The 70,089-nt window shown below is 50.4% G+C and overlaps 2 protein-coding genes across 9 annotated transcripts; one reads left to right on the forward strand and one right to left on the reverse strand.

Annotated features, from left to right (window-relative positions):
• Window positions 1-7,690: 7,690 nt before the first annotated feature.
• SLC25A25 (solute carrier family 25 member 25) lies at window positions 7,691-43,576 on the reverse strand. 6 transcript variants are annotated; one of them, XM_035015719.1, is made up of 11 exons: window positions 43,244-43,576; window positions 15,901-16,027; window positions 15,727-15,814; window positions 15,023-15,058; window positions 14,647-14,758; window positions 13,278-13,436; window positions 11,328-11,480; window positions 10,908-11,015; window positions 10,642-10,809; window positions 9,924-10,074; window positions 7,691-9,820 (listed from the first exon to the last, which is right to left on the reverse strand). In XM_035015719.1, exons 1-11 carry the CDS (start codon window positions 43,496-43,498, stop codon window positions 9,636-9,638), a joined length of 1,542 nt encoding a protein of 513 aa, XP_034871610.1. In that variant the 5' UTR covers window positions 43,499-43,576; the 3' UTR covers window positions 7,691-9,635. The 6 variants fall into 6 exon arrangements, with proteins under 6 accessions (XP_034871610.1, XP_034871614.1, XP_034871612.1 ...); XM_035015723.1 differs by lacking the exon at window positions 43,244-43,576 and adding an exon at window positions 25,741-26,139; XM_035015721.1 differs by lacking the exon at window positions 43,244-43,576 and adding an exon at window positions 18,450-20,007.
• Window positions 43,577-44,636: 1,060 nt separating this feature from the next.
• Window positions 44,637-49,323, forward strand: NAIF1 (nuclear apoptosis inducing factor 1). Of its 3 annotated transcripts, none has more exons than XR_004681200.1 (3): window positions 44,637-45,223; window positions 46,965-48,660; window positions 48,744-49,323. XR_004681200.1 is itself a non-coding variant. In XM_035015725.1 (2 exons), exons 1-2 carry the CDS (start codon window positions 44,713-44,715, stop codon window positions 47,435-47,437), a joined length of 984 nt encoding a protein of 327 aa, XP_034871616.1. In that variant the 5' UTR covers window positions 44,637-44,712; the 3' UTR covers window positions 47,438-49,323. The 3 variants fall into 3 exon arrangements, 1 of the variants encoding a protein (XP_034871616.1); XR_004681201.1 differs by having other exon boundaries at window positions 48,782-49,323; XM_035015725.1 differs by having other exon boundaries at window positions 46,965-49,323.
• The last annotated feature ends 20,766 nt before the right edge of the window (window positions 49,324-70,089 follow it).

The raw sequence follows: 70,089 nt of genomic DNA on the forward strand, positions 1-70,089 counted from the left end.
GTTCTGAGAACCTCTGAACCTCTGAAGCAGGTGGGCACCCAGGCTTCGGTCCCAGGCCTGGGGAGGGGGCCCTGGGACAGGGAAAAGCCAGCTCTGGGAGCAAGGAGGCGCTGTGAGTGGAGCCCCGTTCAGAGCAGAGCCCCCAGGGTCGGGGTCCCCGTTCCCCTGGTTCCCATAGATGAAGAGCACAGCGGCCTCTGGAGGCCCAAGAGGTGGCCACTGGGCTGAACTCTACTCGCCGGACTCTCCCATTCCCCCAGGCCTCTCGAGAAAGTCTTAAATTTTTATTTTGTTAATTTTTTTTAAAACATAAAAATAATTCATGCTCCTTGTGACGGTAAACATTCAAATAAGGTAGAGGCCTGGCGAGCCCTCTGGAGGCCAACAGCCCATCGTTTGGAAGCAGCGGCCTCCCGTTTCTCCTGCGGAGCCAGTGGGCTACCTGCTCGTTCTCGTCCCCGTCACGGGCGCCTGTCCGCGTGGGCACATGTCACGCTGGCTCGTTCTTCACGGCTGCAGAGTGCTTGGCTGCGTGCATGCGCCAGGGCCCACCGGCCAGGCCGAGGGAGCACCAGCGTGTCCGGAATGCTGTTCCCCGAATCAGCCAGGCCTTAAGTCCTGAAAGGCCTTTGCTCCAGGGACCTGGGGTGGCCTGTGGATCCCAGAGCGTGCCTCAGCAGGAGAGGCACCCGCCTGCACCCTCTACACCCTCTCCTCCACCGAAGGGTCTCCTTGAAGAAAGTCCAAGGACTATACTAGCTAGATCTGCTCCCCGTAACTGGGGCTGGAGAATGGCTAGTCAACCCAAGTCCCAGGGGACACCGACCGAGCGTGCTTCTTTCACTGAGTATCCCCCCTCTTCCATCCCAGGGGACAACCCTGCCTCAGTTTCCCCAAATGTTCCTGGGCCAGCCCCTGGTGTATTTTCCCATAACCACTAGAGGGCAGTAGAGAATGTGAAACAAGGCCTCATGCTGCCACCTTGTGACCAACTTCAGCATTGCATCTTGTCGGGACAATCTTTGTTCTTTAAGGACTCTATTTGCCCACCGGTAAAATGGGTTTAGCAGGTGAGGGGTCCGAAAATGGGCAGGCAGGGAAAGTCACACCTCTCGGCGGAAAGGGCCCCAAGGCAATAACCTCTGCTGCATCTTTGGTCACGCTCAGATCAGGGCATGTGCCTGTGGCCTTGATGGCTGTAGAAGGCCGGATGGGGGAACCCTGCCAATACCTGCTGTGACCTTGGGCAAGTCCCATCTTTGCTCATCCTTGGGCCAGCCCTTGAAAGTCAGTTAACCTTCACGGGTTGGTGTGGTCAGAGATGGAAAGACTGCACAGAGTCGATGCGCACAGTTGACATGTGGGGGGCGTTTAATGCAGCCAGTGGGGTCTGCTGTCCTCAGAACACGCTCCCTGCTCTGTTCCCAGCCGGGCTCCCGAAGCTCATGGTCAAGAGCTCCAGGAAGCAAGAAGAGAGGAGTCGTGAGAACAGCGAGATCCTTCTGCCCTGGGAGTGAGGGAGGTCTCCCTCGGGAGGGCAAGCCACAGCTGGGGCTCCACAATCAGGAGGATTCCACTTTGCTTTTTTCTGTTTGTTGGATTGTTAAATTTTTAAGATTTCACTTTGATTATGCAAATAATTCATGTTTATTGGACATGAATAAAACTTTCAGGTAAGCAAAAAAATGATGCCAATTATTTACAATCCCACCAACCTAGAGATAGGACCACTTAAAAATTTTTGGAATACAGCCTTCTAGATTATTTTTTATGCAGCTTTATAGTGCATACATGTGTGCATGTATATATTTATTTTTATAAATAATATATGTATATCAGATGGGGCCTATTTTATGGCAAGCATTGTTTTAAGCACTCTATATTTTACCTTATTTAATCTTTGCAACCCCATTTTACAAATGAGCAAACAGCCATCAGAGAGGTTAAGTGACTTGCCGAGGGTCACACAGCTAGCAAGTGACAGACATGGGATCTGAACCCAGATCTGGCTTCAGCATCTGCAGCTTAACACAGTGTCTTATTGCTCCTCTCTCTCTCTCTAGGCAAGTTTTTCCTTTGTTTAAGTAAAAATTTGGATTGTATGGGGCGCCTGGGTGGCTCAGTCGGTTAAGTGTCTCTCTTCGGCTCAGGGCATGATTCCAGGGTCCTGGGATTGAGTCCCCGCCTCAGGTTCCCTGCTCAACGGGGAGCCTGCTTCTCCTGCTCCCCCCTGCTCGTGCTCTCTCTCTCTAGCAAATAAATAAAATCTTAAAAAAAACCCCAACATAATCACAATCCCTTGTAAGAGGGAGGTGTGACTCCAGAAGAGACGATGAGAAGCAGAGGCTGGGGGCATTCGAGAAAGGGCCAAGGAATGCTGACGCCTCCAGAACCCAGAGGGGCAAGGAGATGGCCTCCAGAAGGACCCAGCTCTGCGCACACCGTGATCTCAGCTCAGTGAAATTGAGTTCAGACTTCCAGCCTCTAGCACCGGAAGAGAACAGATTTGTCTTTTTTTTTTTTTTTTTTTAAGATTTTATTTATTTATTTGAGAGAGAGAGAATGAGAGACAGAGAGCACGAGAGGGAGGAGGGTCAGAGGGAGAAGCAGACTCCCTGCCGAGCAGGGAGCCCGATGCGGGACTCGATCCCGGGACTCCAGGACCATGACCTGAGCTGAAGGCAGTTGCTTAACCAAATGAGCCACCCAGGCGCCCCGAGAACAGATTTGTCTTAAGACCCCACGTTTGTGGCACTTGGGAACACCTGCCCTAGGACACTAATTCACTTGACCTAAGCCAGTGTGGTCGGGGAAGAGAGTCGGCTACAGGGGGTCTAGTGACCTCCAGCGAGCCCCTTGTCCTGTCAGTTTCCTCCTCTGGAAAATGAGGGGTGGGGCCGGGCTCTTTGGGGCGGAGGGGGCGCCCCGCCCTGGCCAGCGAGGGTGGAGTCAGCCCCCTCTCTCGACAGCATCTCCCACTGCTGTGGGGAGATAAGAGGCCAATGGCCTAAAGAGATGGCTGGCGGCCCAGCCAACGGCCGTTCCAGGAAGCTGTGAGCCGGAGGCCCAGGTCTGTCTCGCCCCCTCGGGGGGACAGGCCTCTGGCCCTCCCTGCCCCCAGTTTACTCATCCTGGGTTCTTGCCTGGCCTACCCCATCGTAGCCGGCCCTGGCCAGTCTTTCCAGCCACTGTGACCGGGCCTCGCTGGTTTGCTCCAGCTTCCTCATCAGCCCCAGAAGGCAGGGACCAAGGTTCACAGCTGGGCAGCTGGGCCCAGCACACCGGGGCTCCCCTCTCCCTTCCCCTACATTCCAACCTGCTCAGACCAGTGAGATTGGGATTGGGGGTGGCCCAGTTGGGAGCCAAGGTTGAGAATATGGCTTCAGAGTCAACAAAGCTGGTTTGAATCTCAGTTCAACATTTACTTAGCCTTCGTATGAACCCGGACAAGTCCCTTCCCCCTCTGAGCTGTCAGGAAGGTACTGTGCCCACCTTGAGGAGGCTCAGAGATGCATGAGATTTGCCCAAGATCACACAGCCAAGTGCCAGGATTCAAGCACAGGCCTGCCCAACGCTTCCCAGGCTCTCTGTGGCCTCCCGGCCCAGGAGAGTAGCCAGAAACCGGGTGCCACCTGTCTGAGGCGAGGCAAAGAGCTCCTGCTCCTGGGTGAAAGGCCCCACAGGTAGGTTGAAGCATGGTCCCCATCTCCTGGGCCTCCTGGTGCGCAGCCCCAGCAAAGCCCAGGGGTCTGCTGATCCGCAACTCAGGCCCTGTCACGTACTCATGCTGAGGCCCTGGGCAAGTCACTTTTCCCTCAGCCTTACTTTCCTCATCTATAAAATGGGGTCATGGTGGCAGGAACACGTCCTTGAACCTCTGAGGGCTAAGTCCTGCGTGTGCCCCAGCCGGTGGTGCCCCTCAGGATTAGAGGTGGAAGGGCCTAGCTTCAGGATGGAGACACGAAGAGAATTCACCAGATCCTGTGGCACAAAGGGCTCCCCCACCGCACCCCCAGGTTGGCTATCTTCAGATGCCAGAGACCCCAGGCGCGCACGAGCCTTCTGACACTGGAGGCTGGAATGACAAGCACTGAGGGTGAAATTATTGTGTGTTTGGAATCCTGGATGGGGAAGGGGAGCTGGGTTTTAAGCACCAGTCCTTTCTTTTTTATTTTTTTTTAAGATTTTTCTAAATGTATTTATTTGACAGAGAGATAGCACAAGTAGGCAGAGCGGCAGGCAGAGGGAAAGGGAGAAGCAGGCTCTCTGCTGAGCAGGGAGCCCGATGTGGGGCTCGATCCCAGGACCCTGGGATCATGACCTGAGCCGAAGGCAGCCGCTTAATCGACTGAGCCACCCAGGCGCCCCTGCACCAGTCCTTTCAATTTCCAGTCTCATTTCAACGTTTTTGTTTTTTGGGTTTTTTTAAAGATTATTTATTTATTTATTTGAAAGAGAGAGAGAGAGAGCGAGCAGGAACACAAGCGGGGGGAGTGGGAGAGGGAGAAGCAGGCTTCCCGCAGAGCAGGGAGCCCGATGCGGGGCTCCATCCCAGGACCCTGGGATCATGAGCTGAGCTGAAGGCAGACGCTTAACAACTGAGCCACCCAGGCGCCCCTCATTTCAACGTTTTTTAAATTTTTTAAATTTTTATTTTTTTTAAAGATTTTATTTATTTATTTGACAGAGAGAGACACAGCGAGAGAGGGAACACAAGCAGGGGGAGTGGGAGAGGGAGGAGCAGGCTCCCCGCTGAGCAGGGAGCCCGATGTGGGACTCGATCCCGGGACTCAAGGATCATGACCTGAGCCGAAGGAAGTCGCTTAACCAACTGAGCCACCCAGGCACTCTCATTCCGACTTTCTAAGAGCCCTCCCAGGCAAGTCTTATTCTCTCTTCGTCTAATGGACAAACAGGCTCAGAGAGGTGGGTGTGACTTGCCGAAGGCCACACCTCGGCCACAGTGGGGCAGGGATTTCTAGTGTCCCAGTGTCTAGCCACGGAAAGTCAGACAGGCTTTCTGCAGCTCCCACAGCCCCCATTCCCCAGACTGCTCCAGGCTCTGACCTCAGAGGACGAGGCTGGATGCCATCTGCAAAGAGCTGAGGGCCTGAGAGGGTCCCACGGTGCTTGGCTTCCTGGAGGAGCAGGAGGGGTCAGCCGGGGCTTCAGGGCCAGCCGCCCACACAGATGGGCCAGAGCCCATCCCATCCTGGGTCTTGAGACACGCCTCCTCCGCACTATTCCCCGCATCCCCCACCCCCAAGGTGCCCGCTGGTCAAATACCCCAACCCAGGGGGAGGCTCTTCTCAGCCAAGATGAAGGAAGGGCAGAGCTAAAAAAGTGTGTTTGTTTCCTGCTGCAGGTGTAACAGATCAGCACAGACATAGTGACTGAACCAATATGGGAAACTATCTCACAGTTCTGGAGGTCAGAAGCCTGACATGCGTCTTACTAGGCTAAAATCAAAGCGTCAGCAGGGCCGTGTTCCTCCTGGAGACGCTCGGTGGAGAATCCACTCCTCATCTCTTCCAGCTCCTAGGGGCCGCCCACATTCCTGTGATTTGTGGCCCCTTCCTCCATCTTCAGAGCCAGTGACCTCAGGCTGAGTCCTTCCCGTGCCTTCTCCCTGCTCTTCCTGCTCCGTCTCCCCCACTGAAGGACCCATGTGATTACATGGGGCCCACAGGGATAATCCAGGATAATCTCCCTATTTGAAGGTCAGCTGATTAGCAAGCTTGATTGTCCTGTGCTGTGTAACCTAAGCCACAAATTCTGGGGATTAGGACAGGGACATCTTTGGGAGGGGACATCATTCTGCCTACCGTACTACGGAATATTTGCTTGGGAGAGCAGGCTCAGGGTGAAGGGGTCCACTTGCCAAGACCCGATCGTTGGGAAATGGTTTCTGCGTGTTACCCTGGCAACAAACAGCTGAAGCGGTTGGCATATCAGTTTCCCCGGGCGGCCGTTAACAAATCACCACAAACTTAGATGACCCCAAACAACAAAACGTGATTCTCTCATAGTTCAGGAGGCCCAGGGTCTGGAATCCACGTGTTGGTGGCGTTGGGCCCTTCTGGACAATCTGAGGGAGAAACTTCTTGCCACTCCCCTTGCTTTGGGCGGCCCTCTGCAATCCTTGGCATTTCCTGGCTTGTAGATGCAAGCCCCGTGGTCACATGGCCTTTTCCCTCTCTTCTGGGCATGTTCTGTCCAAAGTCCCGTGTTCTAGGACACCACTCATTGGACTTGGGGCTCACTGTAATCCAGCGTGACCTCACTTTAACTTGATTACGTCTGTAAAAGCCCTATTTCCAAGTGAAGCAACATTCTGAGGTTCCCAGGGGACATGAGTTTTGAGGGGATGCTCTTCGACCCAGTACACGTGGTATATACCAGTTTCAAACCTGGGCACACTTCTGGGCCTCCCTACAGCCTCTGAATGCCACAGCCCCCTGGTGGGTTCCCCAAGCCGCTTCCCACTCTCCCCTGCTGCCCTGACCCGTGGTACTTGGGGCCATCAGGGGACAGAGTGTAGACAGTCATTTAATGAAAACAGCACCCCGCACCCTTTTTTTTTTTAAAGATTTTATTTATTTATTTGAGAGAGACATAGCCACAGCAGGAACACAAGCAGGGGGGAGTGGGAGAGGGAGAAGCAGGCTTCCCGCCGAGCAGGGAGCCCGATGTGGGACTCGATCCCAGGACCCTGGGATCATGACGGGAGCCGAAGGCAGACGCTTAACGACTGAGCCACCCAGGTGGCCCACCCCGCACTGTCCTAAGTGCCGGAGATACACTGCAAATGTATTCGCTGCCCCAGAGGCCTCAACTTCTCCCGGGGAGACAGGCAGAAAGCAGATCAAGAAGGTCAGGTGTGGGGGCGCCTGGGTGGCTCAGATGGTTAAGCGTCTGCCTTCGGCTCAGGTCATGATCCCAGGGTCCTGGGATCGAGCCCCACATCGGGCTCCCTGCTCAGTGCAGAGCCTGCTTCTCTCCTTCTGCCTCTGCCTCTCTCTCTCTCTCTGACTTTCATGAATAAATAAATAAATTTAAAAAAATTAAAAAAAAAAAAGTCAGGTGTGGGGCGGGGTGGGGGCGGGGAGCGGGAACGCCTGGGTGGCTCAGTCGTTGGGCGTCTGCCTTCGGCTCAGGTCATGATCCCAGGGTCCTGGGATGGAGTCTGAATTGGGCTCCCTGCTCAGCAGGGTGTCTGCTTCTCCCTCTGCCTCTGCCCCTCCCCCACCACTCATGTGCTCTTGTTCTCTCTCTCAAATAAATAAAATCTTTAAAAACAAAACAAGAACGCCAGGCAGGGGGCCCTGCAGCATCCCTAAGTATGCAAGGGTGCACCAGGGAGGCTGGGGAGGGGCAGCCCGGGAATGGACAGCACACAGCCTCGCAGAGGCCTCAGGGGTAGGGAGTGATCAGCTCCTCCCAAGACAGACTCAACTGGGGGAGGGCTGAGGAAGAACCACTGGGCTCACAGCTCAGGGGGGCTCTGGCGATCTGGGCAGAGCACCCCAAATCCTATAAATATCTACTTTCAAGAGGGAGAGCTTCCGAGAAGCCCAGAGGGGCTAGCTTTCTCATTTTCTCTGTTGACAAACATGGCTTCATCTTCTAACATGCAAACGCCCCCTCCCCCACCACCCAAGCCCGTACCAGATAAATCATGGCTCCGTCATCAGCTTTGAAACAACTTTATTAGAAGGCTGTTTTAAGTGACAACTTCCAATTCTTTGCTTTTTCACAAATTCCAGTTATCGCTAGACTGATATATAACAGTAATTTTTGCATTGATCTTTGCATCCTATTTGCATTGTCCTCACTAGGTCATTATGGTGGAATGGAAATGCGACCCCGAGTCGCAAGTTGACCAGCACTGCTGAGCAGGGGTGGCGGCGGCGGGCGGGGGGGCCTGGGAGGGAGGGAGGGAGCCCACTTCACAGGCAGGGGCGGGGTATTGGCCGCCCTCTCCTGGAGCTCCCACCCCAAACTCACAGTGATAGGCCCCTCAGCGCCTTGTCATTCGAAAGGATAAAATAGAGAGATCCTCCCAGCCCAAGAAATGGTTTGCACTTTCATCTTCAGTGGAATTGAGATTTCTGCCACTCTTCCTGCCCCTTATTGAACCCTCAGATCCTAAGGCTTCCTGGGTGCGAGCCCTGTCCCAGCCTGCCCAGGGTCATCCCCCGACCAGGGCCCCTCCCCCCCTGACCTTTTATCTGTCGCCAGTTCCCAGGAATTTCTTTGGACAGACTTGACGTCAGTGTGGCCAGTGGCAGGAAAGGTCACTCCCACGGCCCCTCCTCCCTCTCCCCACCCCACCTGGAGGGTGTTGGGAAGGTACAATCAACCATGAACATAAATATGAATACAAAATGAACTTGAAAATGACAGGCTATTAACTAAACAAATCTATAAAAATAGTTAGGACATAACTCTGTTCAAATAAATACGAAATAAATAGGCTCCAAGCAGTGACACCCTGCATCAGTGGAATGTGAGGCTGGTCCCACTCTGCCCCGATTGGGATTGGACACGAATCCCCAGAGGCTCGGAAACAGACTTTAATGAAGTCAGCCAGGCTCTCTACCCCCTTTGTCTTCCCTCAGGAAGCACAGAACGTACACATTTGTCCAGCTTGTCCTTCTGAACAAAACCCTTTGCCCAACAATACATAATTAAGGCCTTGAACACCTTTTCCTCCTCTCATCAGGGTGCGCAGACGCGGGACAGGGGCTGCCCTTCCTGCAGCTCCGTGGTGCCCACCCGGCTCTCATTCCAGAGCGGGGACAGGGAGGTGGTTCTGAGCCGGCGCCAGTCCTGATGGAGTCTGGGGCCAGCTCAGAGCACCAGGACACCCCTGGTGGCAGGAGCAGCAAGGCCCTCTGCTTTGTGGGAGCCAGTCCTTGCCTTCTGTGAAGCCATGCACTGGGAGGACAGGCGGGCAGCCAATGCAGGGGCTTGGCCCTGCCCCCTGCATGCACACGCACATCCAGGGGCCCATCTGTTGGGGAGCTCAGAGGCCAACAGCGGGGCTCAGATGAGGGTGAGCACAGAAGCCGGACTCCTCCCTCTCCCCCTGCACAACCTAGCCAGAGGGGAACCCGTAGGCCAGGAAGCCAGGGCGTGAGGCCCCCACGGACTGAGGGGAGAGGAGTGAGCGCTAACACGGCGAGAGGGCTGGTGGCCCTCCTCCTACCATACTAACACAGCAGCGAGGAAGGAAGCAAGGTGGGCACGGGGTAGGCGCCCAGCAGGCCAGAGGGCAGGGCCTGCGGCTGGTGGTCTGGCAGCGAGATGGAAGAACGAAGCCGGCTCTGGGCCCCACTGTCCAGCAGGCACCGTGGGCAATGTCCCGTCCCCGTGTGCGTGCGTGTGCCCGTGTCCTGCTGGCCCCTGGAAAGGATGTGCCGGCCAGCCAGGGTCAGGACACACCCGGTGGGCCTGCTGGGCCTTGCCCCACTGCCTTGCGGGCTCATCCCAGGCTTTTCACAGCTTGGCTTCAGTCAGCTTAGTGTTGGCACATTCACAGAATGGATGGCTACATATCCCGGGGCTGCGGGCCCAGGATCCGTGAGTCCGCCGTGCGAGGCGGGGCTGCCCCCCCTGCCCCCACCGTCCCATCACCGCGACTGCACGCCCAGGGTGATCTTCAGGTTCTCGTATACCACGTAGCTGATGCTCACGGCTGGGATCACCTTCATGAAGTTGGGGGCCAGCCCCCGGTACAGGCCAAAGGCCCCCTCGGTCCGCAGGATCTGTCTGAAGAGGCTGCTCATGGTCACCTCTGGAGCGCCCTCAATGGAGGCTGTCGTGAGAGAGGCACCCATCAGGGCTTTACCAGCTCCTTCCTGGAGCCCAACCTGCCCGGGGAGATGGGTCCCTGGGGCCTGGCCCAGCACCAGCATTACCTTGGGCTTGCATCCGGGTCCTGACCAGGGCCAGTGGGTAGCTGGCCAGCTGGCCGCAAGTGCTGGACATGGTGCCACAGGCCAGAAGCACAAACACACCAGGGTCCGCGCTATTCACGGCGTAGCGCTGTAGCCAGGCGTTCTTGAGCGTCTGGCAGGGGAAAGGGGGACAGGGATGAGGCAAAGCGCCCGTGAGCCCCAGAAAAAGCTTACGAGGCAAGAAGAGACGAGGGTCTGGGGGTGGGGGTGTAGTTATTGGATCCGCACAGGAGGCATTTCCTTGTCAGATGGGATCCTCGAGGCTACTGTAACCGGATTCGTTTGGCCTGCCTGCCCTTTGTTTCTGCTGTCACTGGGGATTCCTGGATAGGACAGGGAGTGGGGACGAGGCGGGGCAACAGCCACCTCCCCACCCAGAGAGCCTGACTTCTGCGGTCGGAAGTCTGCTGGGGGCCCAGTGAGCTCTCCTGGCGTCGTAGTCTGGTGATCTGCCCACTTGAGTCCCTGAGGCTGCAGAACCTGGGGGCTGCCAGGGGCAGGCAGTGTGACAGGAGACCCTTGCAGAGAACAGAGGAGTCTGGAAGGAGTCACGCTTGGTTCCTTGTTGCAGCCATCCCCCAGTGTCTGTCATGGAGTGAGACCAGGCAGGGGCCTGGGTAGGAGGGGTTTCTGAATCTCTGCTACTTGGTCAAGGAGCCTGAGCCCGCTAGGGCCTCACCTCGTAGACGGCTAGGTCTATCCCAGCATAGGGGATGATCCCCAGCATGTTGGGAACATAGCCTTTGTAGAAGGCAGCCATTCCCTCTCTGGCCAGGATCTTCCTGGCACAGTCCAGCATGCCTGAGTACTGGCCTGTCTTGCGCAAGGCCATCCGGGTCTTCAGAACCTGGAGAACCCAAAAGGAGTGATGGGAGCGTGAGCACGGCCCACTCCTCACCCTCAGCCCATGCGCACTGCCCACTCTAGGACCAAGACAGCCCTCACCTCCATCGGGTAGATGCTGCTCTGGGCGATGGCCCCGGCCAAGGACCCTGCCACGAGTCTCTCGTGAATCCTCAGAGTCTCCTGGTCACTCCCCACGAGACGCTTGATCTAGAAGAGAGAGCAAATGAACGGATATACCCCTGAGACCAGCTCAGCTGCCCCTGCCCCAGGGTTCCTCCCAGAGCCAAGACCTGGTATTCCTGACACATCTGACACTGTCCAGAAATAGAAGGAACTGACCCATGCTGGGGCTGGCAGCAGAGTGGGGGCCGGACCCAGCCACCTGCCTCTCCCTGCTGTCCCCTGGGTTCAGTGACTGGCTCCAGCTTCCAGGGCATCAGCAGGGCAGGGACCTCGGCCCAGGGAAGCTCAGGAAACAGCTGACGACCGGCGCCTCGCCTGGGGAAGCGGGGTCCTCACCTGCTCGTAGGCCATGAATTTGATGGCCGACTCGGGGGCAATTTTGAGGACGTTGATGCCGTTGCCCCGCCAGAGGGATTTGGCCCCACCTTCTCGAATCATCTGGGTGAACCCGCCCACGATGCACATGTTGTTGCTGCGGGAGGCGTGGACCTGAGGAGGGAAGGACAAGTAGTCAGAAAGAAGCCCGTGGCCAGGGGGCGGCCATCATGGGACAGAGAGCCTCTCCCGCAGGCCCGCACATCGGGGTCAGCAGGCAGCTCTCTCCTGGCCGGGTTCTGAAGGCTAACTCGGCACCGGGAGAATCCAACATGGCTACCCTCGTTCTTCACGGGGCACCTCCTGTGTGCCAACATTGTGCTAAACACCCCGCGGCCACTACCTTAACCACCTCGGCCACTACCTTAACCACCTTTCTTCAACTGAGCTTTTTACCATGGAAAAATTTCAAACACGTATAGAAGTGCCGAGAGTCATATACTGGGCTTTTCCAAACCCACAACCAGTTTCAACCATCATAAACCCACGGATCACTGTAAGGCCCATCCCAGGTACTGGGGAGACAATTTGTTCAAGCCCCTTGGGTTTTACAGAGGAATGGAAGTCCAGGCACTGGAGTGAGGAAGCAGGTCACGAGGTCACATAGCTGTGAAGGCGGGACCCCAGTCAGGTTTCATTCCCCAAAGCTTTTCTCCCCAAACCATTCCGCCCTCCCACCCCCCACTTCTACAAGAGAAGGGAGTTCATGTTTAACAGGCTTCAAAACAACGCAGGCTCAGGAGGGCAAGATGGGGAGGAAAGGATGGCACCTTTTTTTCTTCCTTTCTTTTCTTTTTAAAACAATTTTAGGTAGTGGGACGCCTGGGTGGCTCAGTCGTTAAGCGTCTGCCTTTGGCTCAGGTCATGATCCCAGGGTCCTGGGATCGAGCCCTGCATCAGGCTCCTTGCTCAATAGGGAGCCTGCTTCTCCCTCTGCCTGCCGCTCCCACTGCTTATGCTCTCTCTCTGACACGTAAATAAAATCTTGAACAAAAAATAAAATAAATAAAGAATTTTAGGTAGTTAATGTACAGTGTAATCTTGGTTTCTGGAGTAGAACTCAGTGATTGATCACTTCCATACAAGACCCAGTGCTCATGATCCCAAGAGGATGGCACCTTTTCTGAGCAGGGCTCAGAAACACCAGCACTTGCACACAAGCAAAAGGCCGGGGGGAGGGGGTCGGGGGGGGCGGGCAGACACATTCAGGCGACACTGAAGTCCGACAGGCCATCCTCGTGCAGGTCAATTTCGCAAGCCTGTCCCTGACGTGGACCTAGCTTATCTCTGCCCTGCAGACGTGGAGTTGGGCACCCGGCCAAGGTAAAGGTGTCTGGGCCAGGTGGGGGTCTGCTCGCATCCACCCCGTGTGCTGCCTACACAAGATGTGCCTAGGGCAACAGGTTCCTGCCACCCCGGTTCTCACTGGCTTCACCTGTCCACATTTCAGCCCTGTAATGTGACCCCTGGCTTTCGTGCCCTGGATAAGATGAAATAAACTACATGCAAAAGGGCACTTAGACCTGGATCTTCTGTTGCCCTTGTCTGAGCAATAATTCCAATCTAATTTATTGGGTTAGAAAAGTATGAGCCCCGGGCGCCTGGGTGGCTCAGTCGTTAAGCGTCTGCCTTCGGCTCAGGTCATGATCCCAGGGTCCTGGGATCGAGTCCCACATCGGGCTCCCTGCTCAGCGGGAGGCCTGCTTCTCCCTCTCCCACTCCCCCTGCTTGTATTCCTGCTCTTGCTGTCTCTCTCTGTCAAATAAATAAATAAAATCTTAAAAAAAAAAAAAAAAGAAAAGAAAAGAAAAGTATGAGCCCAAAGAGCAAAAGACAAAGGAGGAGAAAACCGACTCACTGAGGACCCACGGGGTGGAAACCGGGTGGTCTGAGGCCCGTTTTCCCACGTACCTGCATGAGCACCTTGAGTCTGTCCAGGGGCGCCGTGCAAGTTCTGGATACAGCCCCGGCCCCGCCTCCAGCCACCAGGTGTCTCCACCACATCCCTGTCTGCCTCTCCTCCACGGTGAATTCATCGGGGACTGTCAGATTCTCACCCACATCAAAGATCTGCAAGGAAGACCAGCAGAGATAAAACAAGCAGGCTCCTGATGCTCGTGGCCAAGCTGCTGGCAGACAGCCAGGTCCGTAACCTGGCACCGTCCAGAATGGCCGGGCCCCAGGGGCCACACAGATGGTGACAATGCCCCAGGCCCAGGGTGGGGGTACGAGTATGCCCCTTCCCATTCACCGTGTGGAGGTGGTACAGCTCCGACCCCTGTGTGAGCCCTGCAGAGGCCCAGGGAGAGAATCTGAGAGCGAGGCTGGAAGAAAGCGGTTATAAAACCATTTGGACAGCCTTGCAGAGACTTGCCCCCAGCTCTTGCAAGAACGGCTTACAAAGGCATTTTAGCTGAGGATCACCAGACTGCCTGTATTGAAAGGGTCAAGTCAGGGGTAAAAATTCTGAAACCCGACGTGGAACCAGATCACGCTGGCAGAACATTGCACAAGGCCTCGGCAAATATCAGAGACTGCAATGCCTACAGAACAGCCGCTCTCCTGGGTGGCATCCCGCCTGGTCAGAGCCAGCTCTGCTCCCATCAGCCAACTGGAGAGCCAGAGGTGCCCTGAGGATAAGACCCTGCCCTGGGCACTGCGGGAGACAGACCAGAGGCGCGCCCCCGGCCTCCCCTCCCAGAGCGGACAGTCTGGGGTAGCTAAGACGGCAGATGGGGCGGGCGTACCCTGAAAGAAGGGGCTCGCAGGTGGGGGGTCAACATGGCCACAACCAGGGAGGTGTGATGGGCTTTCTGAACAGCAGTGCTGACAGGGGTGACAGAGTAGCATGTACAGGACATTTTCTTTGACAGAAAGAAAGGACACAAAAAATGGGGCGCTGGGGGAAGAAACTTAATGGCTCTATTTGTTTTAGTATTGTCCCCGCTGCCCCAGGCGCATGCGGGCTTTGGGAGAACGAGCAGGATTGGGGAAGCGGTGTCTGGAGCGGACCCTGAAGGACAGGCAGCATGTGGGGCGGGAGGGCATCTGGGGCAGAGGGAACCCCGTGTCTGGGTGGTCAGGGCTGGCGTGGGGGAATGGAGGGCACACGTGGAGGGCTCTGTGGGGCTGGCGGAGGAGTGGAGTCTTGTGCTAAAGAAGAGGCAAGCCGAAAACCCCACTCTCACCCCCACACCGGGATGGGGGCTGACGCCTTGAGAGCGGACGTGTGAATGGAGGAGGGAGAAAGTGCCTTCACGGCCCGGGGCACGGGACTCACCGTGGAATGCTTCCAGTACAGGATGATCTCGGGGATGTTTTCCACGGGGTGCAGAAGGTGGTAGTCTCTCCACTCGTTCCAGTCGATGGTCATCGTGCCATTTTTATCCATGCTGCAAGACAAGCGCATGGTCGGTTGCCCCCGGGGTAAACAGGCCCATACGTGAGCTGCACTATCCCCCCTCCAGGCGAGCCCAGGGCAGGCGCTGGGCCACTGAGGAAACCACGGGAGGTGCCTCGGCCCCAGTGAAGAGGCGAGGTGGTTCCACACCCCACTTTGCACGGAAACGGGAATACAGTGACCCACAAGAACCCTGTTCTGATCAGGCACAGAGGTCCAGGAGGGAGGGGGTCACCAGGGTGACACGGATACTTACTAGGTTACAGGGCCCCAGAAGTGGCCCGTTCGTATTCTGACAGACAGACAAAGGAGGATGCAGAGGAGAGAGGAGAAACACAGATAAGTGCTCTGAGCAGATGTTAGCGAAGCAGGCACATAGCACGGCACAATGCCCAGGGAGCCGGACGAGAGACAGCTGTCCCTGACCAGCCGCTTCCGGCCCCGGGGATCTGGAAAGGCGCGGGCGGCGGGGGCAGCGCTCCTAAGGCCAATCTGCGCGATTTCCCGCCACGGCCACTATATATGCTCTCCCCCCAGGACCAGGGCTCCCCCGGGAGCTGTCTTGGGCAGCACATCTGATTACAGGGGGGAGAAAAGTCAGCATTCTCAGGGAGAAGTCCACCGTACGCAGACTGCCACCCGAGCCCCTTCCCGTCCCCACCAGGCAGAGAGAGCGGTCCTTGCTCGCCTTTCACCCACTTGAAATCCCCCCAACTGGTCTTTTCTCTTCACGGGTCACCGGTGAGCGGGCACACTTCCAGGTGATTTGTGACTCTGACCTGGAACTCAGGGAGCGGCTGCTCCTGGGGAGGAGCTACCTACTCATGGCGTCAAACCACCAGAAGCCGAAGTTTGGAGAAACGGGGTCAATACAATGAAGGGCGCCACGGGGTTGGTCCAAGAACGTTTCTTTCATCATGCATTTGTTAAGCCAGATACAGAGGCTGACAAAGTTCTCACCTCTTGAGAATCTTTTCGGCCTGCTGTTCGGATATCTTGACTCCCAGGTCCCGCAGGGACTGCATGATCTCCTGAGCGTCGATCCTTCCTGCAACAACAAAGGCTTCAGCCAGGGGCCCGGCCCGCAAGAGGCCTGAGACCCGGGCGGCCACTGGTTCTGGAGGCAACGCTCACCATCATTCTTCTTGTCCAAACTCTTGAACACCAGCCTCAGCTTCTTCTCGTGATCTTGGAGATAATGGACAAACTCTTCAAAGTCGAGCTGCCCATCGAGGTCTTTATCTCCAGCTTGCACAATTTTCTATTAAAAAAAAAGTTAAAGTTTCCTCCTTGAGCTCGGGCCCCAGCTTTTCCTCGTTCCTCGTGGCGGCCCGTCCCCAGGAAACAACTGTGCTAACCCATGCACAGAGGTGGCCACAAGGACCTGAGATGCTTCCTCGGCTCTATCCCCAATGCCACCACTTGGATCCCCAAGGCCTAGCCAGAACCCAAGCAAAAGCCCATCTTGCTTCCCCTCACAAGCAAACGGAAAAAGGCACCCCCGGGAGGCGCCCTTCAGACACAGGCCAGCAAGCGGCCGGCTTGGCACTTTCTCATTCCAAGTGTCCTGAAGACTAACTTATTGTACAACCAAGGTCAGCTGTGTGCTCCCCTGCAGCAGGGTCCCTGGCGCCCGGCCTCAGCCCGCATGCTCTCTGCCCAAATGTGGGGATGGCCTCGGGCGCTCCAGATGCCACGAGGAATGCTGCAGCTTGCTCTTTTTATCCCTAACAGTGGCACAGGCCCAAGAACAAATGGGTGACCAGGGTAAAGGTATGGGGGCAGAGCTGGCCCCTGCCGATGCCTGCGTGGCAGAAACATGGCCAGGGGACCCTGGTAGGAGCCAAGGGGGCCTATTCTTGGGCGTGGGCATGGGCTTGATGGCACTGCCAGCCTCTGATCCCAGGGGAGCCAGGTGACATAACCAGGTACTGAAAAGCAGGCCAGCTCTTAGTAGCTTCCTGACCCAAGAAGGCTTGAAGAGACCCCTTGAACAGAACTCTGTGCCTGCCCCTAGAGGTGAGCTTTGTTCAGCAGCTGCAGTTTTGCATGCTCAGCCCCTGGAAATTCTCCCCAAACGAGCGAGCCCTTGGCCTGGTGCCACAGGGCCCGCTAAATGCTTTACCCCTAGTACCCTGCTGAACCCTCTCAAGCAGCTCTGGGAGGCAGGTACTGTCATTCCCCCCATTTTTTACAGAGAAGGAAACAAGCTCAGAGAGGTTAATTTATCCATGGTTACACAGGCAGGAAAGTGGTGGGCGAGATTCAGGCTGGGCCTGTTAAGACTCCAGAGCCACCTCCCTGGAGATCCCGCGGCCGCCCTAAAAGCTAATCTCAAGAAGGTGGGTGACACACATGAGTCACTGCAACCTAGCAACACCCCAAAATCTGGACCAAGAACCTCCTAAGGAAAATGGTCATAGTCTTCCTGTGTTGCCCAATTCTCTCGGTGAGAAACAGGCTCACTAGTCACAAACCAATCTGGCTTTAGAAGTCTCTGAGCCAGTGGGTTTCGGAATGGATGGACCATTGGCTAGCTGGTGCTCTCCCATGATTAAGATCATGGTTACTCTCTGAACCACCTGATGGCCCTTTGTGACTGCTCAGCCACTGAGGGAACTAGGAGGAAGCCTGGACAAATACCATGTCACCTAACATGATCCAAAGAACAACGCCGGGGGTGTGGCAGGAATGCGAGACAGGGGCTGGCACATTTTGCATCTGCTATCTGGAGTTAACTTCCTGCAGACATCTGTGCTCTCGGCTAAGAATGGTACAAATTACATATATGGTTATCATTCTAGATTTATGGCAGGAGCGGAAATAGAATCTAGGAGGCGAATGTTAGGCACAGAGCTTTTCAGTTTCTGGGCTTCTCTGCCACCAACACGATCCATGTGCCTCAGTGGGGGCGGGTGTGCGGTAATACAGAGAACCCAAGGATGTGTTCACTGCAGGGGATTTCAAGACATTCTCGACGTCCTTGCTTCTACCTCAGAACCACCGGGCCTACTTTCTGTCTCCTTCCTAGGATATGCTAATCCCCATCCCCAGCACACCATCTGACCTCCACTGCCATCATGAGCAGTGGGAGACTGCATGAGATCTGATTAACAGAGAAGTCAGGGTGCTCCTTTAGGAGGCAAGGGGCTCCCCACAAGCTCTGGAGTCATTTCCGCATCTTCAAAATGTCACGATTTTTGCTGCTCCCAAAGGAAGTCTTCGGAGGGCTCCCCCTCCTCAGGACACGGCCCTGCCAGCTCCAGCCTCCGCAGCTCCAGTTCCAACTCTAGGCCTCCAACAGGAGCTTCTCTGCCTCTCCCTCCCCCAGCTCTGAGAAACGGCCCCACAGTGGCTGGGCTGTGTCCCCCTTCGCGGCCCTGTGTTTCTCTTGAACTGCCCCCCCCCCCATCCCCAGTAAAGAATTCCTTTCCATTTCCCACAGGTATCTCCCCAGTAACTCCGGCCTTCCTTGGAAGTCATATGAAAGAAAGCCAGTCATTCCCGTGACGTGACATAACCCTTTCCCGGCTACAGCCACATGACAACTGGGGAAATAACTTGCACATTTCACACATTCTTTCCCTTCCGGGGGGGGGGGGGGGGGGGGGGGGGGGGGGGGGAGTTCGCGCACGCGCACCCTCTACCACCACGCATGCATTCACTCGGCCGCCGCTCCAGACCTGCTTCCACTGGCGGTAGGTGGAGAACTCCTGGGAGGGGATGAAGACGCTGAGTTTGAAGATGGACTTCAGCTCGGCGGGAAGGCCCTTGGACTCGAAGTACTGGAACTCGGTCTGGGTCTCCCCGATGAGCGGCACATACAGGCACAGGCAGAGCATGCTGACGGGGAGCCGGGCGCGCGGGCCGCCGCGGAGCCAGGGAATGCTGCCCGGGCCGCACGCTCGCTCCAGAGGAGCCGGGGCGCAGCTGTCATCGGCTGCTCAGGCCCTGCTCTTTTACTTAACTGAAAAAAAGCCGGCCCAGGGGAAGTCCTGCCCACAGCCAATGAGCGCCGGCCCCGTGAGGAGGCGGCGATTGCTCAAGTGGAGGGGTGTAAAGATCAGGACTGACGTCACGGGCGCCCCGACTTAACTCTTCGGAAGCTGGCCGAGGGAGAGTGCTGCCCCAACGAACCTTCACCCTCCGCTGCCAAGCCCTCCAGATGAACAAACAGCCCTCAGCATGTTTTTCCACAAGGTCCCCAAACGCGTCACCCAATACAATGGTTTTCTCCCCTTAGGAAATCATTCCCAACAGAAAAATCAGTGGATGTACAGACTGAGTCGATGCTTCCTGGAAAGGGGCCCAGTTTAGCTGTGAGGGTACAAGTCGGCAGGGGCTGCCTGGGAGCCGAGTGCCCAGCCATCCTGGAAGTGGCCCCATGTCGGCGGGCTCCCGTTCATTCATCTGCCAGGGAGCTGTCCCGGAGCTGGCTGAGCCCTGGACTTGGCCTTCCAGCTGGCGCCAGTGACCTTTTCCAGGCCACTCTGCAATGTGATCACCTCAGAAGCAACCCATTCCCCTGTAGGCTTCCCCTGGGGGTCCTGCAAGCACCCAGGAGCTGACACCATGGGGTCAGAAAGGACCGTCACTAAAGGTGGTTGTGGGGAGGGATTCCCCAGAAGCATTACTCTGGGGTCAGCTGGGCCCTCACATAAGACTCCAGATAGCCTTCAGAGCCCACTCTCAGAACACTTCAAAGTTTGGTATAGTGCAAGCTTTCTGGCCTAGGTCTGTGCTATTCAGGAGGGAAGTTTTAAATTTTAAATTAATTAAATGAAATTAAAAATTCAGGTCCTGAGTTGTGTGACCACATTTCAGGTACTCCACAGCCACATGGACTCACTGAACATTTCCATCACCCATAAAGTTCTATCGGGCAACACGGCTTCAGAACACCGCTTTGACGTGAGGATAAGAGAAAAATCTCAGGTCCTGGAAAGTCAGGTTTGGGTCATCACCTAAGGGTGAGCCTCTCCAGCTCAGCCTACCATCTCCACATCATCCCTTCCCCACGGGAAATGTCAGGAGATTCGTGCTGAGGAGGCAGACCGCGTCACAAAGACGTTCCTTCTACAGTGCACCACTTCCTAATATAGACTAAGTCTCACTACCAGGATGGATAAAAATGGATGGTTATAATTTGGAAATCACCAAAAGTAAAATGAATTTCTTCGCTAAAAAGCTTTTTGTTAAGAACTAGAAAAAAGGATTTTAAAATAAGGTGTTGGGTGGGGCACCTGGGTGGCTCAGTCAGTTAAGCATCTGCCTTCAGCTCAGATCATGATCCCAGGGACCTGTGACAGAGCCCCGCATTGGGCTCCCTGGGTCTGCTTCTCCCTTTCTCTCCCCCTCTGCCTCTCCCCCCTGCTTGCACTCGCTCTCTCAAATAAATAAAATCTTAAAAAAAAAAAAAAAGATGTTGATGCTTAAATACAGCATTATGAAACATTTATTGACTTACATGACATTTCAGCCCTTCCAAAAGAGATTTGATGATGAGTCTGTAAAGACAGGTCTTGGGCTACACTGGGGAGGATCCGATGAGGAATCCGGAGACAGCTTGGATTATCCCGATTTCTGCTCAGCCTCCACCTAAGTCCATGACAGTCATCTATCTCTTCAACTGCCCCCATCCAGAATTTCTGGTTCAGGGCTGTGTTCATGTACAACTTATCTCTGCTACTGGGGTCCTTGAAGGCAGGAGGCTATGGTTTTGAACCTTTGTACCCTGACTTGGTCATGGAGGGTGCGGATATAAATAGCCTCTGAATGAGTGAAGCCAGTGGCAGGCCTTTAAGACCCCAGGAAACAAACACGACCACTCTTGATGAAGACCTAAAGTATGTTTTTCTGAGTGTCTGCACTCGTCAGAGTATTTTATCCATCTCAACAAGATCATGTATTATTTTTATTTTATTTTATTTTTATTTTTTTTAAAGATTTTTATTTATTTGAGAGAGAGAATGAGAGAGAGAGAGCATGAGAGGGGGGAGGGTCAGAGGGAGAAGCAGACTCCCTGCGGGGCAGGGAGCCCGATGAGGGACTCGATCCTGGGACTCCAGGATCATGACCTGAGCCGAAGGCAGTCGCTTAACCAACTGAGCCACCCAGGTGCCCCTATTATTTTTATTTTAAAGGAGGTTTATATGTAGGGGCACCTGGGTGGCTCAGTCGATTAAGCGTCTGCCTTCAGCTCAGGCCATGATCTCAGGGCTCTCTGCTCAGTGGGGAGCCTGCCTCTCCCTGTCACTCTCCCTCTCCGTCTGTGCTCTCGCCATCTCTCAAATAAGTAAATAAAATCTTAGGAAAAAAAAAAGTAGGTTCACATTTATAGGGGCACCTGGCTGGCTCAGTCGGTAGAGCAAGCAACTCTTGATCTCGGGGTCGTGAGTTTGAGCCCCATGTTGTGTGGAGAGATTACTTAAAAATAAAATTAAAAGGGCGCCTGGGTGGCTCAGTTGGTTAAGCGACTGCCTTTGGCTCCAGTCATGATCCCGGGATCCTGGGATCAAGTCCCACATCAGGCTTCCCCAGGGAGCCTGCTTCTCCCTCTCCCTCTGCCTGCCACCCCCCCTGCTTGTGCTCTCTGTCAAATAAAATCTTTAAAAAATAAAATTTTAAAAAAGGAGGTTCACATTTATAAATAAAAGAGCTACATTCTGAAATGCTGATCTTCCTTTGTTAAATTATTCATATTTGCATCTGAAACGAAAATAAGAGAGATGCTGAAGTATCTCATTTCAGTGATGACTGCAGTCATTCTAATACAGTATGGCAAACGTTTTGACTGAAAAAAATAAGTTGTTTAACTTGGAGATGTTTGTTTCCTAATAAAGTGCATTTTTCAAATAATTTTGGTAAACATAACTGTACCACTGAATTTTTCTCTGTGTACTATTGAGTTTTCTGATGTATTTATAGAACTAACACAAGAAGAGGTTCGAAGACAATACCAAATAAAAGTGAAACCTACATTCTATACTTTGTGGGAAACTTACTAAAGCATTATCAGATGGGGCGCCTGGGTGGCTCAGTCGGTTAAGCGTCTGCCTTCCGCTCAGGTCATGATCCCAGGGTCCTGGGATTGAGCCCCACATCGGGCTCCCTGCTCCTCAGGAAGTCTGCTTCTCCCTCTCCCACTCCCCCTGCTGTGTTCCTTCTCTCTCTGTCAAATAAATAAATAAAATCTTAAAAAAAAAAAAAAAGCATTATCAGATAAGAGCAACTGTTTTCTAGAAAAAAACAGGATGAAATCCTGATTATAACAAAGCTCATTACTCCACAGACCGATGGTATCATGGGGTCAAGAAACGTCCTCCGAAAAGCCCTGCGTGTGCTTGTCAAAATATTATTTTACAATGCTAACGTTAGTTCTATTCCAACATTAATTTTAAGGGTTCCAATGTATTTGTATTGTGCAACTGAGATGGAGTCCAACAGAATGTCTTCATTGGACAAACCTGAATTGGTGTTTGCTTATTTAAACCACCCCTCCCTCCTGAGTCTCACAGGTCTTGCGGAATTCCACTTGCACAAAGAAACTGGAAATTCTGTCCAAGTGAGCCAACCTCTAGGCACCTGGGATCCGCGGTAAGTGCTGTATCCCTGGGGTTATAGACAGTGGGGCCCAGAGGGGCTCCTCGGGTCGCCCTTTAATCTGAGATGAGCAAAGAGACTTGGAGAGGTGACCTGGTTCGCCCAGGCCCCAGAACCTGTTGGCAGCAGGGCTGAGCCTCACCCAGGACCCAGCTCTTGTTACATCCATGTAAAATGGCACCCAAACCTGATACTGCCAATAAGATTTTAGAACTCGGTTTCCAAAGAAAGCCTGTAAGCTTGACGCGGAGAATTACAGTAAGCAATACTTCATATTGAGAGGTGGCAGGTGTGTGGGAAAGGTGAGACCCGAGCAGGTTCAGGCTCAGGCTTAGCTAGAAAACAACACAAAAGCCGATCTGTGTTACAGCTTCTGACCATGCAGAGGGGAAATACCAGTAAGAAAGATTAAAGCAAGGTTCGCGTTCGGTTCCTCACAATTCACACCAGCTCACGGTGTCCTGTGTTGTCCCTCTCCTCATCCTGCTGGCTACCATTCTTTTCTGCTCTTTTTGCTTATTCTAATTTTGTGACCCAGATCTACTTTCGCTGCTCTCTTCTGATGTCCGTTCCTGTGACAACTGCATGCAGAAGCAATGACAGCAACTCTAGATCCCTGAGGATCTAGTGCTATCGGATTCCATTTCCTCCGTTAAGGTAGAAGTTCCTCTTCCAGGCAGCATCCTGTCCCCCTCAAATCCGCCAATGCCACCACAAGTCGTCCCCGTTCTACCAGGCTGGCTCATGCCCCAGAACAGGTGCTTCCCGTAAGTGCCAAATACCATGAGTAAGAACAGGGCAGGTAGAGTACCTTTGGGAGTGAAACATTAGGTCATAAGGTATCTCCCCCCTCCCCTGCAATGACTCAGACCAAGCCAAAAATATTAATATGTGAAGGAGCCCTGCCAGCATCCGGCTCTTCTAGCCCCACCCACCTGGAAGGCTCTCGAACCTCACTGGCTGCTGCAGCCGGGGTGTCGTTTGATGATCGGGTTGCCATGACAGCCCAGGGCAGCCGGTTCCGATGAAACCTGCCTACACTTGGCAATTAGACACACAATGAGCAAAATTCTCTGAGCTTCTGAGAAGACGGCCCCTCAGGATTTGCGAGCTTGAATGCCGCTGAGGGTGCCTCTTACTCCACACTAAGGCTTTCGTCTCCAACTGCAGATTAACTGTAAGACAAAGGTAAAGGGGAACACTGGAACAGTTCCTAGAATAAAAGCCTGCAGGAACCTGACTCACTAGCAGACATATTTCAACGGGGGAAATGAGAGCAAAACAAAGTAGTGCGGCTGGAGAACTGGGAAGCTGAGGACCAAGGGGGATGTGTCTATAAGGTTTCCGCAGCGTTCTCCTGAGGGAGACAGCGAGGCCAGGTCCCCTTGGCCAGGGATCACAAACGCCAAACCCCACCTCTCAGTCACTGCAGCCAGCAGGCAAGGCCACACGCTGCGAAAACACGCTATTCCGACTGTCAGTTTATCCACAGAAATGCTCCTGCTAGTCCCAGGTCTCATTTGTTTGTTTGTTTTTTTAAAGATTTTATTTATTTATTTGACAGAGCGAGAGAGCACAAGCAGAGGGCAAAGGAGAAGCAGGTTCCTCGCTGAGCAGGAGCTTGATGCGGGGCTCCATCCCAGGACCCTGGGATCATGACCTGAGCCGAAGGCAGATGCTTAACCATCGGCGCCCCCCAGGTCTTGGTTTATCTGCTTTTAGAGTCCACATGGCCCAGATGGGCTTGCTTTCTTGCTTCAAACAGAACCGGCTGATCTGTCTCCCTCCTGGGGCTGCCCCCCCCCCACTCCCCCTCTAGCTGATCTCTCTCTCTTGGGGAGAGCAGGTTCATGAAAGCTGTGGGTCTCTGGCTCAGCCCCATGGCCCCTAACTGGCAGGCCAGGAGTGAAGCTGTTCAGAACAGAAAGTCCTGATGTGAGGCCACCCCCGGGGAGGGCTGGCAAGAGGTGCCAGGATGAGTTTGGGAAATGGAGCAGTTTAATTATTAAAGTCCAAAGTAGGTGAATTTAAAAGGGAGCCAGCCAATCCCTTGATCCCTGAAGCAGGTCTGGAAATCAGAAAGCTCCTCACAAAGAAGAGCACCACTGCCATTTCTGAGCTCATCCCAAGATGACAGAAAGGTAGAAAGTGACATAGCTTGAAGCAGACCTCAGAACACAGACTCTGAGATCCATGCTGACCAGGATGAGCAGGGGGGGGTGGGGGGGTGTGGGGGAACAGATGGTCAGACAGACAGACACACACGGACACTGAGGCTTCTCCCCAAGCTCACACCTCAACGCCCACAGAAGCCGTGGCATCAGAAGTCCCTCCCACTCAGCAAAGGATAACCAAACATTTATTATTTGATGAAGCAATTCAATTCAAGCAACATTTTGGGGGAATCTACAATGTGCCAGACACAGGGCAGAACCTCTTTCCCTCTTCTAGTTGATTTTTATCCCAAGGAGAATAGATTCAAAATAACCCAAACTCAGGAGGTCAGCAAGGTCGCTCCTAGCGCAGGCAGGAGAAACCCCAGACAAACTGCGCTTTCCATTCTAATCCCAAGAACGCGACAGGTCCCGTTAAAACTGCTTTCTTAAGGTAAAGTGAGGCAGGTACAGGGCAAAGTTCCACACAGATTAGGGGTGGAATCTCACCTCTACCCTCCATAACTGTTTAATCCTGGGCAAATTACTCAACCTTTCTGCACCTGTTTCCTCATCCATGAAATGGGGGTGTTACCACTTACCTTGGCTCTCGGGAAGATGAGGTGAAATAAGCCACACTCAGAGCATGAGATGAACGGAAGGCTCTGGCACTCAGCAGACCCGCAGACCCACGAGGGGTACCGGCCTCTGTACCTTGAGACTCCACCCTTTCCTCTGACTCCTCCTCCCACTGCCTTCCTTGCAGACCCAAAGGCAAGGGGTCTGACCTTAGGGATGCAGGACAGGCTGGCCCTCCGCAGCTCCAGGCAGTTGGGTTCAACTTTGAAGATCCTCCCTGCATTGTTCAGACAGGCTAAGACCTAAGACACACTTATCGTTTGTCTCTTCCTCTCAACTGGCTCTCTGGGGTCAAACTGACAAATCTTAAGGTAAATCCTCTATTGCCTTCAACCTTCCTTCCCCAAATGGCCACACCAAAGCAGTCATGGTAGGGTGATAAAGCTTTTACCGTGGCCACAGGAAGATTCTAGATTGAAGACTTGGGCTTCTTCATTGTCTAACACTTCTGCCCTCCAGCCTCCAATACCAAACTGATTGATTTCTAAGTCCTCTCTTCCTCCCCACACTCCAGTTTTTTCCAGGAAACCGATCCTAGACCAGCCCCTAAAGTAGGAGGTCCTCTTGAGGTTACCATTACCTTAGGAAACTGCTCTGCAGGTCCAACCACCAGCAAAATGGTGGGTCTCTTTTCCGTGGCCTCAGCCCTTCCGTCCTGTTTCCCCAAAAAGCTTGACATCTGGTCTCCCCGAGCTGGAGCCGGGGTGCCTCTGACTTCATTATTGTTCCCCTCTCTGGAGCCTTGGCACCCAGCCCTAGGGAGAAAGCTAGACAGAAAATGCCACAGCATCTGCAGCATCACGGCTTCCTCCCAATGTCGCCGGCGGTGACTGTCACTTTTGAGGAGGGATGTGACCACAATACCAAGGATCTCTGGCTACACGGTTGCTCGGACGGCTAGCCTGGGGAGTTGTAAAGCTGGAAGCTCTGCATGCAGTGGCTGTTTCCTGCTTTTTCCAATTTGCTAGCACTGCTGTCCTGCCTGGCCTGAGAAGTAGCTCACTCTCCGAGAGCCCCCGCGGCCAGGGCTGCTGGCAATGAGAGCAGCTGGAGCTTCTTCAGTAAAAACTCACTTTTGCCCGTGGACGGTGATCAAATGTGTGGCTTTTTTCAAAAAGGAAAAAGCAATAGCCCAACTGATCTCTCCTGGAGGCAGAAGCAACTTGGAGCTCCCAATTATTCAGCAGTCCTCGCTCCACTAATGATCATCACACCAGCGAGGACCCGAGCACCCCGACCGCATTCTCACTGCAGCAGGGCGCGGCCAATCACCTCGGCCGACACTACGGAGCTCATTATCCCAACCAGCAACGTCCCTCCAATCACAGGCGGCCGATCCCCTGCATGCAGCCGACGGTTCTGCAGGGAGGTGCTGATGGCAACCTCCAGCGAGCCTCCCGGCTCACACAATCCTCCCTGCACTGCAGCCGCGCAGGAGCCCCACTTCCTCCTCTCCGCCTGCTTGTTTCCGGGACAACGTTCACCATCAAGGTTAACCTCATCAAGAGACCCTGGCATCACTTCCTAGCACATCTAGCAACACTCTTCTTTGCTCCATTATCCCATTCTCTCCAACCGTGTGGAACACAATGCACGCCAGACCAGCTACTCATTCTCCCGTCTTCCTCTACACCATGAGCTGCTTGGGGACGGGGACCAAGTCACACATCTTTCTACCGCAAGGACCCAGAACCAGGCACAGATGAAGTCTGTAGACTGGACTGAGTTGATGATCATGAATAAAAGGGAATTAATCTTTGGTCATCTGTTTCTTAATTTACTAGCTGACAAACGCAGTGACCAGTATCCCTCACAAAAGTAACCCTTTGATACGGTGTTCACAGCCATTATTTTAAAAACACAAACATTGGGGGCGCCTGGGTGGCACAGTCAGTTGAGCATCCTGACTCTTGGTTTCGGTTCAGGTGGTGATCTCAGGGTCGTGAGATCGAGCCCTGCAACAGGCTCTGTGCTCGGTGCGGAGTGAGGCTTGGGACTCTCTCTCCCTCTGCCCGTCCCTGCCCAAAATAAATAAATAAATAAATCTTAACACACACACACACACACACACACACAAGCACGAGATAAGTTTCAAAACATGTGTTGGAGAGAGTGGAGGGAAACCTGCACCCTCACACTCTGCTATAAGAGCGTATTTCAGTACAACCTCTCCAAAGTGTCAAGTCAGTCCCGGCTTTCCAACATGTTAAAAGCACAAAGCCTTTGACACAGCAATTCCACTTTTAGCAATTTATCCTGCAGATATATTTGCACACGTGGGAAATCACATATACATTTATATGATACATATGTGATAAAATATAAGGATATTACATTTTATCAAGCAGCCTTGCTTATAATAGTGCAAGTCTGCAAACAACTTCAAGCCCTTTACAAGAGAAGTGGGGAAGATTCTGGCACACCCATACAGTGGAACCCTAGAATGAGGCATCTCTATCTACTGTTACGGGATGACTTGAAAATATCTTTTTAAGGATGCCTGGGTGGCTCAGTCATTAAGCATGATCCCAGGGTCCTGGGATCGAGTCCCGCATCTGGCCCCCTCCTCAGCAGGGAGTCTGCTTCTCCCTCTGCCTGCCGCTCCCCCTGCTTGTGCATGCACTCTCTCTCTCTCCCTCTCTCACAAATAAATAAAATCTTTAAAAATATATGTATATCTTTTTAAATGAGAAAAGCAAGGTGCAGAAGAAAGGGGACAATATGCTGCCATTGATTTTTCAGTGCATATGTAACAGATATCTCTGGAAAGACACACTAAAAATTGAAGAGATGGTTTGGGGCCCTTGGCAGTTTGAGGGGAGAAAGGCAGGTGGGAGATTTATTTTCAATGAATAGCCTTAGATCTTGTGAAACTGAATCATGCGCATGTATGACCAGGGACGCATACATATGTACATACATACACTTACTTAAAAAGAAAACATGAGAAGTGAAAGCAAGATGGCCAAGCTTGGTCTGAAAGCTGAGGGGTCAGTGTCAGTTGCCCTCTCACTGGACAAAGAATGACCTCATCTCGAAGCAGTTCTGTGCATTGACTAGATGTATAGTCTTTAGAGTCAGAGCCCAGGTTTAAATCCTGGCCATCACTTACTCGTTTTGTGAATGATCTTGATCAAGTTACTTTAGTTCTCTGTACTTTAATATCTGTATGTGCAAAATGGGGATAGTAAAAGAACTGTATTGTTACTTCATAGAATTGGTTAAAGACTAAATTAGGTAATTCTCTCCCTCTGCCTCTTCCCGTACTGTCTCTGTCTCTAATAAATAATTAAATGTTAAGAAAAAGGAGAACAGTACATATTAGTTATTTTATTTTTTAAAAGGTTTTTATTTTTAAGTAATCTCTACACCCAACATAGGGCTTGAACTCACAATCCGGAGATCAAGAGTTGCATGCTCTACTGACTGAGCCAACCAGGCGCCCCCATACTAGCTATTTTATTACCATTATCTAGAAAATGATTGTGAGTTCATGCAATTAAGTAGTTTTAATACCGAAGAAGAGTCAGCCCAGAGCCCCAAACCCTAAACAAGTAATCCTTTCATGAAGATGGATCTTGTTTTTAGACCCTGAGGGTCTGGTGAATTGGGCATGGTGGTGTTTTGGGCTCCCATCTGCAAACACAAGAGAAATCCCTTAGGTAGTAGATTACTGGCGTTTCATTTAATGGACTCTTCCATCCCACAGAACTGAGTAAAATCTCGGGGGCTTCCAGCCAAGATGGAATAACAGGGACTGATTCCCCTTTCTGCCCATAGGGAACAAAAGACAGTGACTCCAGAGAGATCCACGCAAATGAGGCAGGCCCTGCAACTGCCCCAGCTCCCTGGCTGGTTTCTCCAGGCTACAGCACAGGGAGTGGGTACCCAGGCAGAGCCCAGCAGTCCCCTCATGCTGAAGGCAAGGGGCTTGGTGGGCCAGGGAGGCCAGGGCAGCCAGAGCAGGACCAACTACCGGGGAGGAAGGAACTGCACAGACAGCAAGCTCTGAGGAGCCGCTGAAGGTGCTCTAGAATCATGATGCATGCATGTGAGGAAACTGCCCGATGGTGGCAAAACAACCATCCAAAGGCATCCTGTTCCCACCAGCCAGAGAGGAAAAACTTCATAATCTAGGGAGGGTCAGGAAGGGTTTGTAGAGGGCTTTGCCTCAGTAGTGGGGCAAAACTGGACCTAGGCTAAATGCTGTTCTGGCCCCACAAATAAAGCTTTAAGCAGCAAGCCCTGAAAGGGTCAGATGGTTTCCAAATAACTGAATTCTAGAAAAAAGCTCAAGAATATTCATAGGAATATGAGAATATCTAGCACCCAGCAAGATAAAATCCAATAAAAAAAATTAACAGGAATGCAAAGAAGCAGGAAATGACCCATAATGAGGACAGAAATCAAGCAGCTGAAACTGACCCAGAAATGACGTGCATTGGATGCCTGGATGGGTCAGCCGGTTAAGCGTCTGCCTTTGTTTGGCTCAGGTCATGATCCCAGGGTCCTGGGATTAAGCCCTGCATCAGGCTCCTTGCTCAGCTCCCCCGGCTTGTGTTCTCTCTCTCTGACAAATACATAAATAAAATCGTGTAAAAAAAGAAAAAAGGAAATGACGTGTATGATAGAATATTAAAAGTCATAATGGTATTCCACATGCTCAAGAGCTAACAGAAAGCTCTAACACGTTAAATAGATACACTGCAGATACTCTAGATGAAAATTACGATGTCTGAGATGAAAAACACACTGGCAGACTAGACAACGCAAAAGAAAAAAACTGATGAACTTGAAGACAAAGCAATAGAAACTTTCCAAAATGAATGAGAGAAAAAACAAAGCAAAACAAAATAATGAACAGAGCATTAGTGAGCTGTGGGACAACCACTAACACGTTAATACGAACTAGAGCTCATGAAGGTAGGGACAGAAAAAACATTTAAAGACATAATAGCTAGATTTTTTCCCCCCAAATTCATTAAAAACTACAAATCCACAGATCCAAGAAACTCAACAAACCCCAAGCATAAGAAATATAAAACAAACTACATCAAGTTAAATTTCCGAAAACCAGGGATAAAGAGGAATATCTTAAAATCAGATAGAGAAAAAAGACCCAATACATTCAGAGGAACAAAGATAAGAATGACAGGGGACTTCCCATCAGAAACTGTTACCCCAGAAAAACACCTTCCACAAGAAAGGCAAAATAAAAACTTTTCAGGCTTATGAAAGCTGAAATTATTTATCACCAGCAGATTTGCATTACAAGAAATGCTAAAGGAGTCCTTCAGGTAGAAGGAAAATCTAGATTCACACAAGGAATGATGAGCACCAGAGATGGTAACTGTGTAGGTAAATATAAAGGACTTTTTTCTTGTTATTTAAATCTCTTTAAAAGATAATTAAAGCAAAACAATGTATTGTGGGTTTATGACATATATAGACGTAAAAATGTATGAGAACTATAGCACAAAAGCTGGGAAAGTATGAGAGTACGAAAGCCGTACAAAAGTACAGTTGGGGGGCACTTGGGTGGCTCAGATGGTTAAGCGTCTGCCTTCCACTCAGGTCATGATCCCAGGGTCCTAGGAGCAAGTCCCATATTGGGCTCCTTGCTCAGCAGGGAGCCTGCTTCTCCCTCTGCCTGCCGTTCCCCCTGCTTGTGCTCTCTCTGACAAAAGCTTAAAAAAAAGAGAGAGAATAGAAACGAAAGTACAGTTGGGGGGTGCCTTGGTGGCTCAGAAGGTGGAAGCGTCTGCCTTCAGCTCAGGTCATGATCTCCAGGTCCTGGGATGAACTCCATGTGGGGCTCCCAGTTCAGCAGGGAGTCTGCTTCTCCCTCTGCCTCTCTCCCCTGCTCCTGCTCTCTGTCTCTCTCTCTCAAATGAATAAATAAAATCTTTAAAAATATTTTAGGGCGCCTGGGTGGCTCAGACGGTTAAACGTCTGCCTTCGGCTCAGGTCATGATCCTAGGGTCCTGGGATCGAGTCCCGCATCGGGCTCCCTGCTCCTTGGGAGCCTGCTTCTCCCTCTGCTTCTCTCTCTCTCTCTCTCTCTGTCTCTCATGAATAAATAAATATATAAAATCTTAAAAGAAAATAAAAAATAAAAATAAAAATATTTTAAAAAGAAAGTACAGTTGGTCCTTGAACAACGCAGAAGGTTGAGGCACCAACCTCTAACAGTCAAAAATCCACTTTTGATTCCCCAAAACTTAATAGCCTACTGCTGACCAGAAGCTTTACCGGTAACATCAACAGTTGATCAACACATATTTTGGATGATATATGTATCATATACTGTAGTGTTACAATAAAGCTAGAGAAAAGCAAATGTTATTAAGAAAATCACAGGGGGGTGCCTGGGTGGCTCAGATGGCTGGGCATCTGCCTTTGGCTCCGGGTAGCGATCTCTGGGTCCTGGGATTGAGCCCCACATTGGGCTCCTGGCTGGCTCGGCAGGGAGCCTGCTTCTCCCTCTCCCTCTGCCTCTCCATGTGCTTGTGTGCTCTCTCTCAAATGAATGAATAAAATCTTTAAAAAAAAAAGAAGAAAGAAAAAAGAAACAAAAACGAAAATCATAAGGAAGAGAATACATTTATAGTACCGTACTGTATTTATTTTTTTCAAAAAATCCACGTAGAACTGGACCTGCGCAATTCAAACCCATCTTGTTCAAGGGTCAACTGTATACTAAGATTCTTTTTTTTTTTTTTAAAGATTTTATTTATTTATTTGAGAGAGAGAATGAGAGAGAGAGAGAGAGAGCATGAGAGGGGGGAGGGTTATAGGGAGAAGCAGACTCCCTGCCGAGCAGGGAGCCCGATGCGGGACTCGATCCTGTGACTCCAGGATCATGACCTGAGCTGAAGGCAGTTGCTTAACCAACTGAGCCACCCAGGCGCCCTATACTAAGATTCTTAAACTATTTAATATAGTACCAGTTAAGGTAAGCTGTGATAAGTTAAAGATCTGTGTGTATATATATATACACATATATATATGTGTATATATATATATATGTATTATAATCCCTAAAGCTACCATAGGAGAGAGAGAAAGAGTTGGCTTGTAAGCCAAGGAAAGAGACAAAATGGAATCATCATACTCAGCTGACCCAAAAGAAGGCAGAAAGAAAGGGAATAAAGAATAGATGAGAGGGCGCCTGGGTGGCTCAGTTGGTTAAGCGACTGCTTTCGGCTCAGGTCATGATCCTGGAGTCCCGGGATCGAGTCCCACATCGGGCTCCCTGCTCGGCAGGGAGCCTGCTTCTCCCTCTGACCCTCCCCCCTCTCATGTGCTCTATCTCTCTCATTCTCTCTGTCTCAAATAAAAATAAATAAAATCCTAAAAAAAAAAAAAAAAAGAATAGATGAGACACACAGAAAACAAACAGCCAATTAAAAAACAAATAGCAAGATGGTAGATTCAAACCCAACCGTATCAATAACAGTATAGATAAGTGGTCTAACATCCCATTTAAAAGGTAGAGAATGTCAGATTGGATTAAAAAGGTTAAGATCTAGCTCTATGTTGCCTATAAGAAACATATTTTAAATATAGAGGTACCGGGCGCCTGGGTGGCTCAGTTGGTTAAGCGACTGCCTTCGGCTCAGGTCATGATCCTGGAGTCCCGGGATCGAGTACCGCATCGGGCTCCCTGCTCGGCGGGGAGTCTGCTTCTCCCTCTGACCCTATCCCCTCTCATGCTGTTTCTCTCTCTCTCTCTCAAATAAATAAATAAATAAATAAAATCTAAAAAAAAAATATATATATATATAGAGAGAGAGAGGTACCAATAGGTTAAAAATAAAAGAAAGGACAAAGATATACCATGTTCCTATTAATCCAAAGAAAAGTGGAGTGGCTGTATGGTATCAGACAAAGTAGATTTCAGAGCAAAGAATGTTATCACGGGCATTTCATAATGATAAAAGGGTCAGTGCATCCAGAGGACATAACAATCCTAAATGTTCTCGTACCACATTACAGAGCCTTAAAAATACACAAAGCAAAACCAACAATCCTGCAAGGAAAAGGAGACAAATCCACAATTAGAGTCAGGGATCCTAACGCCCTTCTCTGAATAATTGGTAGGACAAGAAGCCAGAAAGTCACTAAGGACACAGAAGACTTGGGCAACGTCATTAACCACCTTGACCTACCTGGCAATTCTAAGGCGCTCTCTCCATGAGGACCAGAATGCTCATTCTTTTCAAGTATACACTGAACAGATTCTGGCTCCCAAAACAAGTCTCACTAAATTTAAAAGGATTCAACGTGTGCAGAATCTGGTTTTTGACCACGATGGAATTAAATTAGAAATCAGTGACAGAAAGACACCTGGAAAATAGTGAAATGTCTGGAAACTAAATAACCCAACTCTAAATAATCCATGCATCAAAGAAGAACTCAGAAGAGAAATTAGAAAGTATGTCGAATGGTGTGAAAGCAGAACGCATAAAAAGTTGTGGCTTGCAGCCGAAGCAGTATGTAGAAGGGAAAGCCCGTACTAGAAAAGACCTCAAATCTATGCCTTCAATTTCCCCCAAGAAAGCAGAAAAGAACAAAGTAAACCCAGACTAAGCAGAAGAAAGGAAATAAATGAGGCAAGGGAGTGACCAAGCCTTATTTATCTTAAAATCTGCACCGAAGACCAAGATCCACGAAAACTTGTTCAATTGCATACTTTGCCGATACTGTTATTCTGAAGCACCTTCTCTTGTATCTTTGGTTTCCTTGTGGGTTAATGTAGTACCTCTCCTTCCTTACATCACACCATCACCTAAACCAGTGATTCTCTGGGGGACCATTAGTTTCTTTTGCGTTACAAGCAATTCCTATAATACAACTCACCCACACTTTTTCTGGCTATGAAAGATTGCCCGTAGCCAGAGACCAGGAAGGCAAGGGTAACCCTCCTGTAGCTGTTGCTTGTACACATCAACAGAACCTGGTTAAGATAGGATAATGGCCAGCAGAAGTCACCCACTCTTCCAAGAGTCCAGGAAACTGACTTGCTGGATCAAGCAGGATCTCTGGTCCTTTGCAGAGAAAATTCGAGATTCTAATGGAATGGCCGCCCAGCGGGAGCCCATTCCAAATTACCCTGAGGAATTGCCCAGGGTGCAAAAGCCCCAGGGCAGCGCACAGAAGGACAACTGGAAATTCCTGAGGAGTCTTATGACAACAAGGGAGAAAGATCTCCCGTGACTGACTCCAAGGCGATGATCCATGACTCATGTCTATCAGTCTAATTACCTACTACCTATCTTAGAATTATTACTGTTCAGAAGAGCTGTAGTCAAAGGGAAGACTATTAACGCTTCTTAAAAATAAATTATTTATTTATATATTTATATATTTATTGATTGACTGACTGACTGACTGCACAGGGGGTGGGGTAGAGGGAGAAGAATTGCAAGCAGACTCCAAGCTGAACGCCAAGCCCGATCTCGCAACCCTATCATGACCTGAGCTGAAACCAAGAGTTGGATGCTTAACCGACTGAGCCACCCAAGCACCCCAACACTTCTATTTTTAACTGAAAAATGATGCTAGATTTTCTTTGACAGAAAGCCAGACTGATCTGCTTTGAAATGAGGACTGGCTGGGCCAAGTAGGTTATATGGAGACAAGGAGACGGAGCCAGGCACATCGGTTGGCAGCAATGAAACCAAGGCATCGAAGATGACCATTCTACAATGATGAAGGTGAAATCCCCCAGTTTATTTCCATTTTAGGAAGTAGAACCAAAAAAAACCTAGCTTCAGTAAAAAGCCCCCAAAGGAAACTCCTCTGACTGTGGGAAAGAGAAGTGCACTTTGGAGAAAACTCTTGGGAGGGCTTCTGTCTACTCCTGGTGAACAGCCAGTCCCCATCAAAGCCCAGGTTCAAGGTCAATGCCTACTAAGATGTCTTTCTCTTTTCTCTAAAAGAAAGGTAGGAGCATACAAAATTAACCCAAGTGTGGGATTTTGAGATGCGACACGTAATTTAAAGGTCTGCAGAAGCACTATGCCACATAGAAACATGGCATGATTTTTGTGTGTGTGCTTTTAGAAGCGCATGATTCTCCTTCAGACCAGACGGGTGCCTAGCGTTAAGGGGGAGGGAAAGAATGTGGTATTGAGGCCAGCAGGTAAAAACCCAATCACCTAAAATGATCACAAATTTCTCAACCAATCCAAAATTGACCAGGGGGAGCCAAACCCACTGGCACACATTGAGCCTACCTCTGCAGCCACTTTATCCTTATTCACACTTTCCCTTCTCCCCCTCGAAAAGGCAAGCCAGCAGATTTATTATTAAAGCAACACTAAATGTTTTCAGTTTCTTTTTTTTTTAATGTTTTATTTATTTATTCATGAGAGTCAGAGAGAGAGAGAGAGAGAGAGAGAGGCAGAGGCAGAGGGAGAGGGAGAAGCAGGCTCCCCGCCTAGCAGGGAGCCCGATGCAGGACTCGATCCCAGGACCCTGGGATCATGACCTGAGCCGAAGGCAGACGCTTAACCATCTGAGCCACCCAGGCGCTCTGTTTTCAGTTTCTTAAAGCTGGTTTCAGGATCACAGTCTACAACTGAGATCAAATGAACAGTGCAAAAATAGCTCTCCCCTGCTGCTAGCTCTGTGCTGAGCGGACTGCAGAGAAGAGCCAGGACAGGGGTGTGAAACCCACCCCTCAGCTGCCTTAGCAAAGCGCATCAGAGCTGCTGAGGGTGTGAAGGGCAGCCCCGAGAATTGTGTGTGAGCATAACTGGTTTATATCAAGGTAGTTCTTAGAAACAATTCCGAAAGGGCATTTTTTTTTTTTTAGCTATAGATTTATTAGATGCTATCTTTACTCCTTATGCAGGTTAAAGAAGAGCCTCCAGCAAAAGAATATACCCCCGATGTGACTGAAAAAAGGAAAGTTAACTGTGTCCATAAATGCGTCGCTACGGGGTGCTCCAGGGGCCTTACCTTCCCCCCTCTAGTGCATCTGCAGGACCCTGGACAAGTCGTTTTAGCCTCTCTGGGCTGCCAAGCGGGCAGACTGAACTGGACAAACCTTGGAAACCTTTCCAGTTCTAACATCATATAAATGCAGACTCAGCCTCGAGGCGGTAACCAAAAAAATGACAGCAGCAACGTTTTGCATATGCGGGACGGGAAAAGGCCAACAGCTGAATGAAGGTGGGTGCTGTGGCTGGCGGGTTTTAACCCATAGCACTATTCAATTGTGCCACACCTATAGTCAAGATTGCAGTCTGTGCTCCTAAACTCTCCTCTGCCCGCCCCCCCTTTTTCACCACTGGCATTTCAATGTTTTTGAGAGTTTTCCCACACAATATAGGTGGTTTTCTTTGTGTTTTGGTAAGAGTCACATCAGACTCCAGCCGAGGAGGGATGGCTGGAGGAGAGAAGGCACGAGGCCAGGGTTGACAGTAAGAGCTAGAAAGGCTTTACAAAGCAACATCAGGAACAGGGACAGCCACCATCTCCAGTTTACCCTTTGGCCCTAGAAAATGAGTCATGACTCCACCTCCTTTCCAAGCTTCCTGGCCTAGAGTTTAAAGCAGATAAGAAGCTCCTTGGGCTCTACCTTTGTTGTTCATTTATTTACTTTAAAGGAAGGTGCACCTTTAAGACAACTTTGTTTTTGTTTTTGTTTTAGGTATTGTGTTGAATCTTTTATATCCCATATTTGGGAAGGGTGTGCCTATCATTTGAGTCACTGCTTCCTGAGCACCATCAGGGGTCCTAAAACGCTGAGCTGGTGTTATACACATGTAAGTCAATGTCATAAACTGTGAAAATAAAAGTTGCAAAGTCTTGAGGGCTGGTGAAGTATCTACAGCCATAGAAGCAAGGAGGCAGGGTATGCTGAGCTAAATCGGGCAGAGTCAAAATCCTGGGCTCGGCTACTGCCTTTGCCTCCAGCTAGCCTGACTTCTGGGTCTCAGTTGCGCTTCTGCAAAATAACGAGGCTGGTGAGCTCATCTCCGAAGGTCTGAAGTCAGCTCCACTTGAAGTTTCCATTTTTACAACTTCAAAGTGAGCTTCAGATTTGAGAAAAGGCCATCCATGGCTCACGAAATGGGCAACAGGCTTGTGAGAGCCCATAAGGGCTTGGTTCTGTCCAGGGAAATATTTGGGCCAAAGACATCCTTTTTTTTTTTTTTTTTTTTTTTTTTCAGATTGAGGGACAAGCTGACTCCGGGCTGAGCACAGAGCCCGGGGCGGGGAGCCGGTGGCCTCGATCCCATGACCCTGAGATCATGACCTGAGCCCGAGTCGGACAATTAACTAACTGAGCTGCCCAGCCGCTCGGGGCCAAAGACATCCTCTGGTGTAGAGTGACTACTCCTTCAGTAACTTTTTAGAGATCTCCTGCTAACAGGGTTTCTTTGTTTCCATCTTCCTAATGTCTGTAGGGCACAAACTTTCCACAACCTAAACTTGTCCTCCCAAACTGCCGAAGGCCCTCCCAGCTGACAGGAGACTGCCCTCCCTGAGTGCTACACAACCTTTATCACCCAGGCCCGCCCGACATTCTCCTTCCTTCTGTTCCACTCTTCACCCAAACCATCTGGGGAAAAACTGTAGATGATTAGAACCAATTCTGGGCATCTTATTTCGAAGACTCCGTGGGCGTAAAAGTCACTTTGTGTTGAACACCTAGGTGTTAAGACACTGTGCTAGGCTCTTTATATACTTTGTCTAATTTAATCCCACAGCCACCTTAGGAAGCAGTTATTCATACCGCCATGTTTCTGACAAGGAAACTAAGGCGTGGGGGCGCCTGGGTGGCTCAGTCATTAAGCGTCTGCCTTCAGCTCAGGTCATGATCCCAGGGTCCTGGGATCGAGCCCCGCGTCGGGCTCCCTGTTAGACGGGAAGCCTGCTTCTCCCTCCCCCACTCTCCCTGCTTGTGTTCCCTCTCTCGCTGTCTCTCTCTCTGTCAAATAAAAAAATAAAATCTTTAAAACAAACAAACAAACAAACAAACTTGGAGCTCTTACCTCCCCAGCCATTTAAAAAAAAAAAAGGAAACTAAGACGTGGAGAGGTTGAGTAACGTGCTCAAGGTCACATGGCTGGCAAGCAGCAGAAATAGTATTGGAACCCAGGTTTATACCACAGATCCTGTACTGGGGTTTTTGTTGTCATTTTTAAGTTAATTTATTTATTTAAGTAATCTCTACACTCAACAGGGGGCTCCATCTCATGAGCCCAAGGTCAAGAGTCGCATGCTCTTCTGACTGAGCCAGCCAGGTGCGCCCCTGTATTGGGTTTTTGAAAGCGGTTTTGTTGAGATAAAATCCACACCCATACAAATCACCCATTTATACAACTCAATGGCTTTTAGTATCCTCACAGATATATGCGACCATCACCATGGTCAACTGTAGAACATTTTCTCACCTCAAAGAGAAACCCCAAGCCCTTCAGTTATCATCTTCCTATCTCCTCCCCTCCCCTCCCAGGCCTAAGCAACCAACCACTAGTCTACTTTGTCTTTACAGCTTTCCCTATTCTGGACTTCCATATAAATGGATCATGTGATACTTGGTCTTTGTGACTGACTTCTTTGACTTAGTGTAATGTTTCCAAGGGAAGTCTATACTCCCTGGACATCCTGCCTCAGATGAGGGACCCCAAAAGGTATGGACAGCATATCATGGGAGAAATGCATGATGAAACCTGTTTTGAGCAGCAGCAGAGATTATAGGAAGCTAAGATAGCAGTTTTCAGATACTGTCTGACATAAGAAAGAGTTCACAACGACCCCAACTAGGTCCACAATGGAATGGTCTGTGGAGGATGCTACAGGAGGAAAGCTCCCCACGCTAGGTGTGAGGCTGGCCTATGACCTTCGCTGACCCTTGCAAGACTAAATTCTTTGATTCGGCCAAGTTCACATTAGTATAAGAAGAAGTGGTTAAAAATGAAAAGTCTGCCCAGACTTAGTTTAACCAGACTAGTCCTATATGGATAAGGACAGTTTTGTTCGTTAGATTTATCCTGGGGCTGTACTCAGCAGGACTAGAAATGAATACCGGCAAGTTCTTGTTTCTCTCAATCCCCTGCGATTTCTGTGAAGCTTCAACAATTAATGACTCTAACATCAAAGGAATCCATCCAGCTGAAGCTCCAGATCAGGCCCACTCTGGTACATTCCCACTTACCATTTCGTCTTAGGATCGGGGAACCTGATTCCACCTTTCCAAATACCAATTAATTTAAAAAACCCTTCTAGCTGACTTGACAATTCTTCAAGCCAGGAACCAATTTTGCAACAATAAAACACTATTAGTTTAATATATGAATTCAATGCAATCTGCGAATAGCATTTTTCTTTTTTCTAATAGGCCATTATATTTTACCAAATGTTGTCTATCCCTTTTCTATGAAAAGGCTCTTTGTTCTGCAGATGATCTTACCTAAGTCTGGGCTATTTAGGTAAGCACCTTCCCCACAAATGGCCAGACATTTAAAAAGGATAGAGTTCAACAGCACTGTCTGATTAAGCAATACCAACTTGACATTAATGATCTTCTATTCAGTTATTTCAAGTTAACAGAGATTGCCTCACGTATAGGCCAAGGAGAATAAGGGCAGGGCGGATTCTCGTTCTTTGATAAGATAATCTCCAGATAATCTTGAAATCTATTTTGGGAATAACAGATGTGGTTCTAACTGGATCTTTCTCAAGTTCTTCCCAAAGCCCAGGCTGGAACTCTGCGTGTCCCTCGGAAACTATACAACTGGTGGTAGTTATAGAGTGGAGCAGGAATCAGTTCTGGTTGCTCCTTTGGTGTAATTCCTTAGTGGCCAAATGAGTTTTGAGGCTGTTTTACTGTCTTTCTGGACCTCTGCTCCTTCCTCCGTAAAATGGGGGTGAAAAAGGTCCTGCTTCCTTCACAAAGTTATTGTGGAGCTCAAATTCAATGGCACAGGTGCATGTCTTTGAAGGAGCAAACTCGACCGTCTTCTAGAATCCTCACCTGCATTAAACACCAGTCCTGTAAGAGGGCCCATGAGCCTCAGCTAAAAGGACAACTGTTCACATGTCATACAGCTGTGTTCTTTCTCTAACTGGCCGCCGGAGTTCTAGCCTAGGTTTTAAATTTGTTTTAAAACAAAGATTGGGGCGCCTGGGTGGCTCAACTGGTTAAGCGACTGCCTTCGGCTCAGGTCATGATCCTGGAGTTCCTGGATCGAGTCCCGCATCGGGCTCCCTGCTTGGCAGGGAGTCTGCTTTGCCCTCTGACCCTATCCCCTCTCATGTGTTCTCTCTCATTCTCTCTCTCTCAAATAAATAAATAAAATCTTAAAAAAAATAAATAAATAAAACAAAGATTGAGTTTGGTCACATGAAACTGCCTTAAATAGTCAATCTATAATTAGCTCCAGCTGAAGCCTCAACTCCCAAAGTCACCACCGGTATCGTCATCTCTTTTCTTTCTTTAATAAGCCCTGCCCCTCTTTTGTCCCAGGACGGGCTTCCGGCTCACGTGCCCTTCACAAAGAAAATTTCCCTGACGGGCTGCCTTGGGTTTCTCTGCCCACTTCCATTTTAAGTAAATTTTCCTCAACTGTCCCAATTTCTTCCAAAAGAAAGGCAGGTGCCCTAAACTGCTGGTTCGTGTCTAAAGAAAACCTGCCTTGACCTGTTGTAGGCCAGCCCGAGGATCTGTGTGGTCACATGGCCTGGGTTCACACCACCCACCGATAAGCACTCACAGTGGGTTCCTGCGCAAACCCTAGCATCTCGGACTGGTCCTCTGGGTCTCAGGAAGCAGCTACCAAAGTTTGATGTTGTGTTTTTCAATGCCTATTCCCACAGCAGATGACCCATTTCAAACCGAAGGGCCCCCACATTCCCTTTTGGCTTTGTTAGTTCTGCCAAACTGTAGCACTGCTTTTTCTGTGTGTAGCTAATACTGATAGAATTTCAACAGGAAGTGGTATGGGGGGTTCATGAGGGAGGGTGTCTTCCTGTGGCCCAGTTATTTACAAAAGGCAGGTTCACTAATACTTCAACGACATTTGCCACAGGACTAGCTTGTTTATAAATGAATAAAATGGATCATCCCCAATTTCTCTCAAGCTGTACAATAATTTAACTCATTTTTAAAAGCCGAGTTGTAGAAATCAAATCCACACTAACTCCACACACCAAAAGAATGATAAAGAATTGTTTCATATCACAGAACTGAGATCAGTCACAGAGTCAAGGATTTTAGAGCCAATGTGACCCCAAGGGGCAAAGCTCCCTTTGGTTAATTAAACAACTTCCTTTTAACACTGGAAAGAAAAATGATCACTTTCTCCTTATTTGCCCTTACAGATTTACTGCAAAAAAAAAAAAAAAAAAAAAAAAAAAAAGGATGAGCATCAATATCAGATGTTATCATGAATCACAGTTGAGGCACAAAGCATGTATAAATACTGAATAACACCTGCAGCCAAATGCCCTTGATGTGTCTGGCAGCATATGTCAAGTGGGTGGGTTCACAAAAGCAGAAAGGTTCACCTAGGCTCACACTTCACTGAGCCCCTAAAGCACAGACCCTCTGAGTTTAGCCATCTTATCTTTCCAGGAGACTTATTCATCAGATATGTATGGAAAAAGATCTAGGGGTGCCTGGGTGGCTCAGACAGTTAAGTGTCTGCCTTCCACTCAGGTCATGATCTCTGGGTCCTAGGATAGAGCCCTACCTTGGGCTCCCTGCTTAGCCGGGAGTCTGCTTCTCCCTCTGCCTCTCCCCCCTGCTCGTGCTCTCTCTCTCAGATGAATAATAAAATCTTTAAAAAGAATATCTAGCTCACAACACTTATTTTGTGTAAAATGCAGAAAAAAAAAATCTTAAACTTGTCTCTAAGCCTCTTGGACTTGGCCAAAGATTCTATCTTACATAGTGTTACTCTAGGTCTTCTAGGCTGATCGCAAGTTAAATACTTTAGATGTTAATCAAATATACTGTGGGCAGGAGTTAAAAACACCTGAGACACATCCACCTGACCAACACATGGGTTCAAATTCACTGGTGTTTGATCAGATTCTTCTCATACTTGGCTATGAGAGATTCTCTAACTGTTCTATGTTTAAATGAACCAAACAAACTCAGAAGAGAAACAGGTTACTAGGTAAAGTACTCGGAAGTTCTAGCCCAGGCTGGAAATCAAGTTAAGCCACAATAAATGAAAGCTAGCAAGCCGGGCTGGGGAAACAGCAGGGGAGATGGAAGGGGAAGGGATAAGCCTCTGCTTCAGGTTCTTATAAAGAAAGGACAGCACTTCCCTTTCTGGCAGACCTAGGTGGCCATTCTCTGTCCCCCCCATCCCTCTTGGCCAAAGCCCACTCCAGGATAGGAGTAACAATATCCCTTCCTAGGTGTGCAACACTTTCCCGTTTAGGAAGAATTCCCCCCCCCGGCTTCTTTCACTTTAGATCACGATCCCATCTTCTGGATAAGCATGTTAATGGGGATGAGCCTAGATGAGCCTAAACCATGAGAACTGTCAGTCCTCACCCACTTCCTCACAGATCTGCCTGCAACCCCAGTTCCCATTTTTGCTACTCCCACATGCTTCTCAGAGGAACAGATCAGGGCCCACGGCTGGCATGGAAACAAGAAGGGAAGGGAGCGGTGCCGCTGAAGAATGCATGAAATAGTCATTGCGGGGTAGGGGAGGGCATCGAGTTTAGCTTGGAGGTCAGGAGGTGACAAAAGGCAACTCCGGAGACTTGGCCTTCTACTTTGGGGAAAGCCTGAGCAAAAAAGGGCTATCCGCCCACCGGACAGCCCTAGAGAGTGTCCACCTGTGCCTACGAAGAGCCTTTTCCCCCCAGACCAAGCGCCCACAGAGGTCAAAAAGCAGCTCCACTCCCACCAGGGCATACATGGGGCGTCCCTCCCAGTCCAAGAGGCCGTCCACCACACCTGCCACGCTCCAAGGGGCTGCTCAAGAAGCCGGGTCGTTCAGACCTATCACCAAGCAGCCCAGACCTGTCACCCGGACCGCCCGGAGGAGCTGGGGCGCGAAGGGGCCCCCTCCCAGCCCGCGCGGACTGTGCGCGCCGCCTACCCGGAGCTCGCCCTCGGTGCGGTGCAGTCCCAGGCGCCGCAGCCCCACGGCCAAGTCGTTGACACACAGGCCGCCGTCGCGGTTGACGTCGAGAGTCTGGAAGAGGCTCCACAGGCGCAGCCGGTGGTCCGGGCCCCCGCAGACGGCGCCTCCGCACGGGTCCACGGACGCCGGCGACGAGGCGGACGACGAGGCGGCGGCGGCTGCGTCCGGCGGCGGGGAAGCCACGCAGCGGCACAACACACTGCTCACCATCGGGCGCGAGGCAGGGGCGCCGGGCGCGGGGCGGGGGCGGCTGGCCGGCGGGGAGAACGCGGAAGACACGCGGCAGTCCCCAGACGGCGAGCGCGGGCTGCTAGAAGCCGGCAAGTTGGCGGGAGGGGCCGCTTCCGGGAGCCCCGCCCCGCCGCCCGCCCCCTCGTTGGTCACGCCCCCATGAGGGCCTCCAGCCAGTCACAGGCCTGGACGGCCACCCGGCCGGGGCGGAGCCTCCTCGAGGACCGCCCTCACCGCCCCGGGCGGCTTGGATCAATGGAGAAGGCGGGGCGATCCCTGCTCGGTCTACGGCCGATTCAAACTGAAGGAGGCGGGGATTGGCTGAGCTGGGCCGGAGAGAGGAAATCACGCCGCGATAGGCAGAAGTTCTGTGATTAGCAGGCGGAAGGCCCCGTGTCCAGTTTCTATTGAGAAACGCTGTTTAGACTGAGGAATCGTAAGGATGGGAGGAGCGGTCCTGTACAGAGACATCGTAGTGTCCGGTGGGAAATAGGATTTGTGTGAGGAGCAACTGTGAGCTGCGGCTGCGATGCAGCGTTTGCTCCCGTGAGTGGAATTAAAAATTAATTGGCCAATGGCTCAAGGCCGAAAGCACTCAGGTATCCTCAGGAGGCCAGGTTTTGGTACTCTTAACTCCCTAAACTACCAATAAAATAGCTGAATTTAACGGCGTAATACTCGTAATGCTGACGATTGAAGGACAGAACAGTTTTCCAATGGAAGTGAATAAAGGCAGGTGGGCGCCGCGCTCTGAAGCGACAGACACACTTTTAGACCAATGACCAGGCCAATTCCAGTGAGTAGGCGTGCCCTTTAGTTGAACGACAGATCAAGAGAACCAGTGATCGACGTGACGTTTGAGCCCAGACCAACCAGGAGGGCGGGTTCCTCTGGATAAGCTCTGGGAGGCGGGAAGAGGGGAAGTGGGCGGATCTCCGCACACCCCGGCGGAAGAGGCAGATTCAGGAAGCCATTACGCAGCTGGCTGGCAGCGGCCGAGCCGGTCGGGGCTGGGCCCTACGCACTTTGCGTAGCGAGGGGGGTTACCAAAGGCCTGGTGCTTGGCCTGGGGCAAGCCCGGCCTATCCCCTGTAGGGGGGTGGGTGAGGGGAGAGGCTGGGGAAGAAGAAAGGGGGAATTGGGGCGTTTGAGGGGATTATAATTTCTTTAAAAAGGGGGGGTGGGGTGAGGCCATGGCCGTCCCAGCCAAGAAAAGGAAGATGAACTTCTCTGAGCGAGAGGTGGAGATCATCGTGGAGGAGCTGGAACTGAAGAAGCACCTGCTGGTGAACCACTTCAATGCCGGGGTTCCTCTGGCTGCCAAGAGTGCGGCCTGGCACGGCATCTTGAGAAGGGTCAACGCTGTGGCCACCTGCCGCAGGGAGTTGCCTGAGGTCAAGAAGAAGTGGTCTGACCTCAAGACCGAGGTCCGTCGCAAGGTTGCCCAGGTCCGGGCAGCGGTGGAGGGTGGCGAGGCCCCAGGGCCCACTGAGGAGGATGGAGCCGGAGGGCCTGGGACAGGTGGTGGCAGTGGCGGCGGTGGCCCAGCTGTAGCCCCCGTCCTGCTCACCCCCATGCAACAGCGCATCTGCAACCTGCTGGGCGAGGCCACCATCATCAGCTTGCCCAGTACCACAGAGATTCACCCCGTGGCCCTCGGACCCACAGCCACTGCAGCTGCAGCCACGGTCACCCTGACACAGAGTGAGTGACCTCTCCCACCCAGTCTGTCGTGCATAAATGGGAAGGGCCAGCCAAGAGCTGGGGCAGCCTGGGGAAGGTTGGCTGCCAAGGGTCAAAGGTCAGATGGGAGTCTTGGAAGACCCCGAGGCCTCCCAAGAGCTCCCCAGACAGAAGTGATCCTGTTCTCTTTGGGACTTCCTCAGCACGCAGTCTGGGCTTCTGATGAGCTGGATTGCTCTCAACTGTTTTGCCACCATTCATGTCCATGACTGAACTATGTGGTCCTTGAAGACAGAGACCTGTCTGTATTCCCACAAGACTTATCGCAGGGCCTGGCACATTGTAGGCAGTCAGGACATACTTGTCGAATGAACAGACAGCTGGGAATAATAATACCCAAGTAAGACACCTATTCTGGACAAAGACGTTCTGGGTATTCAGTGCAGTGAACATTCATCAGGCCCTGCTCAGAAACCTCATGGTTCCTTGTGTTAATCTATTCATTCCTTCACTTCTCAGACACTAGTGCTTATTCCTTCCACATCAGACCCTGTGCTTGGCACTGGGATTACCAAGGTGTTTAAAATACAGGCCAGCTTTATTCTAGTAGGACAGATAAGACACACACATGAATAACTGCACTGTCAGGAGAATCTAAGGACTCAGGAGAGGAAGGGGCTTCCTGGTTGGGGTGGGGACTCAGAGCTGATGTTGGCATTGAAGGGTGGAGAAAATTGACCTTTCCCACAAGCGTGGAGGCCCAAACAGTCCACCCAGAATTCCTTTCAAAGGTTTTCAGTTATGAACGACAATGGTTTGGTTGGACTTTTTAGTTCAGATAAGGGTTTGTACCAGTGACTATTAACTGCTCGTTTGTGCTGGGCTATGATTCGTATCAATCAGTAATTCTCAGTGGGGCTTGAGGAAATTGGGTTGTATGTGTGAGTGCCATTCCCCTGCAGTCGTATTTTCTAAGGATATCAAGGTGGGAAAAGAGGATCAAACACTGGTCTAAATCAGCTGCTGTTCTAGAACAGGAAGGACCTGTGACTTGTAGGTATTCCACTGGGCAAGGTGATCAAGGAGACGGGAGGCATTTATTGGGCACTTACGCAACTGCTGTCCCACTCCCACCTCCTTTTCCGCTTGGCCGTAAAAGGAGGGAGATAGGACTAGTGTGGCTACAAACAGTTCAGGTAGAGTCCCACCCAAGATGGCTGCTGCGTGCTGGCCCTGCAGGGAGCATGTGGCCCTGCCTTGATTAGCTGGAAGCATCCCAGTGGGGTGGTTACAAGCAAGTTGGACTCTGGTGTTAGGGAGACGTGAGTTTGCTTCCTGGACCTGCTAAATGAACTGTGTGACCTTAGGCAAGTCACTGCATATTTTTGAGTCTGTTTTCTCATCTCCAAAAATGAACATGACAGTACCTGCCTCTTGGTGTCATCGTGAGGATGCATCGAGCTAACGAGTGCAAAGGGCTTGGCACAGTGCCTGACACATAGTGGGTGCTCTAAATCTTTTGCCAGTGTTGTATTGTTGTTAGCGGCTTTGCTTTTGCCGGATCTGGGGCCGGCCCTTTGGTTACCAAGTAGATTCTAAATGCTTTAGACTCTAGATTTATAGCGACAATAGCTATAAAGCCAGAGGAGACCTGAATTCCCCCCCTGAATAGGGCTTGATGGCCTCCTCTCTACCCCATGTGGCCAGCTCCATTCTTTCTAGAAGGTGACCTGCCACTGCCTTTGCTCTTTCTTCCCCGCAGTCCCCACGGAGACCACCTATCACACGCTTGAGGAGGGTGTGGTAGAGTACTGCACGGCGGAGGCCCCCCCGCCCCTGCCAGCCGAGGCCCCCGTGGAGATGATGCCCCAGCACGCTGACACCTCGGTCAAACCCCAAGCGCTCAAGAGCCGCATAGCCCTCAACTCAGCCAAGCTGATCCAGGAGCAGCGGGTCACCAATCTGCACGTGAAGGAGATCGCCCAGCACCTGGAGCAGCAGAATGACCTGCTACAGATGATCCGCCGCTCCCAGGAGGTGCAGGCCTGCGCCCAGGAGCGCCAGGCCCAGGCCATGGAGGGCACCCAGGCAGCACTGAGCGTCCTCATCCAGGTCCTCCGGCCCATGATCAAAGATTTCCGCCGCTACCTGCAGAGCAACACGCCCAACCCCACGCCTGCCTCGGAGCCCGGACAGGTGGCCCAGAACGGGCAGCCGGACAGCATCATCCAATGAGGGCAGGGGTTGCGCCAGCCTTGTGCTGTGATTGGATGACACCACTGTGGTCTTGTAAGTGGGTTCTGTGACTGGCCTTAGGCTAGGGCTGGCCACGTGGCCGGCTCTCCCTTTGATCGACTGTTAGGGGTCCACTGTTTCTGAGAAGTGAAGGAGACTGCGAACTTGCTGGGCTCCTGGGACCCGAACTGTCTTACCCCCACCACGTGAGCGGCCTTGCTAAGGGCCTGAAGATTGGCTAGGTGGGGGTTGGGCGCCGGTCATACTCCCCGTGGTGTCACGAGCCAGGGCTTGCGACATGACCCAGACTCTGTCTAGGACACCTGGAGCGGAGGTTCTTACCCGGAGCCGTCTCGCAGCCGGGGGGCCTGTGCCGAAATGCTCCCCCAGCCCGCAGTGTCATCCCGTTGAAGGAGACAATGTCCGTGGTGCTGGTACAGTACCTTCCTCCTCCCTCGGGAGGCAGAGTCACTGGGCCTGAGGAGGAAGCTTCACCCTTTTCTCCTTCCCACTGTGCCTCCGTTCTCAGGGGACTCTAGTCCATCTGTGCTCTCCCCACACCCCACCCCACTCCGGGCCCAGCAGGGGCCCTTGTTAGACCCCCAGCTGCCTCTGCAGTACACCCAGGATGCGGCCTGCTGGGCTCAGGGATGCTGGGTGTGCTGGGGATAGCCTGGCCACCATCCGGTCTTCCATTGCATCCCGGGGCAGCCCTTTCGTGGTTTGTCCTGACAGCTTTTGACTCAGGGCAAGCATTAGGCTTTGGGTGCTGTAAATTTGCGAGAAAACAGACCAGCGTGGAACCCTGTTGCTCCGCTGCAGTGGGTCTAAGGTGACCAGCTGGCTTCTTCCAGAAGGCTTGCTTCAAGCCAGTTGTCTTTATTCTGTATGCCTACCCCTCCTGGGAAGGGGTGGGCAGCTCTGGCCACACTCTTCTTCCTCTCCTGTCTACTGACTGCACGATTCTGACACTCAGTGTGGGGAAAAAAGAAAAAAAAAAGTGTGTGTGGCGGGGGGGAAGGGCATCACACCCTGGACTCCCTCTCACATTATTCAGCGCCTCGTGCGTGTTCTTGTGAGACCCCCACTGACTGGCTAGGTGCATCTGAAGGCCTGATTGGCCCCGAATGTTTGAGGTGGGAGAGCCGAAGCTGACCTAAGAATCGGGACCTTGACTTCTGTTCTCGGGGAAGAGCAGAGCTGACCTCGGAGCGCCGAAGGAGGTAGTGTTCCCTGTTCCGTCTTGACACTCTCTCCCCTTTTGGAGGGAGTTTACCCAGATAGCATTTGTCTGGTTCATTTTCAGAATCACCCTCGATCACTGAGACCCTTGCGTCTTCCCAGATCATTCCCCAGGATTGCCATTTTGCTGCCGGTGCTTGGCTACATGTGACCAGTGGTGACAACGCGAGGCTCCGGATCTCAGCTAAACAATCAAGGTGCTGCCCTTCTGGGCAATGTATGTTTGGAATTGCTCGCTCCACTGTTCCCATCACAGGAAGATGCCCCCGAAGACGGTTGGGAGGTGACTGCTGTCCCACCGGCCTCTGTGGAGGACAGGTGCAGCGCTAGCTAGGGAGCCGTGGAGAGGAATCAGGCTGGTGAGGGGGTGGGTGACGGAGGGAGAGCTCCCCAGTGGGGCTGGAAAGCAGCAGCCCCTGGCAGCCCGGGGCCCCCTCCCTCCATGGAGCCTGATGCCCCTGGCAGGGAAGCTGTGGGGCCTTACTGAGGCTTTGCCGCTTGGTTTGGCTTTTCTCTGGGGTTGGCAATCTGAGCCAATATTGCATCTGTTCCAATTGGGTATAAAGAGGAGGCCTGGATCACTTAAACGGACTGCTTCTTTCCAGGTCATAATTTTAAATTAAAAAATATATCACTTTTTTACACATGTCTGTGTCTTTATTGGTTCTATATAGAAGAGATATGGGCTGGCAGCGATCAGGGGATGGCACACGATGGCCCACAGGTCAAAACCAGCCACCCACCTGTCTTTGTAAATAAAGTTTTATTGGAACACAGCCACACCCCTTCATCTACTTAAAGTCTGTGGCTGTTCGCGTGCTACAGTAGCAGAGTTGAGTAATTGTGACAGAGACCTCTGGCCCACAAAGCCAAAGGTATTTACTCTGGCCCTTTACAGAAAAGCCCACCTATCCCGGCTTAGAGCAATTCTTTTAGACTCTGGATGAGAATTACCTGGGCTGTCTGGTAAACATACCCCAAACCCACCCACCTAAAACCTAGAAGAGACTCCTGGAAGGAGAGCTGTAAGAATTTGCTTTGTAAACAAGCTTTCTGGGTGATTCTGGTATTTCCTAAAGGTTATGAACTTTGGCTTAGAGGCTGGAAGACTTAAACTCAGCTGGAATCATGCATCATGGAAGCATAGATCATACCCCATTGAGGACTGGTTCCCAGGAATTGCTTCTGACAGTTGAGGAGTCGTGCCCAGCAAAGATTCTCACATAAGATTGGCCTTCATTCTGAAGGGATCCCAACCTTCCTGGACATAGTTATCACTCTCTCCCATAGTTAATAATAATAAAAGCTGAGAATGATAAAGCACCTGCTCTGTCTAGGCCTTATAAGCGTTACCTCATTTACTCCTTGCAACAGCCCCATGAATTAGGTAATGATACTGTTCTCAGTTTGCAGATGAGGACATTGAGGATCAGAGAGGTTAAGCAATTTGCCTAAAATCACACAGCTACCTTATTCTCTGGGGTGGCCCATGCTCTTAACTCCTGTTTTTTTGTTTTTTATTTTTTTAAGATTTTATTTATTTATTTGACACAGAGAGAGAACTCAGCAGGGGAGAAGCAGGCTTTCTGCTGAGCGGGAGCCCAATGTGGGGCTCCATCCCAGGACCCTGGGATCATGACCTCTGCCAAAGGCAGACGCCCAACCGACTGAGCCACCCAGGTGCCCCTTAACTCCTGTTCTTAACAATGCTGACCTTGCTACCAGTTAGATGTGAAATCACCTAGAGACGATTTGAACTCACTGGCCTTGAGTTTCTAGATCAAATGAGGCGGCCTAGGAGGCACTTGAAAGGGAAACACAGTGACCTCTCCAACTCTCTGCAGGCTTTGGACATTCCTGTTAAGAGGGAAAAGGGTGGCTTAACAGAATTGAACCCCCCCTCCTTGTTGGTGCTACTGGAGAACTGTCACTTACGTTGGGGTGACTTTTTGGGAGTCCTTCCTGAAATGTGGGATTTTACATAAAGGAGATCCTCCAAGCCACTGAAGCTTATTGCTTCAGGTAGTGAAGCCTTTTACATTTTAAACCATTTTGATGGAAATCTTTCACAAAGAGATCCTTTGTGAACTGTATTTTACCCAGCTGTTTCTTACTCTATAGAGTTTGCCCAGCAGAGGCCAGGAAAGCCCCTGGGCTCAGGCAGGTTTGGGCTTGAGCTGGGTTCCATCCTTTATTCACTGTATCTCTTAACTTGGCCGGACCTCAGTTTTCTCAATTCTAAAATGGGGAAGAAAGGGGTGCTTGGCTGATTCAGTCTGTGGAGCTTGCAACTCTTGATCTCAGGGTTGTGAGGTCAAGCCCCACTTTGGGGGTAGAGATTACTTAAAAATGAAAAAAAAATCTTTTTTTTAAGATTTATTTATTTATTTGAGAGCGCGCGATAGCAAGTGGGGGAAGGGCAGAGGGAGAGAATTGCAGACTCCCTGTTGAGCGCAGGGCCGATGCATGGGGTTCCATCTCATAACCCCGAGATCATGACCTGAGCCAAAATCAAGAGTCAGACACTCAACCAACTGAGCTACGCTGGCGCCCCCTAAAATGAAAAAAATTTAAGTAAAAAATAAAAAAAAATAAAGTGGGGATGTAACAGTCCCTACTTCCTAGGGGTGTTACGAGGTGTTAATCAGTGGAAATAGCTACCGTTTATTGAGCACTGACCTCTTGATTGAAGTGTAGCTCTGACAAATGGGGAGGAGAGGAACTGAGGGCGACCATCTCTGGAATCAAGCTAACTTGCTTTTATTATAAGTTGGGGTCAGGACTCCTGACCCGTGAAAGACTGTGTCTCCTCCACATCCCTGCATTCCATCAATCAGGAGGGATGGAGCTCCCCGAATTTTGAAACAACTTATTGAACCTACTTTCCATTTCTTGTAGCTTTGAGTTCAGAGATTAGAAAGCAAAAAAACCTCAGCAGAATGGGGACTAACTTTGGATCCTTCTGCTCTGGAAATCTGCACATTAGAAAGGGGCCCATCTGTGCAGACCCACTTGTAACTCTCCCTGGAAGAGACTTCCTGACCCCTGGGGAAATTCCAGACAATTGGTCAGGGCTGGACAGGGTGGCAAGGTGGTGGCTGATAGGAACAGGCAGGGACAAACCCACTCTTTTAATTAGAGAAGATGAGTTAAACTCGGCATGGATATTTGCAAAGGGGGATTTGGCTCTCAAAATGGCCTGTCTGGTGGGCGCCTGGGTGGCTCAGTCGTTGGGCGTCTGCCTTTGGCTCGGGTCGTGGCCCTGGGGTCCTGAGATCGAGTTCCGCATCGGGCTCCCTGCTCGGCGGGAAGCCCGCTTCTCCCTCTCCCACTCCCCCTGCTTGTGTTCCTGCTCTCGCTCTCTCTGTCAAGTAAATACATAAAATCTTAAAAAAAAAAAAAAAGGCCTTTCTGGTGAGAGAGGTGTAGACGCTGTGCTGGATTGTGCTGGTTCTCTGTCAAATTGGGGCCCTCACTTTGTGTCCCAACCCCCTTTCCCTGGCCGGCCTGGGCTGGGAGGCCCTTGGGGCTCAGCCTACATATTACTTCCTCAGGAGGCCCTTCCCAGCCCCCCACGCGCCAGGGTAAGCTCTCCCCTGTTGTGCACCCCCATCGCGCTCCCCACACCGTCCCCCTAACTCATGTCCAAGTGGACTTGCTTGTTTTCCAACTGATCCCCTCACTGGGAGCCACGTGGTTTCTGCAGCCTTGTCCACTGTGTTCCTGGCTCTAGCCAAGCTCTGAGAGTGGCCCCCCCCACGTCCCAGTTGCCCAAGCTGGAAGGCCAGGTGACATCCTTGTTTCTTCTCACTGCCTCACCCCTGCATCCTCTTGTTGTTAAAGCTCCCAATATCCCTCAAATCTATCCGCCTCTCTCTCACCTGGGTTACCCACAGCATGCCCCTTGCCAGCCTCCCTGCCTCCAGGCCCTTCGGAGGAGGGTCTTCAGAAGCAAATCTAACCAGGCCACTCCCTGTTCTATCTTTTCAGTGACTTCCCTCACCTCTCAGGCTAAAGTATAAGCTCCTGAATGTGACCTACAGGGACCTTTCATGGTCTGATGCTGCCTCCCATCTTGTACTTCATTCCAGCCACAATGAATGTTTACTTCCTTATCGCTTGATTATATCTGAGTAAACTACAAGGAAAAAAAGTTTACTTCCTTAGAAATGTCAGGCTTGGGGTGCCTGCGTGGCTTGGTTGGTTAAGTATCTGGCTCTTTATTTTGGCTCAGGTCATGATCTCAGGGTCCTGGGATGGAGCACCGCAGCAGGCTCTGCGCTCAGTGGGGAGTCTGCTTGTCTCCCTCGCCCTCTGCCCCTCCCCCTGCTCAGGTGTTTGCACGAGGGCACTCTCTTTTTCTCGCAAATAAACCTTAAAAAAAAAAAAAAAGTCAGGCTCTTTCTACCCTCCGAACCTTTGTTTACTGTTCGTCTTTTTTTTTTTTTTTCAAGATTTATTTATTTATTTGAGAGAGCGAGAATGAGAGAGAGTACATGAGAGGGGAGAGGGTCAGAGGGAGAAGCAGGCTCCTCGCTGAGCAGGGAGCCCGATGCGGGACTCGATCCCGGGACTCCAGGATCATGACCTGAGCCGAAGGCAGTTGCTTAACCAACTGAGCCACCCAGGCGCCCTACTGTTTGTCTTACTCAGAGCAATCTCCTTCCTCATCACTTTCCTAACTTCTATTCATCCTTCACATTCAGCGTGGGCGTCACTTCCTCCAGGCAGTCTTCTTGGGTCACATGGTGTGCTTCCTTTCTCCATAGCATGTTTAAATATCTGGGTCCTGCTTTAGGAGAGTTTCTCAAACCTCAGCACGATTATTTTTTTGGACTGGATCATTCCTTGGGGTGGGGTGGGGGCGCTGGCCTATGTGTTGAGGAAGTCTGCGGCCTCCTGAGCAGCACATGGTAGTTGCCAATAGCAGTGATGATGGGAACGGTATCCAGACACTGCGGAATGCCCCTGACCCCGTGAGAACCACTGTCCTACAGCAACAACACCCGTCTTATTTGTAGTTACTTTTCAAGCACATGGCACAGCCCCCCCAACGGGTATTTGATACCCTTTTTGTTGCAGTGTAAGATGTTTTGCATTTCCCTCATTTGACAGATAGAGACTGAAGCAAGACTCACTTGATGGCATGTAATCTGTAAGTGGCGGAGCTGGGAGATCACCCCAGGTGCTCCTAGCTATACAACCCCTTCTTTGTGAGTCAACGTCCCGTGAGCGCGTGAGCATGAATCAGCCTTCCAGTGCTGCGGCCTGGATCCCGGACCTGTGACAGGTACATCAGGAGCTCCTCCCTGAGAGGCCCTGCCTCACCTAAGGGCTGTGACCTTGGGCAGGTCCCATCACCCCACCGGCGCTGTGAGGCTTCTTCTCCTGTGCAGCCCCTGCCTCTGGGGGGTAAGGAGAGGATTCATTGACGACAATGAAGTGGATGAATCACATGAGGGCAGTGCACGGGTGACAAGGAGCCCATGGCTCCGCACAGGGCCTGGCTTGCAGCGGGTAAAGGATATAAAGAGATGAGAAGGCAGGAAGGGGCCCACCTGAAGACCCCTCACTACATGTTCTCCAAGATTCTGCTAATCCCGGGCTCACAAACTCCTGCCTACAGCCACTCAGATAACAGTCCCTTGGCTCAGATAACACATCCCCTGCCTGCATAAGGTTGGCTGGCTGGAGGCAGAACTCAGCTCCAGGCAAGCCTGACAGTCAGGAATGTGGGCCCATCTTGCCAGAGATTTCCTTTTTACAAAAACAGCCAGAAATCTGGGCTTTTATGTGAAATCTCCCAATTTAAACATATTGACTATTAAATATTTGTAAACCCTGTACAAGCCAAACAAAACACACCTGTGGACTAGAGTCAGCCCACAGAAAGCAGCTTTACTTCCTTAGTAACTTTCCAAGTGAGCTCTGTACTTAACCCCTTGGGGGCCAGCTTGTACCGCTTGGGAGGAACCATAGGAAGGCAGCTGGAGGCAGATGTTGGTAAGCAAGAGGCCTGGGTACCAGATCCCTGTTTCTCTTGCACCTCAGTCTCCCCATCCATATGATGGGGTTGCCGATCCTAGCTGGAATGGTCCCCAGGGGGAACACCCCTCCTGGACACCCCTCCTTTGCCCAGGCTGGGCCTGACTCACTGGGAGGATCTGGGTTGGGCCCTTTGCTTTGCTGGAAGCTGAGTCAGTCTTGATTTGTGGTGATGATATTCACATGCCACTCACCTGTCAAGAACCAAGCACAGATGGGGACTGGCCATTGCAGGGGACCACCGCTGAGGCTGAGGCTGGCAGAAACAGTTTCCAGGCAGGCCTCCAAGAGAGTCCTGTCCGGATGGGAGGTTGGGCCAATAGACATCCATGATGTCTTCTGGCTGTTTTTAGAGCCTGCTCAGCACCCAGGGCTCCTCCTGGCTGGGGCACTCTGGTTTTGTTCTAACAAACCATCCCTCTTCCACTTTGAGTTCGGGCAATATGAGGGAGGGATCCTAATTCTGGCTTCAGTGGTAAGGCTGTGGCCCAGGTCTGGTCCATGAGAGTAATGCATCCCTCTGTCCACCGTGATTAGTTAAGGGTGAGCACATGCCCCAGCTGGACCTATGAGAGTCTGCCCTGGAGAGGTCACCCCATGGAGACAACCTACCTATGAATGAAACCAACCCCAGAAAGGCTAAGCAGCAGATGGAGAAGGATTTCAGCTGGGGTTTCAGTACTTCGATCCAGCAGTTCCTGAAACTGCGTCTGCTCTCCAGTATCCAGGAGCAGTACCTGCAAATCTCCAGTTTTGCTTCCATCAATTTAAACTGGCGTTTGTTATGAGCAGCTGAGAGTCCTCAGGGTCCCACCCTAAGGATCTGCGATTCAGATTCCAGGTCAAAATACCTTCACATCTGCCTAGACTAGCTGTTCCTCAAGTCCTAACCCGAGGAGCTTTAGCTTTCGGCTCATTAGCTGTTAATGCACATTTCTGAGCCCCAATCCCGACCAACTGAAACAGATCCCGGGGTGTTGGCCGGGTGAGGAGTCTTAACAAGCTCCCATCTGGTTTGAGAACACCCGGCAACCTCTGCTCTTCGTTTCCTCCCTCCACGCACCCCCCCCCCCCCCCCCCCCCCCCGCCGCTCCCCAGGCTGAACCACGTGATCCCGTCTGTCTGGCCTCCGCTGATTGGATGAAGAGAGGATACCTGGTCCAAACGGAGCCAATCAGCTTGCTTTCCCCCAAATTTGGAATTGGGATTCAGGGACCCACTCAGTCTGTGGCTGTTTGAACCTCCCTCCGCCTCCCACTCCAAGACATAGAAAAGGTTGCTCAGCAGAGGGAGAGGAAAGAGGGAACAAGCCCGAAGAGGCAGGGCAGAGAGTCCGCCATAAATGACCAAGGTTCCATACTGTTCCTCATCCTGATCCCCACCCCGCGAGTCCCCCTTGCCCATTGTCTGCGGGGCCCCTGTGTTTTTACAGCCCCTTCCACTTTCTGCGGTGGGTAACTAACTCGGGTGATGTCTGTTACTTGTAGCCAAGAGACCTTTACTTGAGAATTCGCTTACTTCTCAAGGTCTCAGTTTCCTTATCTGTAAAATGACCAACATTTTGTGATTCTGGACACCCTCTCTCCATATGCAGGTCCTCACCGAAGACGCCCTGCTTAAACGACTCCTTCTTAAAGGAGAGGTCTTGGTAACGTGGGGTGTAGGTAGCAGAAGGATTTTGCTATGGCAGTGCCTTTCAAACTCTGGGGTGCATTGAAATGATCTGGAATCTGTCTAAAATGCAGATTCCTGAACCCCACATGTGTAATCTGTGATCACTGGGTAGGTCTGGTAGGGCCCACTTAGCTGTTTGTTTGTTTTACAGATTTCTTGAGTTACAATGGACATACAATGAACTCCATATATTTAACAATTTTTTAAGTTCATTTTTAATTTTTAATTTAATTTAATTTTTTAGGAATCTCTACACTCAACGCGGGGCTCGAATTCAGGGCCCCAAGATCAAGAGTCACAACGCTCTTCCCACTGAGCCAGCCAGGCGCCCCTAACAATTTGATGACTATGTATGTGTATCTGTGAAACCATCACCATAATTAAGACAATTACCGTGAAAATTCCCATCACCACCAAGTTTCTTGGTACCTCTTTATAATCATCCCTTCTTCCCTGCTCCCTCCCACCACTTCCTCCAGCAACCACTGGTTGACTTTCTGTCACTATAAATAGTGTGCATTTTCCAGATTTTTACCTAAATGAAATCGTGCAGCATGTACTCTGCCTTTGTCTGTTTTTTTTCACTCAGCCTAATTATTTTGACATGCATCCACGTTGATGTGTTTATCCATAGCTCACTCTCTTATTGCTGACTAGGTTATACCATAATTGATCTATCTAATCACATACTAATGGACATTTTAGTTGTTTCCAATATTCAACTATCACAAATAAAGCTGCCATGAACCCTTGTGTACAAGTCTTTGTAGATACAAACGCTTTCGTTCCCTTGGATCAATACCTAGGAGTGGAATGGCTCGATCATATGGTTGGTGTATGTTTCACGTTTTAAGTAGCTGCCAAACTGTTTTTCAAAGTGAATGCATCATTTTACATTCCCCCCAACAGTGTCTGACAGTTTCCAGGGCTCCATATTCTTGCCAACATTTGGTAGCATTTTAATTTTAACCATTCTAGTAGGTGTGAAGTGGTATCTCATTGTGGTCTTCATTTGCATTTCTCTAAGACCAATGGTGTGGTTACTTGCCGTCTGTAGATCTTCCTTGATGGGGTGTCTATTCTATTTAAATAGTCTTCTTAATTAATAATTGTTTAGAATTCTTTTTTTTTTTTTTAAGATTTTATTTATTTATTTGACAGAGAGAGAGCACAAGCAGGGGGAGTGAGAGAGGGAGAAGCAGGCTCCCTGCTGAGCAGGGAGCCCAATGTGGGGCTCCATCCCAGGACCCTGGGATCATGACCCGAGCTGAAGGCAGATGCTTAACCAACTGAGCCACCCAGGCACCCCTAGGATCCTTTATATATCCAGATACAAGTCCTTTGCTAACTCTATTTTTGCAAATATTTTCTCCCACTCTGTACATGCCTTTTCATTTTCATAACAAATGCCATAGGTTACTTTGATACACATGAAGTCTGAGAACCTCTCTTCAATGACAAACAGTGCAAATTCAAACAGTAACGAAATTCAAACAGTAATGAGAGGGGCTTGACTATCCAAATGGCAAAAATAAAAAAGAGAGCCCTCAGGCATTACTGGTGATGGACAATGGAGAACACTCTTCGGTCTCTGTTACAAAGAGTGGAAATTGGTGCAAAATCCTAGGAGGACTATTTGCTGATCGTTCATCAAAATCTTTAAATGCAGGTTTCTTTGACTCAGCAAGTTCAGTTCTAGAAATTTTTCCTGCAAAAAATAAACAATCAAAAGCAGTAAATTGTCCCAGGATCTTCGGTCCAGGGATTGTGCTGACAGGTGGGGCTGTTGACATGCCTGGCTGGTCGGCCCCGTATCTTGGTACTGTGCCCCCATGTGCTCAGAGCCCTTTTGCTGTCAAGCCTGGGTGGGAGGTCAGTGGGATTGGAGTTTGACCCATCCCTGGCAGGGTGGCCAGAGGAAAGTGCAGTGCAGGTCACTCGATTGCATCAGGAGTCTGGGCCCACTGAGAGCCTGGCGTGGCCTTGGAAGCTCCAGGACTCAGGTTCTAACCAACCACCACCAGTGCAAACTGGGAAATGGGGACACATGGTTGACAAAACTACCTGGGGCCTAAGAAGAGACAGCCCTTTGCTCTCCATGCACCAGTAGTTTCCCCAGGACTGGGGGAGATGGGGCCTTGGCTAAGACAGGGTCAGGACAGCTGGAGCTGGGTGTGAGAAGGAAGCTGGGGGCCTGGAGATCTGGATTCTAGATTAGTCCCTGTCTTACTGTGCCACTTAGGTAGGGCCAGCCTGTTCCCCTTCCTAGGCCCCACTCTCTTCAGCTGGACAGTGAGGAGGTGGATCAGATAGTCCCCTCTGGCCCCTCCAGCAAGGATTGAAAGCATGGGTGCTGAAAACAGCCAGACCTGAGTTTCACTTCTGTCTCCAACACTTTCTGTGACTTGGCATGTTAGTTAGCCTCTTTGAACCTCAGTTTCTATCTCAATGTAAAGCCCTGCAACAGCTTCCCATTGTGCTTTGGAAAAAGACCCTCATGATCTGCCCCTTTCCACCTCTCAGCTCCAGTTCCCTCCACTCCCCCCCCTCCTTATTTGTCACACTCCAGCCACACTGGAGCTCCTAAACTCCTCCTCCTGACCCCAGGGTCTTTACCCTGCTGCCTCTGCCTTGCATGTCTTTGGCCTCTCTCCCTAGCTAGGTCCTATTCCTTTATCAGAGCTCAGATGCCATTTCCTCAAGGAAGCCCTCCCTGACCCCAGACCACAGTCACTCCTGCTGCTTATCCCTTTCATAGCACAACTGTGGTCATTAAACAATTATGTCTGCATGATTATTTGTCTGATGTCTGTCTCCCAGTGGCATCGTGAGCTCCCCGAGAGCAGAAACGAGACAGTCTTGTTTGGGTCCCTTGCGCAGTCCTGGCATTGGGTAGGCACCGCTGTAATTTTGTTGAACATGTAATGAGCACACCAAACTTCATCCATTCTAAGATGTGTTTCCCCCCAGATTTAAACATCTCTGAAGTCAGAATATATTTTACAACTGCAGGGACAAGGTAGCAACCGTGACGTATTTGTCAATACCTATGCCCATGCATCGAAACTTACAGCTTGCAAGGACATCCCTAGACAAGAGTGGCATACTCTGAAGAAAACTGGTGTTGCCCATGCTCTTGATGACACAGGACAATAATGTCTGGAACAACACAGACCTCAAGGACTCTGAAGGAAAAGGTGCTGCAGAAAAGTGAGACCCTGCATGTGCAAAAGTTTCAGGAATATCTTCACTAAATTATTTTGATCATATATGTATGCACAATATTGATACATGATTTTAAAAAGTCTGTTTAAAAGAGCACCATCAATAAATATAAAGTGAAATTTCTTTTTTTTTTTTTAAGGTTTTATTTATTTGACAGAGAGAAACACAGCGACAGAGGGAACACAAGCAGGGGGAGGGGGAGAGGGAGAAGCAGGCTTCCCGCTGAGCAGGGAGCCCGATGTGGGGCTCGATCCCAGGACCCTGGGATCATGACCTGAGCCGAAGGCAGATGCTTAATGACTGAGCCACCCAGGTGCCTCTATAAAGTGAAATTTCTAAGTGATAAATGCTGTGTCATATTTTACTTGTTAGTGCTTTTTTCTTTTAGAGTGGCACAGAAGTCAATGCTGAATCTTTCTACCGAAGCGGTCTCCGATTTGATGCAATAGGGATTGTGGGGCAATTCCGGAGAGACCGGAGGAGGGCGCAGGGCTCTGGGTGGCCACTGGGGGCGCTCTGCTCTCAGGCGCCTTCCCAGCCCAAAGTTAGGAATCTGGGCTCGGAGAAGCCGGGCGGCGTGTGGTTATCCATGTACCCTATAGGTGGCGCTAGAGAACCACAGTCAGGCGCAGCCCAGAGAGTTCTAGGCTGAAGGGAGGCCTCAGGAGTGTCCTGTCCTGGCAAGAAGTAGCTCTCTTGCTACCCCGGGGACAGCCCTCTCCTTGTCTGACCTTGCCACCTCCCCCTGAGGTCACGATGTTTCCCTTCTCCCCGGATTGGGGGAAAAGATTCAGTGACTTTCCCAAGACTACAGAACTGTGAGTGGTTGGAGCCAGGAGTAAAAGCTCGATCAGCTTGCTGCTTCTACCATGTCCGTCTGACGTCCTGTGATAGAAGGGGATGCAAAGCAAGGTGGGAGTGAGTTTCCCACCAAAGAAAGGAGCTAAGAGAGGTTCTTCGGCAAGATGATGGATCAATCATACATGCCTAATTTGTCTCCCTACTAAAACCACAGTAAGGAGATTTAAAAAAAAAAAATCTCAGAAGGGACACAGAAAACATAAACTATAAAAGGAAAACTTGATAAATTACACTCTATCAAAATGTAAAACTTGGGCGCCTGGGTGGCTCAGTCGGTTAAGCGACTGCCTTCGGCTCAGGTCATGATCCCGGAGTCCCGGGATCGAGTCCCGCATCGGGCTCCCTGCTCAGCTTGGAGTCTGCTTCTCCCCCTGACCCTCCTCCCTCTCATGCTCTCTGTCTCTCATTCTCTCTGTCTCAGATAAGTAAATAAAATCTTAAAAAAAAAAATGTAAAACTTGCTTTTCAAAAGTCATCATTAAGAAAATGAACAGGCAAGATACACACCGGGAGAAAAATATTTGCAACACATATCTCTGACGAAGGACTTGTATCCAGAATATACAAACAACGTTTACAACTCAATAATAAGACAGCTCAACTTAAAAATGGGCAAAATATTTGAACCGCTACTTCACAAAGGAAGATATCCGAATGGCTAAAAAGCACATAAGAAGATGCTTAACCTCATTAGTCATAAGGAAAGTACAAATTAAAACCACAATGAGATACCTCCACATGCCTACTTGATTGTCTGTACTTAAAAAGACCGATAATTCCAAGTGTTGGTGAGGGTGTAGAACAACTGGGACTCTTATATCCTGCCAGTAGAAATGTAAAATGGAACACAACTTTATTTTATTTATTTACAAAAATTTTTTTTAAGATTTTATCTATTTATTTGAAAGAGAGAGAAAGAGCACAAGCGGGAGGGGCAGAGGGCGAAGCAGACTCCCCACTGAGCAGGGAGCCCTACGAGGGCATCCCAGGACCCTGGGATCATGACCTGAGCCGAAGGTAGATGCTTAACCAACTGAGCCACCCAGGTGCCCTGGAACACCACTTTAGAAAACAAATTTGCAGTTCTTACAAAATTAAACCTATGCTTCCTACACACCCAGAAAATCCATTCTTAGGTATTTACCCAAAAGGAATGAAAACATATGTCTGCCCAAAGGCTTGTTCAGGAAAGTTCATAGCAGCATTATTCACAACAGGCAGAAACTAAATATATTCAGTGAGTTGTGTAAAAAAGTGTACAAATCTGGGCACCTGGGTGGCTCAGTCAGAAGAGTGCGCGACTCTTGATCTCAGGGTTGTGAGTTCAGGCCCCATGTTGGGTGTAGAGATGACTTAAATAAATAAGTAAACTTAAAAAAAAAAAAAAGAAGTGTACAAATCTGAAGTGTGATTGGTGATTTAACCCGGAACTGCAACATTACTTCCACAGTGGACGGTAGAGGAGAGGAAATGGGGGGAGGGGTGATGCAGGAGGGACTAAGTCCTTCATCCTAACAGGTAGTCAGTAGGCAGTGTAGGGTAGACAGGGAGACAGGTGTAGGTGGTAGAAAATGGTTAAAATTAATGTATCAGAAGATAGCCATATGTGCTTGTGACTTAGAAATAGGAGATGTGTAAGTGCGGGGAAAAATCAGCTAAGAGAGTCAACAGTGGTTGTTTTTGGGGAGATGGGGTGGGGAGACAAGGAGGGGCAGACAGGAAACCGCTGTCTTTTTTTTTTTAAGACTTTATTTATTTATTTGACAGAGAGAGACACAGCGAGAGAGGGAACACAAGCAGGGGGAGTCGGAGAGGGAGAAGCAGGCTTCCCGCCGAGCAGAGAGCCTGATGTGGGGCTTGATTTCAGGACCCCGGGATCATGACCTGAGCCAAAGGCAGATGCTTAACAACCGAGCCACCCAGGTGCCCCGAAATCGCTGTCTTTTTATCCCCCTTCAGCACACGCTGATTTTGCTTTCTGTGCACATGCCGTATCTCATCGAGGCTGATGCCTATTTATTCACATTTTAACATCTTTAAAATCAAGAGACAATTTCTCACAGTCAATGGTGTCAATTGGCGGTGGTTTTTCTTGATGGTGCATAAGAAATGGTGCACATTACAGAAGGTGATGTCTTGGCTTCACTGAAGTATGGTGTTATTTTTATTTTTATTTGTTTATTTATTTATGCATTTTTAGGTAATTTCTACACCCAACATGGGGCTCAAACTCACAACCCCAGGATCAAGAGTCACATGCTCTATTTTTTTTTTTTTTAAAGATTTTATTTATTTCAACTGAGAGAGACAGCGAGAGAGGGAACACAAGCAGGGGGAGTAGGAGACGGAGAAGCAGGCTTCCCACTGAGCAGGGAGCCTGATGTGGGGCTCGATTCCAGGACCCCGGGATCATGACCTGAGCGGAAGGCAGACGCTTAACGACTGAGCCACCCAGGTGCCCCGAGTCACATGCTCTATTGACTAAGCCAGCCTGGCATTCTTTTCATAAAGTAATTATTTATTTATTATTATTTTAAAAAAGATTTTTATTTATTTATTTGAGAGTGAGAGAGAGCATGAGAGGGGAGAGGGTCAGAAGGAGAAGCAGACTCCCCACTGTGCTGGGAGCCCGATGCAGGACTTGATCCTGGGACTCCAGGATCATGACCTGAGCCGAAGGCAGTCGCTTAACCAACTGAGCTACGCAGGTGCCCCATAAAATAATTATTTAAAAGAAAAAATGAGCCAGTTGAAACAGCTGCTGTTTATTGAGCTCCTACCGTGGGTCAAGCACTGTGCTTCCTGTCCATATTTTTATTTAATATTCTTAACAACCTTGCCTTATAACTCAAATTTTTGAGAAGAGGAAATAGGGGCTCAGAGAGGTTTAGTGACTTCTTTAATGTCACCCAGCGAGTAAGTGATAGATACAAGTCAAAAACTAGGGGCAATCTGACTCCTGAGTATGTTCCCTCTGTTTTGATTAGTTTGAAAGAGCTCCATCTATCGTCCCCCTGGTTGTATGGCCCAGAGAGAGACAGGGGCTTGCTCAAAATCACAGAGCAAGGCTAAGGCTGAGTTGGGCCTAGACTTGGGCCTTTAATCCTCAATCCAGCATCCTCTCTTCAACCTGGTCTCTCCGTTCCTTACTGTCACCCCAATGCTCAGGATACCATCGAGAGCTCAGATTGCAGCTCCTAAATGCAGGCAACACTTATGGGGCCCATCAGGGGCCTGGGAGGTGGGCTCTGGGTGGGCAGGGCCGAGCCTGGTGCCTGGTGGGGCTCAGGCCTGCGTCATATGGACACAGCCGTGAGCCCCTGAATCAGCAGTTGAGCAAGACTGGCCTCAGGACAGGAAAGCCCACCAGGAGGAGCCTGGGGACAAGTTTGTCGGGGGGGAATGGTAAGGAGAGACCAGGGGCTTGTTTGGAAGCTGTATTCGTCCAGTGAGCTCACTATTTTATGTAATGGTATCTTTGGGGTGGCTGGGGCAGTCTGTGGGCTTTGCCTCCCCATTTACAGAGCATCTTACCCACCCTCCTAACAGAGGCCCAGAGATGTCAAGCCATGCACCTGCAGTCACACAGCCAGGAGCCTGTCTGACTCCAGAGCCCCGGCTATCCGCCTTAGCAGCACTGCTTCTTCCCCAGTGTTTACGTCTGATAGCTCCTGTCTATCTGGGGCACCAGCACCTTAAAGGGAAACCCACATCCTGTTTCCGGTTCTGCCTCAAAGCGATGAATTTTTTATAATGGGGCATCAGGAGCTAATCTCTCACGTACAACCCTGCATCCTCGTTCCTTCCTCTCCCCCCAACCCCCGACCTGCACATGGCCATGGCCTGCCTGTGGCTTTTGCAACATTTCCACACCTCATGTCTCAGAGCCTCACTTTCCTTTTCTGTCAAATGAGAGGAAAAATAAAGCTGACTCTAGGGCACCTGGGTGGCTCAGATGGTTAAGCGTCTGCCTTCGGCTCAGGTCATGATCCCAGGGTCCTGGGATCAAGCCCCACATCGGGCTCCCTGCTCCGCGGGAAGCCTGCTTCTCCCTCTGCCTCTCTCTCTCTCTCTCTCTGTCTCTCATGAATAAATAAATAAAATCTTAAAAAAAAAAAAGCTGATTCTATAGGGTTCTTTGGAGATTGGATGAACTGACGTGTGTTCTGCGCCTGGCACTATGCCTAGTGGGAGCCTGGGAGGAGAGCCTGGGAGTCGGGGGACATGGATTCTGCCACTGACCGGCTGTGCAACTGGAGGCAAGTCCCTACCACTCTGCACCTCGGTTTTCTCATCTGTATGATGGGGGGCAGTGGCCCTGACCCACCTTTCATTTACCTAAAGCAGGTTCCGGGTGAGACTGACGTTACTGTGGTTCATGGTCATCTTCACTGCTCACAGCTTCATTGATCCTCTTCTCCCATCTGAAAAGCCCATCTAGAAAGCTCATATGAAGACTCCTCTGTTCCTGAGGGTGCCAAGAATCTTCACGAGATCCAGCCGAGGGGCCCCTGTGATCCTGTTTCTTCATCTGCAAAGTGGACACCAAGACCACATATGCCTCAGTGCAGTGCAGTGAGAATTCAGTGAGCGAGGCACCTAGATTGTCCAGGCGAGCTTATCTGGCAGAAGACCTCCTTTCCACAAGTGTGCATGGGGAGGTGAGCAAGGATGTTCACTGCAGCAGGATTTGCAATGGAGGAAAGGGGAAATTGCCTCGTTCCCCTGTAGGCACCTCCAGTGGCAGCCCCCAAGAGAGCCCAATGCTCCTCCATGCCTGGTATTCATGGCCCGGGAAGCCCCTCGTACACGTACCAGAGTTGGTCTGAGTGACCAGTGATGGAGTGGCCTGCCATTGTGAATGTCACGTCTGTAATTGGGTTATGAAAGACTGCCACTTCTTTCTTGGGCTCTCTCATTACTCACTCCGGGGAAGCAGTTGTCACATCATGGGGACACTCAGACACCTGTGGAGAGGCCCATGGAACCAGAGTCTCCAACTACAGGCAGTGAGGCACTGAGGCCTGTGATGGTCACAGGAGAGAGCCTGGACGCTGATTCTCCAGCCCCATTCAGAAGCCTTAGCCAAAAGCTTTCTGCAACCCAGAGACCCAGAGACCCAGAGACCAGAGCCAGAGTGACCCAGCTGAACCACTCCCGGAATCCTGACCCTCAGAATCTCTCACATGATAAATGTTTGTTTCTCGAAGCTGCTAACTTCCGGGGTAATTTGTTATACAGCAGTAAATAACGAATCCAGGGCCCCATTAAATGCATTTATACATGTGTTCCGGAATGCCAGACCAATGTTAAAAAGAATAAGGTAGATCCTTCTATCCAAACATGGAAAGATAGCCAAGGTCTGCTGCTAAGTGAAAGGGAATCTTGCAGAACAATATATATCAAATGATGCTTTTTGTATAAAAAGACGCTGTTATGGCACAGCCAAAAAAATTTGGAAGAACATATCTAAACTGTTAATTGTAATTATTTCTCCTTGAAGGGTGGGGAGGGGGCACAGAGGACCTTCATTCATTTCTGTGATATTTGAGCTTTTTACCATGTCTTACTTTGGTAAACCAGTGGAAAAATACAAAAATTTTTTAAAGATTTGCCTAAGATGGGCCTAATAGAAAAGCATAATAAATTGGCTTAAATAACCAATAACCCTTGAAATCTCAGTGTTTAACAGAATAGGAGTTAATTTCTTTGTCTTGTGAAGTTCAATCAGCAGCTGAGAGGGAAGGGGGGATGTCCATGGGAAGGACTCTCCTCCATGGAGCCATCGAGAGATCTGGCTGATGGGGACTTTGCTATTGCCCTGTCTTAACACGGGGCTTCCTAGGCTTATCTAGGCCCTGGAAAAAGGTAGACATCTAGCTGGCAGATGGGGGAAGCGAGAGGGTAGAGGATGAAGTGAAAGATTTTTTTGTGGGACAGGTCTGAAATGATGCTCAGTCACATTTGCTCACATTCCATTTGGCCAAAATTCAGTCACCCTCTGGTCATGGCTCCTGCGTGATGATCTCAGGACCATCTACCCCTTCTTGCCCACCAGCCAGCACCTCCTCCCAGGTTGGCTGTCCATTTTCATTGTGTTCTCCTATCTGAGACCTTTTTTCTTCCCAAGATTTTATTTTTAAGTCATCTCTACACCCAATGTGGGGCTTGAACTCATAGCCCCAAGATCAAGAGTCACATGCTCTACCGACTGAGCCAGCCAGACACCCCGTATCTGAGAGCCTTAGCCACAGGAATATTAAGGCAAGGCCCTCCTGCTCCTCCAGATGCAGCTAGCTACCCAGAGGAAGGAAGCGCTGATGCAGTACATTCTGGAAGTGTTAACTCTGCTGAGGGTGGCTCAGCCTGCCCAGTGTGGTCTTTCAGTCAGGAACACAGCCTTTGACCTGCTGTCCCTCCCAAGGGCAGGGCCCTGTCACCTAGGGTGGAGCTGTTTGGGGATGAACCCAGGGTCACAGAGCCCCAGGAATTGTTTGCAAACTGCCCTGTGCGTGAATTTGCAAGCCAACAATGCCAAGGTCAAGAAGTAGGATGACTGGTGCTCCCCTGCTGCGCCCTACACCAAGCACTGTGCTGAGGGCCTGCCCCGCAGGAGTGTGTGGGACCCTCCAAGCTACTTTCTGAGGAGCCCCTAGATGGGGAAACTGAGGCTCTGAGAGGTGACATCATTTACCCAAGGTTACACAGCTCCTAAGGAGTAAGGCTGGGAAGAGAGTGTAGGCAGGTCTGCGTGACTCCAAAGCCAGTGTTTCTTTTTTCTTTTTTGTTTTAAGTAAGTTCTACACCCAATGTGGGTCTCAAACTCATGACCCCAAGATCAGGATTCCCATGTTCTCCTGAATGAGCCAGCCAGTCACCCCCCCAAAGCCAGGGTTTCTAGTCCTTACTCCAGGTGGGCAATCAGAGCCAATGTCTAGCAGTTGGTGACATTTGAACTGAGGCCTGAATGATTAGGAGCCAGCAGCAATGGGAAGATGTGGGGGAAGACATACCAGGCAGAGAACATGGCATGTGCAAATGCCCTGAGGCAGGCACAGGCCGGGACAGGGAGGCTGGTATGATCAGGGGTCTAGAAAACAAGGGGAAGGGGAAACATGGAACATGAGCTCAGAGAGTGGGTGGGGGACACCCTGAGGGCCTTGCAAACCACAGTAAGGATTTTGGATTCTGCTTGAAGAATAGTGAGACACTCTTGGAGGACTGAAGCAAGGGAGTGATATTTTCCAAACTGTGGTGCTGAGCATTTTTCAGGTTTTGAACTATCTCAATATTCCAGTAAAACTGCGAGCCCCCATACTGGACCATGTGGAGCCTGGCCTGTGTTAGCACTTCTGCTTGTGACCGAGTCAAGTAGGGCTATGTCAAGGACCCCAGGCAAGTGAGAAAATAACAAAGATGAGAAGGCAACTATATTACTTACTTATTGCTGTCTAATTATTAACCCCCCAAACTCAGCACTGTCAAACAACAAACATTTACCATCCCACAGTTTCTATGGGGCAGGAGTCTTCGGCTTAGGGTCTCTCACAGAACTGCAATCGAGGTATCCGCAGGGGCTGAGGACCCATCTTAAGGCTTAAATGGGGAAGGATTTGATTCCAACCTCACCCACTTGATCGTCAGCAGCATTCGGTTCCTTCAGGCTGTTGGTCAGAGGCCTTCCTCAGTCCCTCGCCTTGTGGGCCTTGTCACAGGGCAGCTCACAACATGGCAGGGGACTCCATCAGAACCAGCAAGTAAGAAGTCCAGAGGGCACAAGCAAGATGGAAGATGGCGTCTTCTTGTACCTAACGGCAGAAGTGACATCCCATCACTTTTTTCTTAATAAGCTTTAAAAAATTTTTTGGAATAATATTATTATTATTTTTTTAAGATTTTATTTATTTATTTGAGACAGAGAGCACATGAGAGGGGGGAGGGTCAGAGGGAGAAGCAGGCTCCCTGCCGAGCAGGGAGCCCGATGCGGGACTCGATCCCGGGACTCCAGGATCATGACCTGAGCCGAAGGCAGTCGCTTAACCGGCTGAGCCACCCAGGCACCCTGGAATAATATTATTATTTACAGAAAAATTACAAAGAGAATACAGAGGGTTTCTGTACTTCCCCACCCCGCCCAGTTTTCCCGAACATTATCATCTTCATTTACCAGGGAACATTTGTCAAGAGAAACCAACTCTGCTACGTAATTAGGGACCAGATTCCAATGTCTATTCGTCTTTCACTCATGTCTATACTAATGTCTTTTCTCAGTACCTGGATCCGACTGAGGATACCACATGGCGTTCTGTCATGTCCCCTTGATTTTCTTCTGGTCTCTGACAGTTTCCCAGTCTTTGCTTGTTCTTCATGACTTTGAGTTTTGAGGAGCACTGGCCAAGGATATTGTAGAATGTCCCTCAATTTGGGTTTGGCTCTGTCTTTCTCACAATTGTGTTAGGGTTATGGATTTAGGAGTAGGATACCACAGAATTGGACGAAGTGCCCTCCCCATTCCATTATATTGGGGGCACGTGCTACCCATGTGAAATCACCTATGAGATTAATATTCACTTTTTTCTTTTTCTTTTTTACTTTCCCCGCTTTCTCTTTGCCCCCAAAGATTTTATTTATTTATTTGACAGAGAGAGAGAGAGAGAACACAAGCAGGGGGAGTGGCAGGCAGAGGTAGAGGGAGAAACAGACTCCCCACTGAGCAGGGAGCCCTGGACCCAGGGATCGTGACCTGCGCCGAAGGCAGATGCTTATCCGACTGAGCCACTCAGGTGCCCCGTGGTCGCTGGGTCTTAGGGGCCTGGTGCTGCTAGACTGTCACAGCTTCTAGGCCCTCTCAGCCATCCTGTGACTTTCGCTGAGTCTCTTCATCAAAAGCTGATCCCTGGACCCAGCCTACTCCCTGGGGGAAGGGATGACAGCAAGGCATGACTAGCAGGAGGTGGGCATCACTGGGGGCCATCTTCGAGGCTGCTTCCTGCAATTACTAATGCCAACACAGGGAACCGTGAAGGTCAGGAGCAACCCTCATGTGCACGGGCAGAGGATAGGCCGGGACACAACGCACATTCACACAACGTGAACAGGAATGAGGAAGCCCTTTCTAGTCCACATGAAGTGATCTCCAAGATGCTCTGTTTGGTGGAACTAGCAGGGAGCAGAGGCACGGATGTGGAGACTTTCCCCTTTTTAATGAGAGAAAACAGAATATACACTCTCTGGAAAGACACACAAGAGGCTCATAACACTGACTCCTAGGGAAGAAGGGTCGGAAGTGTATCCAGATTTCTCTCATCTATTTATCTAGTATCTCTCTATCTAATGTTTAAAAAAATTCTGGAACAATGTGAAAGTAGTTAGTGTTCCAGAAATTAAAGTACAAATGAAAAAAGTGCTGTTATGCTGAGTGAAGGACAAAAGCTGATGATTTCCCTGTGGTTTGAAAAGCGAACAGTCCTAGGCGGGCCAAGGCCCCCTGGGGAACACACGGGCTGAACTCAGCAGTGTTCAGGGGGCAACCTCATTCTCGCGAAACATCATCACCTGTCAACAACAACATCACATGCAGTTTGTGCAGCAGTTTCAATGTTGTT

Source organism: Mirounga leonina, unplaced genomic scaffold (assembly GCF_011800145.1).
Source record: "Mirounga leonina isolate KUSES-001 unplaced genomic scaffold, KU_Mleo_1.0 Mir_170, whole genome shotgun sequence".
NCBI lineage: Eukaryota > Metazoa > Chordata > Mammalia > Carnivora > Phocidae > Mirounga > Mirounga leonina.

Bases quoted from the DNA above. Each gene is read 5' to 3' on its own strand.
- SLC25A25 (XM_035015719.1), bottom strand. From the start codon at position 43,498: ATGGTGAGCAGTGTGTTGTGCCGCTGCGTGGCTTCCCCGCCGCCGGAC. The intron at 15,815-15,900 runs GTGAGCGTTGCC...TTGTTGTTGCAG, and splicing joins TTTGGACAAGAAGAATGATG to GAAGGATCGACGCTCAGGAG. The intron at 10,075-10,641 runs GTGAGGCCCTAG...TTCCCCTGCCAG, and splicing joins TAGACCTAGCCGTCTACGAG to ACGCTCAAGAACGCCTGGCT.
- NAIF1 (XM_035015725.1), top strand. From the start codon at position 44,713: ATGGCCGTCCCAGCCAAGAAAAGGAAGATGAACTTCTCTGAGCGAGAG. The intron at 45,224-46,964 runs GTGAGTGACCTC...TCTTCCCCGCAG, and splicing joins CACGGTCACCCTGACACAGA to TCCCCACGGAGACCACCTAT.